The sequence below is a fragment of the Tamandua tetradactyla genome, chromosome 16 (genome assembly GCF_023851605.1).
Source record: "Tamandua tetradactyla isolate mTamTet1 chromosome 16, mTamTet1.pri, whole genome shotgun sequence".
Taxonomy (NCBI): Eukaryota; Metazoa; Chordata; class Mammalia; order Pilosa; family Myrmecophagidae; genus Tamandua; species Tamandua tetradactyla.
In genome coordinates, this window is record NC_135342.1 from 67449234 (window position 1) to 67520560 (window position 71327).

General features: G+C 40.6%; 2 protein-coding genes and 1 non-coding gene across 13 annotated transcripts; 2 read left to right on the forward strand and 1 right to left on the reverse strand.

The window, feature by feature from the left end:
* The first annotated feature begins 4137 nt into the window (after positions 1 to 4137).
* Positions 4138 to 27174, forward strand: ZNF23 (zinc finger protein 23). 10 transcript variants are annotated; one of them, XM_077132949.1, is made up of 5 exons: positions 4138 to 4177; positions 13977 to 14041; positions 16422 to 16548; positions 17197 to 17310; positions 20257 to 27174. In XM_077132949.1, the coding sequence occupies exons 2-5, from the start codon at positions 14018 to 14020 to the stop codon at positions 22056 to 22058; spliced, it is 2067 nt and encodes a 688-aa protein (XP_076989064.1). In that variant the 5' UTR covers positions 4138 to 4177; positions 13977 to 14017; the 3' UTR covers positions 22059 to 27174. The 10 variants fall into 10 exon arrangements, with proteins under 10 accessions (XP_076989064.1, XP_076989068.1, XP_076989067.1 ...); XM_077132953.1 differs by having other exon boundaries at positions 4139 to 4177; positions 16373 to 16548; XM_077132952.1 differs by lacking the exon at positions 4138 to 4177 and adding an exon at positions 4186 to 4706 and having other exon boundaries at positions 16373 to 16548.
* On the forward strand, positions 17201 to 50861 carry TLE7 (TLE family member 7). 2 transcript variants are annotated; one of them, XM_077132959.1, is made up of 10 exons: positions 17201 to 17310; positions 46862 to 47257; positions 47375 to 47397; positions 47598 to 47656; positions 48101 to 48313; positions 48422 to 48663; positions 48861 to 49002; positions 49122 to 49278; positions 49842 to 49915; positions 50236 to 50861. In XM_077132959.1, exons 2-10 carry the CDS (start codon positions 46947 to 46949, stop codon positions 50338 to 50340), a joined length of 1326 nt encoding a protein of 441 aa, XP_076989074.1. In that variant the 5' UTR covers positions 17201 to 17310; positions 46862 to 46946; the 3' UTR covers positions 50341 to 50861. The 2 variants fall into 2 exon arrangements, with proteins under 2 accessions (XP_076989074.1, XP_076989073.1); XM_077132958.1 differs by lacking the exon at positions 17201 to 17310 and adding an exon at positions 38822 to 38880 and having other exon boundaries at positions 49842 to 50336.
* On the reverse strand, positions 42498 to 42602 carry LOC143660425 (U6 spliceosomal RNA). Its single transcript, XR_013164031.1, has one exon. It is a non-coding gene; the product is annotated as a U6 spliceosomal RNA (small nuclear RNA).
* Positions 50862 to 71327: the final 20466 nt, after the last annotated feature.

The window sequence follows — 71327 nt, forward strand, 5'->3', positions numbered from 1 at the left end:
TGATAGGCAGAGACAAGTAGGGGCTGGGGAACTAGGTGGTATGGATCAGGTTTGGGTCCTCTGGGTTCAAAGAAAGGAGGAGGATGAGACAGGTGTCTGGAGATCAGGGTTTAAATACAGTCAAGGCATGGTGCACTGGTAGTTCACCATCCCAGGAGAATTCTCACTAGAATTCTCACCTGCCATGTGGGAGACCTGGGTTTGATTCCAGACCCATGTACCTACCTCCCCAAGCCCCCCCAAAAAACAAGACATGTGAGCAAAAATTCTCTATGATATATCACATGTCTGCCTTTCTCTGTATGTATATCTAGATATAGAAATATATAGGGAGACACTATATATATATATATATATATATATATATATATAGTGTCAGGGGACCATCAGTAGGCTGGAGAACAAGTGTTCTGAGGTCAGACCCCAGGGGAGCTCCACCACCAAATTGATGAGGTAAAGCTAGCACCTAGGACAGCACCAAAGGTTGCCTGTTTTCTATGGTCGTCCCGTCTTTGGACAGGGGGACGACCATAGAAAACAAGGGAGGGCACTGCTAATTTTCTGGACTTCTGACACCTTTCCTGGTGGTGGTAATCCCCTGAAGGCAGCACTTTGGAAACAGTTATCCTAGAGAAATGAAAAAGGGTAACTTTGCATTTATTTAGGTCTCCTTTAGAATTTATTTCAACAATATTTTGTAGTTTGTTGTGTACAATTCCTTTACATCTTTGGTTAAATTAACTCCTAGGTATATTTATTCCTTTAGTTTCTATTGTAAATGGGATTTTTTTCTAAAACACCACTGATTTTTGCATTTTGATCTTCTATCCTGCCACTTTACTGAATTTATTAGCTCTTGTAGCTTTCTTGTAGATTCTTTGGAATTTCCTATACACAGATCATGCCATCTGAAAATAGGGAAAGTTTTTCTTTCTTTCCAATTTGCATGCCCTTATTTCTTTTTCTTGCCATCTAGTATGATTTCTACCATATTATAGTTTTCACCTCTAGATTTGATTTGGGTCTTTTAAATATATCTCCCATGTTTCCACTTAACTTTTTGAATATATGAAATGTACTTAGAATAATTTTTAATTTTCATTTTCTGCTAATTCTAACATCTGTGTCATTTCTGAGTTGTCTTTAACTGATTGATCTTTAACTTACGGGTCATGTTGTCCTGATTCTTTGCTTACCTGGTAATTTTTGGTTGTATGCCAGACATTGTAAATTTTATCTTTCGGTTTTGTTCTTGAGTTTTGTTCTGGGATTAAATTAAGACACTGGAAAACTGTTTTAGGTCTTGCTTGTAAGATTTTTAAGGTAATATTGGAGCAATGGCCAACTAGGGCTAATTATTCCTCACTGCTGAGGCAAGAGATTTCTGTGTATGCTACCTACTACTCTGTGCATCTTGAGGTTTTGCAGTATGTCTGGTGGGAACAGGCACTATTTTGGCCCCATATAAGGGTCAGATATATTTACATTTATATGTAATTTCTTTCCCTGGCCTTAGGTGTTTTTCTCATATACATGCATTTGATTATTAGTTCTCAACTGAACTAGAGGGGACCTTCTGCAGATCTCTGGAGTTCTCTGCCTATACTACTCTCTCCTGTCCAGTTTTCTGTCCTGTAAACTCTAGTTATCTTGGTGTCGTTCACTCTCAGCCCTGTCTGTTCAGCTCAGGGAGCTTCCCAGGTTCTGACTTGGTAGACCCTCTTTGTACATCTTGGAAACTCTCTCCAGGTAATGTTAGGCATTTGTAGAACTCACCTCTACGAATTTGGTTCTTGACTTTCAAGGATCACTGACTACTCTTATCTGAGGTCCAGGGTCTTATAAACCATTTTATCATCTATTTTGTACGTTCTTTTGGTTGCTTCAAGTAGGAGGGTGAATCTAGTTTATCTTACTCCATTCTGATATGAAATGAAAGATATGCTTTATTTTTTATAGTTTCTGTTGCTTCAAGTTCACTAATATTTTCTTCTGTAGTATCAAATCTGCTGTTAATGTCACGCAGTGAATTTTTCACTTTAGACATTGTGAAGAGATATTTGTTTTTTGTTAATATCTCATATTCCCTCTCTGCTCTGTTCATGTTTTTCTTTAAATTCTTGAACACAGGGATAACAATTTTTAAAGAACCATTGTCTGATGTATTCTGTCATCTTTGTCATTTCTGTTTCTTTTCCTGATTTTTTTTCCTGTTATATATCACTTTCCCTGCTTCTTGGAATGCCTTACAAATTTTTATTGGATGCCGGACACTGACCTTTGTCTCTTTCTTTAAAGAGTGTCCGGCTTTATTTTGTAGTTATATTACTGTTAGTTTAGTTTGATCCTTTTCCAGGCTATTTTGTTTTTGGGGGGTGCATGGTCAGGGAATTGAACACGGGTCTCCTGCATGGAAGGCGGGCATTTAAACCACTGAACTACCCGTGCACTGCCAGGGTTATTTTCAGGTCTAGAATAGTCTTTACTCTAGGGATAGTTTAGCGTTACTCTTCTAGAATGGCTCTTCTAGAATTTCTATTCAATGCCCAAGTGATCAAGAGGATTTTCCACCCTGGCTGATTAATACTCAAGGACTTTACAGCCTTGTAAAGCTCTGGGAACTACTGGTCATATCTTCAGTTTTTGCCGAGTTTCATGTCTTAGAGTTCAGCAAATAGTATTTAGGATCCCTTTGCAAATTTCTTTCACTTTTTTTCTAAATATATTTTTCCTCTGCCCATGACTTTCAGTTGCCTCAGTCTTTATGAAGTTTGACGCTCTCTTCTCAATTCAGTGAAACCACTATGCTGTTTTACTTTCTCTTCTTGTGTGCCTTCAGGCAGAAAAAGAGTACTCAATTGGCTCCTTTTGTTGTTCTCTTCTTTCAGTCCTGTACTGCATGTTTCCCAATGCCGGAAACAGTTATTTTCAATTGAAATAGTTTCATATAATTTATTCACTTTTCTAGGAGTTAAACCTGGTCTCTATTACTCCATTATAGCCAGAAGACAAGCCCCTTGATTTATCTTTTTTGAAAGAATGTTGCTCCTGATTTCTTTTTTTATCATTATGGCTTATAAAAAGAATTATCAGTTCTTTGGGATGAGAACCACATCTTTGTTTTTGTTTCTATTGACTCTAACAGTGGATTGTTTTCTTGTGTTTTTGTAACTGACGGTTTTAATCCTAAAAATATTAAGGGCATATTTTCCCATTTTTCACAGATTTTTTATATTTCCTTAAATCTCTTAATAATAGATTTTAGTTTTTAGAGCAGTTTTATGTTTACAGAAAAATTGAGCAGATAGTAGAGTTCCCATATACTCCTTTCTCTCCTCCTCCCCTCACAGTTTCCTCTATGTTAACATCTTGCATTAGTTTAGTACATTTGTTACAATTAACCAATATTGATATTCAGGGTGTATTTTTAAAAGGGGTTGTTTTAAATTTTTTTCCTGTCACTTCATGGCTTTCAGTAGCCCAGGATTTGGATTTTGTTATTGTTGTTTCCAAAAGTAAATTTCGTTATTAAAAGGAAAGATACAAACATAACGGACACCTGTGCAATATGCCAAACTAAGGAGTTTACTTGTGGAAAAGCGGAATTGTTTGGTCTCCAAACGCAACTGTGTAAGGGCAAGCATATGACCGCTTCATTAGGCCTCCCACAACAGCTGTGACCAAACTTTCACATATCCAAGTATGCTTGTATTCAAACGTACTTTCCTTTAGTTCTCCTTTGTTACAGTTAAGGCATAACATTTTTATAGGTAGTTTATGTTATCTATGGTTTTCTAAGCCATTATCTGTTAGTTTCATTACAGAAGAATAAAGTGGACATTACAAAATATTTGTTACAAAAAGGGGGCACTAGGTCTGAGAACGCTGTGATGGAAGGGTCCGGTGCGGAGACTCCCAACCCTGGCTACACCTGCAGCTTTACTGTGACAGATTCCGGACATTACTCTCCGGGTTGGGTTCAAAGGCTCTACTGATTCTTGCGCTCCCCAGCCCAGCCCGACTAACAACCATCTCGGCTCAGACCTGGGCAAGAGATACGACGGACCCAAAGACTCCCAGAAAGCACACTGAGAAACAGAGCCAGGCTCCTAGAGAGGCGCGGCTGGAGGCCCGGTGACGCACTTCCGTTCGCGCCGTGAAGACGTCCGCTACGTAGGTGAGTGCGGGGCCGCGGGCCGCGCGTGGAGTGCTGTGGCTGCGCGAACCTGGGTGTGGGTGGGATGCTCCTTGATCCGAGGGAGAGGTTGGGTGTTCTGGCTCTGCCGAGAGAGGGCGGGGTCCTCTTCTGCTCCTCTTGGACTCAGGTTTTGGACATGACGGAATAGGTTCGATCCTGTGGAAAGAGAAACCTGAGTTACTTTCACAGCCACCAGGCCCTGAACATTTAGCGCTTGATCTATTCAAGGAAAATGCTACTGGCCTTTTGGGAAGAGGTGTCGGTGCAGCCAGAGGGTGGAATATTTGCAGGGGTGAAGCTGCCCGAGGTGATATTACCACTCTTACAGAGGCTTTTACCTAAGCATTTCAAGTTTGGACATTGTGTTCCCTGGCTCCTGACCTGGGGTCGTGAATCAGGGTTAATACGGAGCGAAGAACTTCAGTAGAACCCTCCCAGTAGCCCTGGGGGCAGAAAAAGCCCGGAGTTTGGAGGGCACCGTCTCCTGGAGCGGTGTAAGCTGTAAAAGGTAACTTGGCTCTGCTCCCCTCCGGCTGTGGGTTGACAGTAATCTGGGAATAATTTGACCTTTCCACAAGCCGTTCCTGGGAGGAGACTGGAACACTGCTCGGTCCAGGTACAGTACAGAGACCACTCAGCGAAGCACCTGGCCTCTAGGACAGTCCTCTGAATTATTGCAGTTCGTTTTAATTCTTTTCTGAAGATGTCACTATTCTTCCACCTGTCGTTCTGAAATCATATGATCTCTTACTTGAAGGCAATGAAGGCTGTAATTAATGATTTTACTTCACTGTCGCATCCTTGCTCTAGAACTAAGGGGTTCTTGTTTCCCTGGCCACAGGATTCTTTTTTTTTGTTTTTGTTTTCCCCTATGTCTTCAAGGACAGTGGTTTATCAGTTATCTTCTCTCATTTATAATTACCTTTTTGCAGAATCCTTCCCTTTGATTTATATATTATTTCCCACTTTTCACTTTGAAAAAAGTTCCAGAACCCTATTAATGTTAAGCCGACATGTCTAGATGGCATGTCACCGTTTCCTTGTCAACTTTATGAAGCTTTATGGAAACATGGCCTATGCTTGTTCTCTACACTTTTTCCCTTCCCACTAACACTTAGAAAAATTACTGCTTAAGCTGAAAAGTGATACATGCTAGACTCCTTTGTTTCCCTGCTAGTATCATACTATTGGAATTTTTCGAAAAATGTTTTTAATACTTTTTTTAATATCAGAATTTTCCTGCCTGTTCTTGTCTGGTTGTTTCTCCAGATGAACTTTACTCTCACTTTGTTAAGTTTCTAGAAATACCTTGTTTGAGATTCCCTTTTGATTTAAGGAGAATTAACATCTTTACAGTGTTGATTCCTTCTATCCAAGAACACCCTATAAGAGACTGTTAATTCACGGCTACTTTTGTTTCTCAGAAGGCTTAGCATTTTCTCACATGGGAAATGTACATTTCTTTCATATATATTATTAGATATCTTATTTTCTGTTACCACAACTACAATTTGTAATTGATTATTTTTGTATAGTAGGAAAGTATTGAAATGTACATATTAGCTTAATAACATCACATCTACTGATGTTATTTGGAAAATATGCAAAAAATGCATGTATTTCCCACAATAATATCTTCCACACTAATGACAATTTTGAAGTTGTCTTTTGGTTTGAAGAGTATGTGTATGCCTATATATATGCATTTCTTCATTCTGTGGAGGAAGTATCCATTGATTCCAATTTTACTAAGAGTTATTTTTCATTGTTCACTTTCAATATCTCTAGCTTCTAGAACAGTGCATGGCATATACAACGTGCACTCAGTGTTTGTTGAACCACTAAATGGACTGTTCTAAAATACATCCTAAACATTTTTTTAAGTTTTTAATTTGAAATCCTTTCAGACTTAACAAAGACATTGCAGAAATAGTACAAAGAATTCCTATGTGTCTTTTTCAAACTTCCCCAAATGCTAACATCTTATGTAACCATGGAACAATTAACAAAACTAAGAAATGAGTATTGATGCAATGCAGTTAACAAATCTGCAAACCCTATTCAAATTTTGCTAACGTTTTCCTAATGGATAACCTTGAAAAGTACTTGCCAGGTGTCTTTTTTTTTTTTTTTTTAGAAATGCTCCTACTTTTACTTTTCCCTGGTGTTTCCTCCTAATCAAATTTGGGTCATATATTTTTAGCAAGAATATCATAGAAGCAATGATCTCTTCTTTCTCAGCATATCGTATTAGGGGTACTCGGTATCAATATGTCTCATTACTGGTGATATTAACTGTGATCCCTTGGGTAGGGTGCTTTTTCCATTGTAAAAGTACAGATTTTCCCTTGTAATTATTAAGTTTCTTTTGGGGTGTTCTAGTTTGCTAGCTGCTGGAATGCAATATACCAGAAACAGAACGGTTTTTAAAAAGAGGAATTTAATGAGTTGCTAGTTTACAGTTCTAAGGCTGAGAAAATGTCCCAGTTAAAACAAGTCTGTAGAAATGTCCAATCTAAGGCATCCATCCAGGGAAAGATACCTTGGTTCAAGAAGGCCGATGAAGTTCAGGGTTTCTTTCTCAAGTGAGAAGGCACATGTCGAACACAGTCAGGGCTTCTCTCTAGCTGGAAGGGCACATGGAGTATATGGTGTCATCATTTGCTAGTTTTCTCTCCTGGCTTCTTGTTTCATGAAGCTCCCTGGGAGGCATTTTCCTTCTTCATATCCAAAGGTTGCTGGCTTGTGGACTCTGCATCTCATGGCTACCTTGTTCTGCTCTCTCTGAATCTCTCATTCTCCAAAATATTTCCTCTCTTATAGGACTCCAGTAAACCAATCAAGACCCACCTAAATGGGTGGAGACATGTTGTCCCTTAATCCAGTTTAACAACCACTCTGAACTAAATCACATTATCCAGGGAGATGATCTGATTACAGTTTCAAACATATAGTATTGAGTAGAGATTATTCTACCTTTATGAAATGATATTTTGATTTAAACATGGCTTTTCTAGGGGGCATACTTCCTTTCAAACCAGCACAGGGGTGATACTTTGAGACTATGCAAATATCCTGCTTCTGGGCACCACAGCAAGTGGGGACAAAGGTAATAGATAAAAGTTTTCCCCATATGTCCGTTCTATGGGGTGTCATGAAGCTCCTCAAAGATACTGCAAGACAGATGCCAGTTTCCTGTAGTAGGGCCAACATGACAATGTATTCTTGTATGGCTCACCACCTTTCCTTGTTTCACTCTGCTTGTCCCTTGTTCTGCCCCTGGGACCACATTCCCAAGTAAATTACCTACGCAGAAATCTTTGTCCAGTGTTGAGCTTCTGGGGGAAACCATACTATAAAAAGCTTTTTTTCTGCCTTCACTAGCAAGATAGCATGATTTATTTATTGATCTTCACTGTTTCCTATGTGGCGGTTAAAGCCTATAAGGAAAATAAAGTTTTCTCTGAATACACTTAGCTGCATTCCAGGAGTTTTTATATTTTGTGTTTTACACTATTTTATAGCCGTTCATCAATTGTGTTTTACTTAATTTCTTCTGGCTTTACTGTTTGATGCTTAGAGAATTTGATCTGTTTACTTCCACTTTATGAATTTTTTAGTTTTTTCATGTTTTCCAAATAACAAAAAACATGCGTATTTTGCATATTTTCCAAATAACAAAAAAAGCCTTTGACTGCTTAAGAAGAAAACTTACTCTATAATGGAAGAACATATACTTCCATCTGAATCGAATAGATCAACTCTATCAATTATATTTAGATTTTCTGTGTAATCCCTTATCACCTTTGCCTAATTAAACTGACAATGAGCAAAGCACAAATCCTTACAAAACACTAAGCTCATGTGTGTCATGGGCAAATCCTTTCAAATCTTTAAGAAATGATTAGTTCTAACACTATTTAGATTGTGGCAGAACACAGCAAAACAAGTTTCTCAATTCTTTTTTATTATGCCAGCACAGTACTGATGTGAAAATCCTAAATATTAAGAAAGAGACTCAAATGCATCATGACTAAATGGGATCATTCCATGAATGCACGTAAAGTTCAAAATTAGTATATATAGATTAGAATAACTTTCGACGTTAATAAATCAAAGAAACGTACTTGTCCATGTCAGTAGATACCAAAGATACTTGACAAAATTCAGCATTCACTCCTAATTCTAAAAATTTATTCTCTAGAGAAACTCATATATAGGAGGTATGTACAAAAATATTCATGATCAGCACTCTTTTAATAGCTGAATACTGGAAACAACTCAGGTACCCATTGAGAATAGATACCCAGTTGTCTACAGTTTTTTTTTTTTTTTAACTTTTTAAAATTATATAATATAATCTATATATATACAGCAAAGAAAGGAAAAAGCAATAGTTTTCAAAGCACTCTTCAACAAGTTGTTACAGAACAGATTTCAGAGTTATGGGCCACCACACCAATATCTCAGATTTTTCTTCTAGCTGCTCCAAAACATTGGAGGCTAGAAGAAACAAATATTTTTTTATCATCACAATCGATTTTTTTTTTCTTTTTTGTGAAAAATAACATATATACAAAAAAGCAATAAATTTCAAAGCATAGCGCAACGCTTAGTTGTAGAACGGATTTTAGCGTTTGGTATGGGTTATAATTCCACAATTTTGGGTTTTTACTTCCTGCTGCTCTAAGGTATTGGAGACTAAAAGAAATATCAATATAATGACTTAGCAATCATACTTGTTTGTTAAACCTACCTTCTCTATATAACTTCACCATCATCTTTGATCTTTTTCCCACTCTTTAGGGGTATTTGGCTATGCCCATTCTACCTTTTTCATGTTGGAAGAGGCTGTCAATAATGTGGGGTAGGGAAGTGAAACTAGCTGATGTTCTGGAGAGACTGGGTGCTCTGGTCCAGGGACCCATCTGGAGGTTGTAGGTTTCTGGAAAGTTCCCTAGTGTATGGCACCTTTGTAGAATCTTATATATTGCCCTAGGTATTCTTTAGGATTGGTTGAAATGGTTTTTGTTGGGGTTTGGCAAATTATGATAGGTAGTAATGTCTAACTGAAGCTTGTATAAGAGTCTAGAGTAGCCTCTCAATTCTATTTGAACTCTTTAAGCCGCTGATACCTTATTTTGTTACCTTTCTTTTCCCCCTTTTGGTCAGGGTGGCATTGTTGATCCCATGGTGCCAGGGCCAGTCTAATCCCTGGAAGTCATCTCCCACACCTCCATGGAGATTTTCATCCCAAGATATCATGTCTCACGTAGGGGGGAGGGCAGTGATTTCACTTGCAGAGTTGGGCTTAGAGAGAGAGAGAGAAGTCACATCTGAGCAACAAAAGAGGTCCTCCAGAAGTAACTCTTAGACATACCTATAAGCTTCTCTGCTACATACATAAGCTTCACAAGAACAAGCCTCAAGATCAAGGGTATGGCCTATCCCTAATGTATCCATCAAGGGACTTTGCCAATACTTTATGATTATCTGCTTAATATGTTCAAGATGTATCCAGGAACTACATTAACCTATATAGGATTAAAAGTTCTCATTCTTATTCTTATTCTGGGCTCCCTGTGTTTCGATTGTTTAAATGAGCTATCTGTCCAGGCAAGTGAATTAGATTATGTGCTATAGAAAGTTTAGATTCCAGATAAAGTAAACCTTTCTTCCCCTGGTCTTGAAGAGTAGGTGAGGTTCTGAAATACAGACAATGTCTTCCTTACCCCCGTGTTCTGAATTACGTCAGTCCTGACCTGATTGGCTTCGTTCTTATCTCTAAATACCAGGTTTTACATGTATATAACAGACTCTCAAAATCCAGAAATAATGATTACCTCTCTGGAGTTGTCTACAGTTTTTACAGTGGAACATTACGTAGTAGCAAAAGTGAATGAAGCACAGCTCCACATAACCTGGATGAAGTTAGGAACATAATGTTAAATTATGCAAGTTCCAGATGATTATAAACAATGATATCAATTTTATAAAGCTCAAAAACAGCAAAAATTAAATACATTGTTTGCAGATACATGCATTTGTGATTTTCTTTTTTTTAGAGAAGGGCTGTGATTAACACAAACTTAAAGACAGTTGTTACCTCTAGGAGCACACAACTGGATGCAACAGTATTAACAATGCTCTCCTGCTTAAGTGGGGTGATGTGTTCGTGGGTGGTGTACACTTTTTAACTTTTTTTTTATTGTGAAGTATATATACAAAAAAGCAATACATTTCCAAGTACATTTTAACATGTAGTTACAGAGCAGATTTTAGTGCTTGGTATGGGTTACAGTTTGACAATTTTTCATTTTTTCTTCTAGCTGCTCCAAGTTACTGGAGACCAACAGAAATATCAATATAATGATTCAGCAGTCATACTCGTTTGTTAAATCCTATCTTCTCTGTTATATTCCTCCTCTTTAAATAACATTTATACATAAAAGCAATAAATTTCAAAGTACATTGCAACAATTAGTTGTAGAATAGATTCAAAGTTTGGTATGAGTTAACAATTCCACAATTTTTAATTTTTATTTCTAGGTGCTCTAAGGTACTGGAGTCTAAAAGAAATATCAGTATAATGATTCAGCACTCATACTCATTTGTTAAATCCAACCTTCTCTGTATAAACTGGTGGTGCACATTTTACTATAATACAAAAAAGTTATGCTTTTTTCATAACTTCCTTGTTAAAAGTCTTTTGTATGAATGAATAGCATGAAAATGCTATTTTTTAAAGAGAAGTATACTTATCTCTATCAATTGATATGGAGTGATTTCTAGAATATACTATTATATTAAGGGATAAGAGAAAAAGGGAATAAAAAAGAAAGAAAAATAGGTATAAGAAAATATAGTGTATCTGCTCCTTTGTGCAAATACAAAAAGAATAAACCAGAAACTAGTGAGTGGTTACCTCAGATGTGGGTGGGACTTGGATGAAAGGAATAGGAGAATGGGAATGGGATGGATGGAAATGGAGTAGAAGGGATGAGGAGAGAGTGACACTTCTCTAAGTAAATTCTTTTTGTATAGTTTTTGACTTTTATAACCATAGTAATGTTTTGCATATCCCAATGAAAAATAAATAAAATCAACCAGGACAGGGTAGGGGGTGCAGGGAACAACCCAAAATGGAATACAAACAATAGCAAATGAGCTTAACTGTACAACAAATAAATAGCATAACCATACTAAAGTAGTGGGAATGAAAATAACTAACTAACTTTGGAAAATGGCATTGTGACTAAATACCATAAAGCTAAAGACAAAAAGACCTGTACCCAAATGATGTACTATAGTTAGTAAATTTGCTTTTCATAGGGGTATGATTTAGCAATTCTGAAACTACTTCATTTGTATTCTGAGACTGAGCAAATAGGTTGCTATGTTATAGAAAATGAGAGCTAGTTTTCTCACTATTGGGAAAAGAATTACAATAAGGAAAGAGAGAAAGCTAAAATGAACCCTATGGTGATAGTTTAGATTTGGAGATACCAGTATGAACTCAAGGTTTTGAATATAGAGAGAGATGGACAGATATAAAAATAATATAGGTATTTGTGTGTGTATGTATATAAGTATACACACATACATACGTATTTACTAGCTGCTGAGAGGGACTGGAAGAAACTGGACACCTAGTAACAATAAGTACACCTAAAACCCAGATCTTGCTTTCTAAGTATCATTCCAATATAGATAAGTAGGACTTCTTGGAAAAGTAGCTGATTCCAGGGCCAAGTAGGAAAAGTATAGAATGAGCTGGGAACTTCTCCTAGGGTCAGAAAGTAAGAAAATGCTCAAGAAATAAGGGCAGATGTGAAGAGAACATAGAAGGCTGCCTGAAGGAACTCCCAGATGCCAAATATAAGACAATTTGAGACACAACAAAGAATAAAGATAGTATTGGATTTTAACCCATAAAATTAAAGAAGTATCCATGAGTGTATTCTGATATAAATAAATGAATGAGGGAGAAGGAACAGCCCTTTGTGGTAGAATCCCAAAATATTAATGTGGAAAAAGGAAATCACCTTTTGGCAAGCACTACAGTAATAATTGTTGCAGACAAGAATCATGAATGGGTGTTAAAATTAGTGGGTGAAAGAATGAGAAACGGTATTTGCATAGTCTCAAAGTATCACCCCCCCAAAGAAACTCACTTATTACAGAAACTAAACAGTCCATGTGTTTTGGGTTTTTTTTTTTCCATGAGCAGACTCCAGGAATCCAACCCGGGTCTCCAGCATGGCAAGTGAGAATTCTGCCACTGAGCCACCATTGCATCACCCAATCTGTGTGTTTTTTACTATATAATGCACAAAGCATGTTGGGTCATGCCACCTGTAAATGCTTTAATGACCAGGAAGCTGAGTCAGAATTCCAGGCCTTGGCTTATCTGCTGTCAGAGGGCTGAAAAGTATGAGGAGGCAACTTGCAACTTGGTACCTCACTTCCGGTCCAGCTTCTGAAGTTGAGCCTGGTCTGTGCAGGAGGCTGATCTCCCAAGCTCTCCACAGAGGCAGCAAGACTTAGGAGGACACTCGGAGCTCTCAAGGAAATGGGGCAGGATGAGGGTAAACAGCTTCCCCTTTCTCCTGGTGCTACTTCCCTGGGTCCTGGCTCCTCAGGTGTCTCTACTGGGTCTAAAGAGAGAGGAATAAGAACTATGTAAAAGATATTGGTAATGTTGTTTCTTTGAAGATAAGTTGGGGATATATGAGTTTCTGTTTTATTATTCTTTAGGGTCTACATACATTTTATGTACACTCTTCTCTAAAAATGATGTGTGTCAGAATTGGAAAATCCTAAGGTTCCTGGCAGATGAGCATCAGTGTCATAGCTGGGAAAAGTTCTAGGGGCTGAGCCAGTGAATAGCTCATTCCCTTCTGCCTGCAGCAGTTCCCGCTCTCACTTCTTTTTTTCTTTCTTTTTTGTTTTTAAACATAACAACATAGAAACACGAACATTCTTACCATATGATCATTCCATTCTTGGTATATAATCAATAACTCACAATATCATCACATAGTTGTATATTCATCATCACAATCACCTCTCAGAACATTTGCATCAATCCAGGAAAAGAAATAAAAAGAAAAAAGAAAAAAAACTGTATATACCATATCCCCTTCCCCTCTCCAATCATCAGCATTTCAATCTACTAAATTTAACTTTTGTTCCCCCTATTATTTATTTATTTTTAATCTGTATGTTTTACTCATCTATCGATGAGGTAGATAAAAGGAGCATCAGACTCAAGATTTTCACGATCACACAGTCACACTGCCAAAGCTATATCTATACAATCATCTTCAAGGAACATGGCTACTGGAACACAGCTCTACATTTTTAGGCAGTTCTCTCCAACCTTTCCGTTATACCTTAACTAAAAAGGTGATGTCTATATAATGTGTAAGAATAACCTCTAGGATAACCTCTTGACTCTGAAATCTCTCAGCCATTGACACTTTATTTTGTCTCTTCCCCCTTTTGGTCTAGAAGGTTTTCTCAATCCCTTGATGCTAAGTCCCAGCTCATTCTAGGATTTCTGTCCCACATTGCCAGGAAGGTTCACACTCCTCGGAATCATGTCCCACATAGAGAGGGGGAGTTTGCTTGTCATGTTGGCCAAGAGAGAGGCCACATCTGCTGCTGTCACTTCTGTTTGGATATGGGCCACCTGCATCTCGGGTCTTCTGTGATGGGGCTGTATTGTCCTTTGTGGGGGTGGCTTGCCTTACACTTGTCTCTGTCTTTCCCTTAGCCTCTGCCCTTCTCTGAGAGGAAGATCAGGTGAAGGCAGCCATGCTTCTCACTGCCTGGCCCCAGGTAAGCTTTGGGTACTTCGGCTCTTCTTGTAGATAGTCTCAGATTGAGAAAGACTGCAAAGGGAAGCTGATTAGCTTGTGGGTGAAAGCTGGAGGGGTCTCCATGCTTCCATCTGCAGGACTGGAGGTTGTGGAAAGAGATGATTTAGAGGGATAAATAGCCAGAGACCCAGGACAGGAAAGAGATGGAGACAGCAGGGAGAGCATGCCTGGAAAGCGGAAGTGTTGTCCACGTAGGATGCCCAGGGCCTGGACACATGGAGGAGAATGGATTCTCCATGAAGGGTGTGTAGGTGAATAGGAATAGCAAGAATAGACTGATATATAAAGGATGCCTGTGCCTCTAGTTCGGAGAAAGGGAAGCAGCTGACAGGAAGTGGATCAAAGGAGGAAAAAGGCATGGAAGTTCTGAGGGACGGCATATCTCATTGTGTCCTTAAGAGGCTTTCAGGACTTGGGGTAAGTAGCTCAGACTTTAGGTCTCCAATAAAACCTCACCCCAGAAAAAAACACGCAAACCAATTTTCCATACAATTTCAGGGACTTCGTGGACTCCCTGAAGCTCAACCATGGATCCCCATGGATCCCACGTTGGGAATAATCATAGCAAGTAACCAGTCTGAGGTTTATATTTCAGGCGCTACAGTAAATGCTCTACATGGATGGCTCAGTCCTGACAACTGCCCTCTGGGAAGAGTGCTATGTTGTGCTCATCCTACCAATAAAGATGTGAAGGCAAAGGGGAGCTGAGTAACATGCCCAGGGTCACACAGTTATTGTATGGTTCTTGACTGCTTAGCCATATGACATTTATTTTTAATCTGTATGTTTTACTCATCTGTTGATAAGGTAGATAAAAGGAGCATCAGACTCAAGGTTTTGACAATCACACAGTCACACTGCAAAAGCTATATCATACAATCAACTTCAAGAAACATGGCTACTGGAACACAGCTCTACATTTTTAGGCAGTTCCCTCCAGCCTCTCCGTGAAACTAGTGAAGTTAACTGGGTCAAGTTTATGGCAACTGTGTACGAAACAGTTTTGGGGGGAGATACAAAATCCAGGTGTACCCCTTCAGAATTCACTGGTCCATATGATGTGGGCTTCCATCAGGGAAAGTAGTTGTTAAAGAGGAGGGGTCAGGTTCAAGTAATGTTTAGGACGTAAAAGTCTTTAGGACATAGAGTCAAAGGACTGGGGTTGGAGCTAAGGGAGAGGGAAGTTTCTGGCTGAGGATTCCTGAGTGGATGGTGGTGACATCAGCTGAGGTATGAATTCAGGAGGAGGCACCACCTTATTTGGGAAAGGGTGGGTGGCAACCGGAAGTAAAGGTATTTAATTTGGTGTAGAGAAATTACTTGACCTGTTCAAGGTCACACAGAGAGTGACTTACAGAAACACTGAGAGGTTGACCTAGAATCATTCAATTGTGGAGGTCAGAAAAATCAAGCAAGACAGATCCTGGCAGACAGGAATTGAGAGGCAAACCCTACAGATGAGTCTCCAGGGTTGTTACCAAAGGCTGAGATTGACAGAGGGAGAAACAACCAGAGGCTTGGAACTGCCCAAGAGGGTGGAGTTGGGTTTGGTAGCGACACATACTTCAGCCCTAAGTGGCACAGACTCTGTTGGTATACCAATATAAAGAGAAGCTGCAAAGGTGACAGAATAGCTGGCCATCGAGATGGCTGACCTCCCTTCTTTCTCAAACCTTCTTGGAAAAATTGAAGTCTTGGACAAGGTTGGAAAGGATGAGGCTTGAATGAGAGAGGGTACCAGAAAATACTGGCTTTTTAGGAGTATCCAATGGGAAGCTGAATGGGTTGCCCCAGGATGTACTGTGCTTCCTCCTTCCCCTTGTTGGGAGGTCTGTCATGGGAATCAGGCAGCAGATGAGGGCTGGGTGATTGTTCTTTTGGGGTGACTTAAGTTTTTAAGATGAAGACAAGGTGTGGGGCATGGAAGAGGGCTGAGCTTAGACACAGGGGAGCAGGGTAGAGAACTCAAGACCTCGGGAGATGAAGTGGGAACTGCTGCTGGATGGTCCTGAGCCACGTCTGCCACAGAGGGAATGCACAGGGTAAATAGCCTGTCTAAAATAATGGGCTTCCTTTAGGGGAATTTTCTTTCTTTTTCCCATTTTATGTTATCTTTGATAATTGTAAAAAAAAAAAAAAAGTCATGTAGCTTCTTTGTTGTGAGGGAAGTTGGATATTCCCTGGTTCACTTTTCAGATGCCTGTTCTCAAGTCTTTTTCTTGTTATTAATTTTGTATTGTTGAGAAGCTCCCTCCCCAGGCCCTTATATTGCCCTCTGCCCCTCACTTAGGGCCTGAGCCATGGATTGGCCTTAGGGCAGCCGGAACCTGTTGTTTCAGAAGTTGGTGACCTTTGAGGATGTGGCTGTGTACTTCACTCAGACGGAATGGGATGGCCTGTCCCCTGCACAGAGGGCCCTATACAGGGAAGTGATGCTGGAGAATTATGGGAATGTGGTCTCCCTGGGTAAGGTCTCTCTCCCTGTGGGACCCAAGCTCTGCCATTTGTGGTTTTCTGGCTTCCTTTCCCCTTACAGGTTGCAGACAGGGTCTCTGGTAATCCTTTACTGAGTGGGATCTCCAGGGGCTGAGACTCCAAATCCCCTAGTCTCTGGGGTTGCTGGGAAGTACTCAGGCCCTGAGTACTTTTGGGGCTAATAAAGGACTTTGCTAGGACTGATGTTTACTTTTACTCCACCTAATAGAAGCTGTGTTTTGGACATAGTGTGGGAAAAAGTAACTTCCTTTTCCACAGTGGCACCTTTAGGTTACCCCTCACCTTATCTTACCTGTATTTCTTGAGTCTTTCCAAGGATCTCAGTGTACCTTAAGAATATCTCAGGCCAAGGTACCCTAAGAATATTTCAACCAAGAATATTTTATGGCCCAAAAGTAGTCTCTCTTTAAGCAGAAACTCCTGGTTAATCCTGCCTCTGGGTCTATATGTTCTGGGCCCTTCCCAAGCTCCCCCATACTCTTCCTTGATTCTTATACACAAGGCCCCCTGTGGCTCTCACCATCTTTCCCCATTGTTCATACAGTTTGAGCAGAGGCTTAAGAACTCATCTGTGGGGATTATTCACCTGTCTCTACTATCTTTCATCTTCCAAACCAGGATTTCCACTTCTCAAACCTGCTGTAATCTCACACCTGGAGGGTATAGGTGAATCGTGGGGCCCATCTTCGATGGTACCTGGAACAGGAACAAGTCCCCAAGGCCTCTGGACTGGTAAGAGAGACACATTGCCCAACATGTTGGAAAGCTTAACTGTTTAGGAAGAAAGTCAGTCTTGGCAGCATACAAAACTACTGCATTTATTGACCAGCCGCACAGAGTAAAATTTAAGTAATTTTGGTGATTTATAGAAATAAGTACAGTTGAGACCTTTCTCATAAACTGTTTAAGTAGTTTGTTGTTTCTTTCTAATACCAAGAATAGATCTTTTTTCAAATGCCTCATTCTAACTCTTTTCATTCCTAATTTTGGACTCTTACCTTTCTCAGAAAATATTAATGGATTCATTAATTTTGGGGATCTTTACAACTTTCAAAACATTGTCCACTTAATGTGAAGGATACAAAATCAAAATCAGCAGCCTTTTCACACAGAAAGGCAGAGAAGCCTGGTAGTTAAAAGTGTTCTTTGGAGTAGACTTTCTAGAGTTCCTATCCCAACTGTGCCGCCTATTGGTGTGTGACTTGGAGCAGGCTATTTCCTCGAGTTCTTGAAGATTTAATGTTCTCGTCTCTGAAAATGGGATTCTACTAGTAAAATGAGATAACCCTAGTCCTATGGGTTGCAGATTAAACGAGATAACACTTGTCAAGTGCCTAGCTTATAGTGTGTACTTGATTAAATCTTAGTTTTTTATCCATTTTTTTTTTTGAGGAAACAACTGCACATAGCAAAATAATGTAAAAAGGAGGAAGTACTCTAATTCAGTGCTTCTCGAACACTGATGTATACACAAATCATCTTGGGGTTTTGTAAATATGCAGATTGTGATTCAGGAAATCTGTTATAAAGCCAAGATTCTATATTGCTAATTAGTTCCCAAGTGATGCCGTTGCTTCTGGTTCCCAGACCATACTTGAAGTAGCAAGGTTCTAAAGGGTTCAAGAAGAGTGGCTGCCAAATGACTTCCTGTTTGCCATGAGGCCCAGCTTTACTTCCTGCATTTGGGAACAATTAATGAGATTCTCTTGCATCCTTTCAGTGAATTCTCTTTTTTGATCGTTCAACCAGATGATCCTTGACCAAGGTAGGCATATTTTGAAGCACAGTGTACCACATGAATAGAGGGGAAAAAAGCAGTATTGTGGAGGTCCTTGATGTAGAGGTATCTGGATTTCATTCTACAGGCAGCAGACAACCCTGAAGTTTTTGTACAGCCTGTCATGATCTTAGTTGACGGGAAAAAGTTGTCAGTTTCTGTAGAGTTGGGGTGAGAAATGGAGCTGGTTCTGGGCTGACGAGGGGAAGAACGAAGGGCACAAGGCCCGTGTCAGCAGGGCTGACGTTTCTTTTAAAAACTTTCCCAGAAGCCCCATCCAGTGACTTTTTAAAAATTTCATTTGCTGTACTGTGTCAAATGGTGATCCCCACTGCAGGAGAGTGTAGGAATGTAGTTTTTAGCTGGGCATATTGCTACCTCAAAAAAAAGGGTTCTGCTAGTAAGATGCCATGCCATAGTATTTGGTAAATAGATCGCTAGTGTAGAAAAACTGCCAAAGGATATATAGCTGGTTATCTACATAAGTCTGCATTCTAATCAATTTGAAAAATGTACATCCTCAGTAAAAACCAATGAAATGCAAATTAAAACATAATGAGAGATATTTCACCTATCATATTGAGAATAATTAAATTATGTTCATTGGTGAAATATAAGAAACAGGAATAGATTTCTGGAAAGTGAATGCAAATTGGTAGTCTTTCTAGAAAGCGCTTTAGCAAAATATATCAAGAACCTTTAAACAGTTTGTACATGGTGTTCTGGTTTGCTAGCTGCCAGAATGCAACACACCAGAGACGGATTGGCTTTTAATAAAAGGGGATTTATTTTGTTGGTTCTTCAGAGGAAAGGCAGCCAACTTTCCACTGAGGTTCTTTCTTACGTGGAAGGCACAGGATGGTCTCTGCTGGTCTTCTCTCCAGGCCCCTGGGTTCCAACAACTTTCCCCGCGGTGACTTCTTACTGCATCTCCAAAGGCCTGGGCTGAGCTGCGAGTGCTGAGATGAGGAATGCCGAGCTGCTTAGGCTATGCTACATTGCGCTCTCTCATTTAAGCACCAGCCAATTAAGACCTCATGTTTGGGCCAAGCTTTTGAGAAATTCAGAAACAAATTTCAGAAGCTCTAAAGACTTTTGGACTATAGAAGAAATTTCAAGGAATGATCAATTTTAAAATTGGGATTAAGTTAGAAGATTGGTACTGTTGATGTAGCAGTGTTTGAAACAGGTGGGAAAAGATGGGATCAAAGCCTCAAAGGGTTCATTTAAGCTTTTCTGAAGTAGAGAAAAAAGAAGTTGAAGGAAGAATTTTGGAAAGTCTGGAGTTTAGGTTCTAAGTAAAGAAACAAAATTCTTTCCCTTTTACTTCCTGGTGCTCTTGACACTTGCGCTACCAGTGCTGTGAAATCTGGTTGAGTCCTGTGCCTTTTTGCTTCTTAAGCTTTTTCATTTTTATTAACAAAGAGATTCAGGGTCAAGGAACAAATGAGAAGAAATTGCAGAGTGTGGGAAAACATGGTGTGATGGAAAGAATCCTGATCTGATGTATAAGACCCAGAGCTTTGTTCACTGTATTTGCTTTTAATCTGTTATTGGTTATGTCTTCCACAACAGCCTTGACCTTGGAAGAGAGAGCTATATTTTTTGCTTCCCTTTTTCCTCCTTTATGAAAATGGTATGTCTGCTTCATACCGTTTCTCAACTTGTTTTTCCACTTGTCATTTATCTTGGACATCTTTTCATGTGAGAATAAATATAGATTTATTTCATTCTCTTACCAGATACAATTTTACCTTATGGATGAATCTTAGCTTCTTTAACCTAGTCTGGTGATTTTAAAGAGCCCCCTGATTATAATGATCTTTTATTCTTTCTAGCACAATTCTTTTCTTTTTCTAATATGGTTCCTATATGACATTCATCTTTTCTGTTTTTTATAGTAGGTACTGATATCCAGATTGACCATAACTTGACCAAGAAAATGTATGAAGAGAAAGATAGTATGTCATTTGAACTTCTGAGTAACTTTTGCAAGAACACAGACTTTTCAGAAGCCTGTATTCTAGGGAAACAGCAAGAAGTCCACTCAATAGGAAGTATGAAGGAAGAAAACAGCAGTGTCATTGACAGAACAGTGAAAGAAGAGAAAAGCCCTGTGGAGGAGTGTTTCTTTAGTCAAAGTCCAAATTTGTATCAGTGTCATACCATCTCCACTGGAGAGCAGCTCCCTGAGTGTACAGAATTGGAGAAAGCCTTCAGTGTTGACACAAAACTTACTCAGCATGAAGTAATTAATATTGGGGAAGGACCTATCAAATGTGAAGAATTAATGGAAACCTTTACGTGTGACTCTCAGCTTAATCAGTATCAGGATAGCTACCTTGGAGAGAAGCCCTATCAATGTAAGGAGTGTGGCAAAGCCTTCAGCATTCAAGCAAAATTAATTTGGCATCAGAAACTTCATAGTGGGGAGAAACCCTTCAGATGTGTGGAGTGTGGGAAGAGCTTCAGTTACAGTTCCCATTATATCACACATCAGACAATCCACAGTGGTGAGAAGCCCTATCAGTGTAAGGTGTGTGGGAAAGCCTTCAGCGTTAATGGGAGTCTAAGTCGGCATCAGAGAATCCATACTGGAGAGAAGCCCTATCAGTGCAAGGAGTGTGGAAATGGCTTCAGCTGTAGTTCTGCATATATCACACATCAAAGAGTCCACACTGGGGAGAAACCATATGAGTGTAATAACTGTGGGAAAGCTTTCAATGTTAATGCAAAATTAATTCAGCATCAGAGAATCCACACTGGAGAGAAACCCTATGTGTGTAATGAATGTGGGAAAGGCTTCAGATGCAGCTCCCAACTTAGGCAGCATCAGAGCATCCACACTGGAGAGAAACCCTATCAGTGTAAGGAGTGTGGAAAAGCCTTCAATAATAATGCAAAACTCATTCAGCATCAAAGAATCCACACTGGGGAGAAACCCTATGATTGTACTGAATGTGGAAAAGCCTTCAGTGTCAAAGGAAAATTAATCCAGCACCAGAGAATCCACACAGGTGAGAAACCCTATGAATGTGATGAATGTGGGAAAGCCTTCAGGTGTAACTCCCAGCTTCGGCAGCATCTGAGAGTCCACACTGGGGAGAAGCCCTATGAGTGTAATGAGTGTGGAAAGGCCTTCAGTGTGAATGCAAAACTAATGCAGCATCAGAGAATTCACACTGGGGAGAAACCCTTTGAATGTAATGAGTGTAGGAAATGCTTTTCTTCAAAGCGAAACCTGCTTGATCATCACAGAATCCATACTGGAGAAAAGCCTTATCAGTGTAAGGAATGTGGGAAAGCCTTTAGTATCAATGCAAAATTAACTCGGCATCAGAGAATACACACCGGGGAGAAACCTTTCAAATGCATGGAATGTGAGAAAGCATTTAGCTGTAGTTCTGACTATATTGTGCATCAGAGAATTCATACTGGAGAGAAACCCTTTCAATGTAAGGAGTGTGGAAAAGCCTTCCATGTTAATGCCCATTTAGTTCGGCATCAGAGAAGCCACACTGGAGAAAAACCCTTCAGATGTGTGGAGTGTGGCAAAGGCTTCAGTTATAGTTCAGACTGTATTATTCATCAGACCATCCATACCTGGAAGAAATCCTATGTGTGCAATGTGTGTGGGAAAGCCTTTAGGTTTAGCTTCCAACTTAGTCAGCATCAGAGTGTCCATAGTGAAGAAAAATCCTAATGAGGAAATGTAGAAAACTCTCAAAGTTAATGCTGAAAAGGGTAAAGTACCAAGTTCATCCTAGTAGAAAACCCTGAGAGGGAAATAAACAAGGCAGAGTCTTCACTTGGAAATATATTTGTTTTTATATTTTATTGAACTTTTATCAGGAATGAATGACCAGTGACATTGAAAAATTTATGGCTTTATATATATATATATATATATATATATATATATATATATATATATACCAGTAAGGAAGTATAATGAAAGAAAATATCCTATTTCCAATGGCATTAGGAAAAGTAGATTTTTCTAGGAGCAGACAATAAATGTGCAGGACCTACCTGGGGAAAATTATAAATCTCCACAGAGGGCCATAAAAGGAAACTTTTAAATAAGTGAAGAAAGAGAAAGACCTTGTTCTTGGTTAGGAAAATCCACACTATAAAAATATTAACTTTACCTAAATTAATTTATTTCTGTTTAATTTTTGACATGCATCACTTTTGTAAAGAATAGGAAAATAAAGATTTCTTTAAAAAGGAAAAATAATGAGTAAATCTTTTTATTATCTTGAAATAGGGAAAACCTTTCTAAGCATCAAATGAAGGCTAGAAACCACCTTCTGTGGGTCCAAGAGTCAGGAATTCATGGTCAGGTATAGCATAGACCCTTGAGGTCCAGCTATTATAGCTCTGTATCCATGTGGAAAAGAGGTAGCCTCAAAATATTGATAAGTTGCTACTCAAAATTAAATATTTCTGTATTTTTTTGTTTTAAATAATCTCAAATAAGGTTACAAGATAAAGGCAAAAATTTGAAATAATTTTGTAAAATATGTGATATAAAAATGTAATGCTTATTATACAGTTAAGAGAAAGATGAATTCCCTCATAAGAGCCAACAAATGATACTAAGTGAGGCAACTTTTAAAAAGAGAAAAAAAGTGACTAATAAAATAAGGAGAGATGTTCAGTCACAGCAGTCCTCTACAGAAAGTGAAAAGAGTAAATTTATTTTTGCATATGAAATACTATGCAGTTCTCAAAATGATATTTACTTTATGGATGCTCTTTATGTAAATACAAAATGCAGTCAACAAACTAGTATGTTAGCAGGTTCCTATTTTTGTAGTTACCAGAACTCTACAAACATGGTTAGCAAGTACGTGTAATCTTTGTATCTGAAGTCAGATCATGTATAGCTCTACCACTGACTGGCAGCATTGAGTGCATTATTTAGTCTCTTAGCCCCAATCCTCCTATGTGAAATTGGCCACCATAGCTGTCAATAATAGGGTAATTTTAGAAACTGGTGATGTGGGTGAATGTTTTATGAACTAAACTATTGTCAGGTTTTAGGACTTTTTGGCTTCATTTCCTAATTTGTAAAATGAGTTTGGTCTATGATTCTTTGGTCACCTGGATTAATATGACTTTTATTTCCTAGACTTACCCTCTTTCTCCAGCCAGAAGCCCCTTACTACCCCCCATCTGTGGGTCCAAGAAGGTTCAAGAGTCAGGAATTCATGGTCAGGTGTAGCATAGACCCTTGAGGTCCAGCTATAGCTCTGTATCCATGCGGAAAAGAGGTAGCCTCAACATGCCTGCACTATCCCTTTTCCCATGACTACCATATACTGTGGGGGCTGTCAAAGGGAAGAGGCCAAGAGAGCAGTCCTCTGACTATACCTTTACTCACACCTTTGGCCAGCATTTCCAGGAGAGATCACTCACCCAGTGGCTCCTGCCTATCTAGCTTGAATTATAGCCACATTTCTCCAAGAAAAGATTGCGATTGAGCCTACATGACTTACAGCTACAGTCACGTCGGTTGCTTTCAGAGCTCCCTAGGATTCTGGACCAGCTTTCTCACTTCTCCATAGCCACTGACCTGACCCAATTTCCCTTCCATTCTGCCCTCTAGAACTCACGGTCAACTGTCCATAATACCTTCTTTCCAGCATATCATCAGCCTCAGCACTAAACATGCTCAGCATCTTTTTACCATACCCCAAAGCAGGATGTCCACTTCCCTAGCAGCCTTCTTAAGGTGAGACTATTTTTTCCATACACACTCTGATTCAGAATGTGGAGGTGGACTGGATGTCCTCCTCCTTGACCACTTCGAAACCACTTCTCCCTCTTCAAAAATACACTGCTAGGGGTGGGCCATGGTGACTCAGCAGGTAGAGTTTTCCCCTGCTGTGCCAGAGACCCGGGTTCAATTCCTGGTGCCTGCTCATGCAAAAAAAAAAAAAAAAAAAAAAAATACACCGTTAGACTTGTCTCTGCTTAATGCTGTGCTCTACTTTTGGCTGACACACTATCACCCCCCTCATTCATTGATAGCTTTACATTCCATCTTTCCACCTCTACTCCTTTATCTTCCCATGGTACCTATAAACTTCAGCCATCTTGGCCTTCCTGGACTCCCAGCTCTATATCCTCAACTCAGGGAGACCGCCAGCCTCTGCCTTGGTTCTCCCTTCCTGCATTGCAGCCTGGAAACCAGGTAGTAAGCTGGGGTAGTCATGGAGTTCACCTTAATTCCTATCTCTCAGAGTTCACTGTTCTTGCTGCCTAACGTCCAGTGACTACAGAGCTGTTGTTTCATGTATTGAGTCCATTTTATTAGCTTGGTCTGTTGGTGGGAGGTGTAAACATGGTCCTTGGTACTTCATCTTAGCTGGAAGGGGAAATGCCCACAATACTCTTGTGAATATCTCTTCTCCACAGAACCCACTTTTAAAATCACAAAGTCCTCACATCAGCACAAGGTGTGGAGATTATTGGTCTTAGAGCACATTTCCACCCAAGCCTAAGCAGAGGTGGTGAAATAGTGCAAAACGTCACTTGAGTTTTACTGTCCATATACAGAAAAGGGGAAGCTTAGGGGGTGAGCTTATTCCTAGTTCTGGAGACACAGGACAAAGGAGCGAGATTTCTTGTCTCACTATGTGGCCTCATAGTCGTGAAAATGGCTGCCTGGAATTCCCAGCCTTTCTTTGCTTTTCATGGCATCTGGTTTCATGAAAATCATGAAAGTCTTAAGATACTCCTTAGAAGAGAGTCCTCCAACCCTTAAAAAAAAATCATCAACAACAACAAAACATTCTAAACATTAAAGCCAAGCTAATTGTCAGGAAGCTGAAGGAATAGCAGACTCAAGTAGAAATTGTATAAAAAGGGTCCAAAACATGGATAGGCAAGACAGAAGGATAGATCTTCCCTCATTCTGCAAGTGCTACACACTCAGGAAATCACTTCTCTTCTTCACCCCAGGCCCATCTGTGTGACTTGCAAGGCTTTATCCTCTTGCCCCAAGACTCTCAGGACTGGAGGTAGTCTGCATTTAGTTCAGCATGAGATCCAAGATGAGCAGAGGTTTTCTGAATGTGAAACTATGAATGTTTAGATACTTTGGCTGGAAGCACCTCTGTTCCTTCAGATTCTCCTGTACCAGGTCATCTGGCAGGCCACAGGTACTGGAAGAAAATAGTCACTGATGAATGAGGCTGCCGTTACCCAAAAACACTAACTTCTCAAAAGTACCTCTGTAGGTCCAGAGTTACTGAATGTACTACAGGGGTGTGCTGGTTTGAAACCTAAAAAGACAAGTTCCTTTTCCCAATCTAGTCTTGTGGGGGCAGACTATTGTTTAGAGTGGGACCTTTTTGATTAGGTGAATTCCATGGAGATGTGACTCACCCAATTGTGGGTGGGAACTTTTGATTAGGTGGTTTCCATGGAGATATGCCTGCTTATTTAAGGTGGGTCTTAATCTGCTCAGTGAAGTCCTTTAAGAGGGAACCATTTTGGTAAATTCTCAGAGCTGACACAGACAGAGACATTTTGGAGATGCAGAAGGAAAACGTTCCCTGGAAAGCTGTTTGAAACCAGAAGCCAAAGGACAAGCAGATGCCAGCCATCTGCTTTCCCAGCTGACAGAAGTGTCCGTATTTGCAGAGAGGAACACTGACCATGTTCACCATGTACCTTTCCAGATGAGAAAGAAACTCTGACTGTGTTCACCATGTGCCTTTCCAGATAAGAGAGAAACTCTGAACTTCATCGGCCTTCTTGGATCAAGGTATCTTTCCCTGGATGCCTTAGATTGGACATTTCTATAGACTTGTTTTAACTGGGACATTTTCTCAGCCTTAAAACTGTAAGCTAGCAACTTATTAAATTCCCCTTTTTAAAAGCCATTCCATTTCTGGTATATTACATTCTCACAGCTAGCAAACTAGAACAGCTTCACGGGAATTTTATCAACATTCCAAAAAGAACTAGCACCAATCCTGCTAAAATTTTCCTAAAAATTGAAGAAAAAGGGACTCTACCTAACTCATTTTATGAAACTAATATCATTTTAATACCAAAACCGTGTGAAGATGCTATAAGAAAGGAAAACCACAGACCAACCTCCCTAATGAACATAGATGCGAAAATTCCCAATAAAACATTAGCAAATTGAATCCAAGAATACATTAAAAGAATTATACACCATGACCAAATGGGGTTTATACCAGGAATGCAAGGATGGTTCAACACACAAAAAATCAGTTAATGTAATACAGCACATTAACAAACCAAAAGGAAAAAAAATCACATGATCATCTTGATTGATGCTGAAAAAGCATTCAACAAAATTCAGCATCCTTTTCTCATAAAAAACACTCCGAAAGATAGGTAACTACCTCTATATGATAAGGTACATAATCTCCCTAAGATCAGGTAAAAGACAAGGATGCCCACTGTGACCACTATTCAACATTTTGCTAGAAGTTCTAGCTAGAGCAACCAGAGAGGACAAAGAAATAAAAGGCATCCAAATGGGAAAGGAAGAAGTAAAACTCTCATTATTTGCAGATGATATGATACTATACTTGGAAGATCCTGAGGAATCTACAGCAAAGTTACGTGAGCTAATAAACAAATTCAGCAAGGTGATGGGATATAAAATTAATGTGCAAAAATCAGTAACATTTCTATACACAAGCAATGACCTGGTTAAGGAGTCAGTTAAGGAAAAAAAATTCCATTCAAAATAGCAGTTAAAAGAATCAAGTACTTAGGAATGAACCTAACTAGGGAGGTAAAGGACTAGTGCACAGAAAACTACATAACATTGTAGTTGATCTCTTTTAGATCAAAGGAGATCTAAATAGGTGGAAAGACATTCCCTGCTCATGGATAGGAAGTCTCAATATAGTTAAAATGTCAGTTCTCCACAGATTGATCTACAGGTTCAATACCTTACCAATCAAAATACCAGCAACCTACTTTGAAGTTTGGAAAAGCTAATTACCACTTTCATCTGGAGAGGAAAGAGACCCCAAATAGCTAAAAGCATCCTAAAAAAGAAGAATGAAGCAGGAGGATTAACACTACCTATTGTAAAGTCACAGTGGTCAAAACAGCATGGTACTGGGCAGGCAGTGGTGGTGCAGTGGCAGAGTTCTCGCCTGCCATGCCAGAGACCTGGGTTCGATTCCCATACTTGCTCATGCAAAAAAACAAAAACAAAAAACAGCATGGTACTGGCACAAAAATAGAAGTATTGACCAGTGGAATCGAATTTAAAGTACAGAAATAAACCACCAAATCTGTGATCAACTGATTTTTGACAAAGCCCCCAAATCCTCCAAACTAGAACAAAATAGTCTTTGTTATATTTCACAATAAAAATGTTAAAAATGCTTCAATGAGAAACGAAAAAATTAAAAATGAAAAAATAGAAAGTCTCACCAAGGAAATAGAAAGTCTCAGCAAAGAAAAAGAACATATAAAGAAGAGACAAATGGAAACTTCAGAACTGAAAATACGGTAACTGAAATTTAAAGACTCTACAGATGGGCACAGTAGTAGAAATGAGAGAACAATAAGAACAGCAGAAGAAAATAGATTGATCAATAATTGGGCTGGAAGAGCTGGATATCAATAGCCAAGAGAATGAAAGAAGACCCCTATCTTACACCCTACACAAAAATTAACTCAAAGTGAATCAAACACTTAAATATAAGAACTAGCACCATAAAACTTCTAGAAGAAAATGTAGAGAAACATCTTCAAGACCTATTAATAGGAGGTAGCTTCCTAAACTTTACACCAAAGCACAAGCAGCAAAAGAAAAAATAGATAAATGGGAATTCCTCAAAATCAAATGCTTCTGCACTTCAAAAGACTTTGTCTAAAAAGTGAAGAGGCAGCCAACTCAATGGGAGAAAATATTTGGAAATCACATGTCAGACAAAGGCTTGATTTCCTGTAAATACAAAGAAATCATACAACTCAAAAACAAAAGAACAAACAACCCAATTATAAAATGGGTTAAAGATATAAATAGGCATTTTCTGAAGAGCAAATACATATAGCTCAAGAGCATCATGAAGAGATACTCATTTTCATTGGCTATAAGGGAAATGCAGATTAAAACTACCATAAGATACCACCTCAGACCTATAAGAATGGCTGCTATTAAACAAACAGGAAACTATAAATGTTGGAGAGGATTTGGAGAAACTGGCACAGTTATGCATTGCTGGTGGGAATGTATAATGGTGCAGCCACTATGGAAGACTGTTTGGCAGTTCCTTAGGAAACTAAATATCAAATTGCCCTATGACCCAGCAATAGCACAACTTGGTATATACCCAGAAGAGCTGAAAGCAATGAGACAAACAGACATTTGCACACCGATGTTCATAGAAGCATTATTCATGATTGCCAAAATATGGAAACAAAGCAAATGCCCATCAACAGATGAGAGGATCAACAAAATGTGGTATATACTTGCAATGGAATACAATGCAGCAGTAAGATAAAATGACGTCCTGAAGCACATGCCAAGATGGATGAGTCTTGAGGATATAATGCTGAGTGAAATTAGCCAGACACAAAAGAATAGATACTGTATGATTCCACTTTTAAGACCAGCATAAAGGTATAATCAGAGGCTTATAACACAGAATATAGGGGACTGAGAAATACACAGAAGCTAGAGATGGGTGAATTGTTAGCTAGTAAGGTTGAACTCCAATGTAAGGGAATAGATAAGAATGAAGGTGGTTCTCTAGTGGGTTTATAAGTAATATTACCATAATGAAGATGAACAAGAATGAAAGGGGTTGTATAGACCTATGTGTCCCACTGATTAACAATAGAAGTGTGAATTAGTTCTCACAAGAATTACTTGAAAGATATGATTCTTGTACAAAGAGTGTTTAAGCCAGGGTACAGGGGGAAAACTGCTATTTCATGGTGTGAATTGTGTTCAAAAGGAAACCATCAGCACTACCACAGCATCAGCAGAGGTAAATAATGGGGTGAGGGACAGAATTAAGAGGAGGTTTAGATTTCCTAGTTGGTGAGGGTGTGTTTATTGGTTTGCTTTCTCTTGGGAACAATGAAATTATCTAAAATTGAGAGTGTTGATGGACTGTGGACTTTGGGCCCTCTACGTGAGGCCCAATGAATGTAGGTGGCTGAAGAATGCACTGATGGAGAAGTAGAATGGCAAACGACGGTGTACACTTATGAACAAAGGTTGTGCTGCTACAAAAAGGAACAATGTCGTGAGGCATGCAACGATGTGAATGAACATGTGGGACATTTGGTTAGACAGAATAAGCCAGAAACAAAAGAACAACCATGGTCTGGTCACCTTTAGAAAATGCTTATAAGAAAACAGGGGCCTAGATTGTAAACTTTTAGAGCAGACACATCTAAGTCCGGAGTGGTGATTATTATGTTTGGATTTTGAGAGGCTATTTTATATATATAACCTGAGAGATAAGAATGAAGCCGAACAAGTTGGAGTTAAAATAATTCAGAACATAGGGGTAAAGAAGACAATGTCTATATTTTAGAACCACACATACTCTTTGAGACCAATGGAAGAAAGGTTTATTTGGTCTGGAACTGAATTTTATTCTGGTGCATAATCTAATTCTACCTATGTGTATAGCTCATTTACAGTTGAAACACTGGGAGCACAAAATAAGAAAGAGGTCCTTTAATCTTGTATAGATTATTGTAATGCCTGGAAACATCCTAGAGTATATTAAGCAGATAATCTAAAAGTATTGGCAAAGTCCCCTGAGGGATGGGAGAAAGACCATGGAACTATTAATATTAAAATTATATATAATAAATAAAATATATTATTAATATTAATATTATTATGGAATCCCCTGATACTGTGTCAAACTTTAGGGACACCCAAATCAATAGGCCATGCCTTCGATCATGAGGCTTGCTCTTGTGAAGCTTATGTACGTAGCAGAGAAACTTAGACAACTTATAGGCCTGCCTAAAAGTTACTTCTGGAGGACCTCTTTTGTTGCTAGATGTGGCCTCACTGTCTGTAAGCCCAACTCTGTAAGTGAAATCATTACCCCTCCCCCCCATGTGGTACATGATGTCCAGGGGTGAAAGTCTCCCTGGCAATGTGGGAGATGACTTCCAGGGATGACACCGTGGTATCAACAATTCCATCTTGACCAAAAGGGGGAAAAGAAGTGTAATTACTAACGTGTCAGTGACAGAGAGAGTTCAAATAGAGTCAAGAGGCTACTCTGCAGGTTGCTCTTATGCAAGCTTCAGTTATACCTTGCTACCTATCAGCCTGCCAATCCCCATCCAGGACGATTCCAGCCAATCCTAAAGAACACCTAGGGAAATATATAAGATTCCACAAGGGTTCCATGCACTAGAGTAACTTTCCAGAAACCTACCAGATGGGTTCCTGGTCCAGATAAGTCCTGAAACCTAGCCCAGCTTCTCCAGAACATCAAATAGTTCCATCTCCCTACCCCATATCAGTGGCAGACCCTTCCAATATGAAAATTTTAGAATGGCCATAGCCCAAACACCCCTAAAGAGAGGGATGGAAAGATCAAAGTTGATGGTTTAGTTGTACAGAGAAGATAGGTTTTAACAAATGAATATGAATGCTGAATCATTAAATTGATATCTCTTTTAGTCTCCAGTATTTTAGAGCAGCTAGAAGTAAAAACCTAAAATTGTGAAATTGTAACCATATCAAACTAATTGTGGGGCTGTGCTTTGAAATTTATAGCTTTGTTGTATATATATTATTTTTCACAAAAAAAGATGGAAAAGTCGATTGTGACAAAAAAATATTTATTCCCTCTAGCATCCTATATTCTGGAGCAGCTACAAGGAAAAATATGAGAGGATAGTCTGGTAGCCCATGACAAACTCTGGGATCTGTCCTGTAACTACTTGTTGAAGAGTGCTTTGAGAACTATTGGTTTTTTACTTCTTTGCTTTGTATATATGTTATACTAAACAATAAAAAAAGTTTAAAAAGAAAGAAAGATATGACATCCCTTCTGAGGTATTACTGCCAAAACTGTGCATAGTTAATTTAATCATAAGGAAACACCAGAGAAACAAAACTGAATGACATTCTACAAAGTAACAGAACTGTACTTTTCAACAATTGATTGAATAATTGAAGTAAAAATGGAGAGATAGTATACTAAGTCAAAAGAAAGTGTATCCTTTTTCTTAATTATAGCTACATACTATTTTGTTCTGGAGCTAATGAATCCTTTCACTAGTCCCCTAAATGGCCATTTAGGTTTGTTTTCTGATTCCACTTCCCTTATGTTCAGGGCTATTGTGGGGAAAACTACTTTCTACTAAAAAACTCAAGAGGATGCAAAACTGTAGGTGTGAGCTGAACCTGGCTTATGTAAGGTATTTTGTTTTGACTGCACCTAAATTTTAGATATTTTTCTGAATTTGTTGACAATAATTAAAAGACAGGAGATTCAACTTTAAAAATCCAAATTTCTAGCTTTTCTTGAAAAATCATAAAGATCTGGCCATCACAGCCTGTGAGGGGAAAAGGGAGGTGTACTCTCTACATCTTGCCACAGTCCCCACTGCTTTGCGTCGTCTCACCTCTTTGTCCACTCCACCCAGTTGTCAACTGCCCATGCCTTTCTGTAAATATCTGAGTATGTGATTCTTTTTTATTATTTTTATTTTATTTTTTTAAAAAATATAACAACAAACACAAGCATTCTTAACATATGATCATTCCATTCTACATATATAATTAGTAATTCACATCATCACATAGTCACATATTCATCATCATGATCATTTCTTAGAACATTTGCATCAATTCAGGAAAAGAAATAAAAAGACAACAGAAAAAAATTCATACATACCATACCCCTTACCCCTCCCTTTCATTAGATTGAAATGCTAGATTGATCACTAGCATTTCAATCTACTAAATTTATTTTAACATTTGTTCCCCCTATTATTTATTTTTATGCCATATGTTTTACTCATCTGTTGATAAGGTTGATAAAAGGAGTATCAGACACAAGGTTTTCACAATCACGCAGTCACATTGTGAAAGCTAAATGATTATACAATCATCTTTAAGAAACATGGCTACTGGAACACAGCTCTATATTTTCAGGCAGTTCCCTCCAGCCTCTCCATTACATCACTAACAAGGTGATATCTATTTAATGCGTAAGACTAACCTCCAGGATAACCTCTTGACTCTGTTTGGAATCTCTCAGCCATTGACACTTTATTTTGTCTGATTTTGCTCTTCCCCCTTTTGGTTGAGAAGGTTTTCTCAATCCCTTGATGCTGAGTCCCAGCTCATTCTAGGATTTCTGTCCCACGTTGCCAAGAAGGTCCACACCCCTGGGAGTCATGTCCCACGTAGACAGGAGGATGACAGTGAGTTTGCTTGTTGTGTTGGCTGGAGAGAGAGGCCACATCTGAGCAACAAAAGAGGTTCTCTTGGGGGGTGACTCTTAGGCCTAATTTTAAGTAGTATCCCCTGTCCTTTGAGGAGATAAGTTTTATATGAACAAACGCCAAGATTGGGGACTCAGCCTATTGCTTTGGTTGTCCCCACTGCTTTTAAGAATATCAAGAATTCAACTTGGGGAAGTTTAATTTTCCTCCTTTCTCACCATTCTCTGAAGGGGACTTTGTAAATATTTTTTTATTCACTGTTCAAATCACTCTTGGATTTATTGAGGTATCACTCTGGACAAACCTACAAAATCTCATGCCCTACTCAAGGTTCCGTGTCCAAATAAGGTCACAGTCACAGGTAAGGAGGCTAGGACTTCAATATGTCTTTTTTGGGGACACAATTCAACTCCAAACTGTTTTTTTTTCTGTTTTCCATCTTACACTAAATTCCTTCTCTTCAACCATTTCTAGGACCAAAGGGGTCTCCTTCACTCACTTTTGTCCCTTTATACCCAGCCTTCTCAGTATCTCCTACCCACTTCTCCTCTACCCTTTGCTGATAAATATTGCCTGTTTCCCAGAAACTTCAGTTGCTTCTGGCCTTAGCTCACTTTGGAATCACATGGGGAGCTTTTAAAAAGCCTCATGCCCAGGTTGCACTCATTCTAATTTAATAAGATTCCCTGGGGTGGGACAGGTATTGGTATTTTTGGTATTTTTAAGCAACCCAGGTGATTCGAACTTGCCTCTGAAATTCAAAACCACTGCTCTCCTTGGCCCCTGCACCCCTTGGGCTGCCCTTCCTTCCCCATTTTGTCCTTTGTTCATCACCCAATGTCTCAGTTGCGTACTGATTCCATGCATTCCAGTGTCTGATCATTTAATTCTTAGCACTCTAATGCCTGGTCCAAGAGTACACAGAAACCAACCTCCTCAAGCTGGCTCAAATCAAACCCTGACACTGATTCAATAGCTCTGCTCCTCACCCTCTGCTTACTGCCTCCTGCTGAGAGGGGCCGAAAGGTCTGTCCTGTCTTCCCTGAAGCACTTTTGAGAGATTACCAAATTCTTAAATTTCACAGACTTAAGTGTGAAAGGTAAAAATAAATAAGCTTCTAAAAGAAATCAAAGGAGCATATTCCTCATGATATTGTGATCAGCAAATATTACTTGAATAAGATTCAAGTACAGTAAATGAAAAGATTGATATACTGGATTGAATTAAAATTAAGAACTTCTGTTTATCTGAAGATACCATTAAGAGAATTAAAAGTAAGTCACAGATTGGTAGAAAATATCTGTAATGCATTTATTTAGTCATATCCAGAATATGTAAAGAACTCCTATGATTCAATAAGCCTCTCCTATAAACACACTTTAAAAAATTATGTAGGCTTGGATTTGCATCTAACTCTTCCACCCACTTGGTGAGATCTTAAACAAGTCTCTGCATGATCCTAGGCCCCTGAAGTAATCCTTATATTTCTAAATTAGGGCTAAAATCTATGCCCCGTATCCCTCATTATGTTTACCATGAGAATCAAAAGACAGCTACACTGAAATGCATTTTCTCTGTAGGACTTAGTCTGATCTCTGGTCCCTGGCACCCTGCACAGGGCCTGGCTCAGAGTACATGAAAGCATATATTTGATTTATGAGAAGGCAGGGAACAGAATTCCTGGATGCAGGAACAGCGTGAGCAAAGCAATGAAGGTGGAAGTGTACAGTCAAGTACATTGGGGGTCAATATTGGCTGAAATGTAGAGGACAAGTAGGAAGAAAGTGAGAGCAGGAGGAACCTGAATGAGGTCAGCTCTTAAATACCAAGCTAAGGAGTCTGGGGATTATCCTGAAGGTAGCCCAAAAGTTTTCAGGACAAAGGATGTACAGGTGAGGGGAAAGGGAGAAAAGGAAGAGACAGAGGGCTTTGGAAATTGGAGGTGAGGGATGGTAAAAGAAGATTTATGTTTAAGCAGTAGCCATTTTAGTACTTCCACTTTAAAAGAAGGAAGCAATTAATGAGGAAGAAGTTAGAGTAGAGGATGAGAAAGGAGGACTGGTGAGAGGTGTGGACCAGTGGCAGGATCTGGATGGGCAAAGGAGAGTAGGAGAGACACGCAGCTTCACCACTCCCTTCCCTCCTGTCAGAAAATGACTGCCAGGCAGAGGGGTTAGACTAATGCTCCTCAAAGTGTGGACCCCAAACCAGCAGCATATTTAGCATCAGTGTCACCCTCACACTGGAACTTACTAGAAATACAAAGCCTCGGGACCAACCCCAGAATTTACTTGTATCAGAATTTCTGAGGATGCACGGAGCACTCTGTCTTAACAAGCCTTCATGATGAGTGCCCAAGTTTGAGAACCACTAGAAGAGACAGCCATGGCAGAGAAAGGCTGCCCTGATCCTCATTTTCAGGGATATTGGTGAAAGATGACAGGCATGTTCAAATCAGAGCAGGGGGAAGGGAAGGTAAATGTGGTCCCACCTCCCTCCCTAAATCACTCTTCATTAGCTTCAGTCTAAGATCAGCTTTCGCAAGCAAAGGGAATTCTCCTGGAGATGAGAATTTGAAATAGTCCTTGGAAACAGCCGAACTCAACTCTCATATTTGTCCAAACACTGGTGCTTGTGGGGTGGTTCAAACCCAATACAAAGATATATCCCATTACAAATTTCTCATGTTGGTTCTACTTCCTGCCGTGAACTTACCTGGCGGATCCTCACTTTATCCCCTTCATGTACTCAAGGGTTAATTGGAGATGGCACCCTAGCAAGCAGATGGCTTGGGGTGGGGTGGGGGTGGTACTATGCTGGAGGTCAGCCCTGGCAGTGCTGGATGTGGAGACACCTGAGGCAGGCCAAGCAGGGTGCTTGACACATCATTCAGGGCCAGGATAACTGACTCAGGTGCTGCTTCCCTGCAACTAGGGTTTGATTACCAATTAGGCTCGAGTTTAAAAATGGCAGCATATATAGAATAGGGGCAGTATCTGGCTGTGGCATGAACCCAGTCCTATTTAGTCCTCAGCTCTGCAGGGTTTTGCCTTCTGACCTTGGAGGTGAGTTTTCATGCCCAGGGGTTGGGGGTGGAGTTGTGAAGGCTTATTTTGCTGGAAGGGTGGGTCCTGGATCCAGCATTTTGTGTTGAGTATTTGCTGAGTTGCCTGGTAAGGAAATGGTCTCTGAATTATCAGTTCTGGGATAGAGTAGAAGGGGGAATTGGTGAGATTGGTTTTGCCTTCTGCTCTTTCTAGGAAGCCTTGTTTTTTTCTTATGGTGAAATATTTTTTATCCACGATGCCCTAGTTAAACGATTTTGCTGCCTTTAGGCTTTACCCAACCCTCGACTGGGACTGAGCAGCTTCTCCATCACTTTTTACCTGTTCTCATCATGCCGGGCTAAGAATGTCTATGCCTCAGGCTTTCCCCCTTAACAGGTGAGGGCTCCTTAGGTGTGTCCCAAGTTTAAGGAGATCCGATGCATATCAGGTAGAATTTGTTAAATTATGTAAACAACTAGTTAAGAATCATGAGGATCCCAAATTAAATTTGGGGGAAGATGAGAAAGATGAGGACTTGTGTGAAGAGTTTGGATTGTTTTGTATGACAAATGGAATTAAGAGGATCTGGGAGACCCCAGGGCTAGTATTAGCAGGGCTGTCATGTACGACTGTGCGTGTTGTGCCCTGCACCTCTCCAGAGGCAACAGTCACGTTATATCCTCGTGAACGATGCCTCCTGGAATTGTGAGATATGGCAGCCCTTGAGTGTGTGTGTGTGTAGTAGGTTATCTTGTTTTTCTACTCTTCCTTTTCTCCTCACTATGTACATGCCGGTATATGCACATATACACATGGATTTTGTCATAATTTATTTTTTCAAAATGGGATCTTCCTATAGATAACTTTCTGTATCCTCCTTGTCTCATTATAAAACATATGTTTTGGAAATTTCTTCCTGGCAGCTTTCTAAGATATGCATGTTATTCAACTATAAGAATGTAGCAAAATTAGATGGTCTCTCTAGGAAAGCACGTTCAGTTTGTTTCCTTTGAAATGTTGAAAACAATACCTTGGTGCAGTTATATTTATTTTAATGATATGGGATAGATTTTCCGAAGACTAGCCTATAAGCCTCCCATTTATTGTAGCAACTGCTATCCAAGAACATTTGTCTTTCCATTTTTTAAAATTTTATTTATCTTTCAGGAGTGTTTCTTTTCCCCATATGTTTCCACTTCTCTTGTTCAGTTTAGGCTGACTATTTTAATTTTTTTAATTGTAAATTATGTTTTCTTTTTCATTATTTCTTTTAACTAAATATATCTCTGTTACTTTGGAGGTTGCTCTTTGATAACTTCTATTTCTGAGATACAAGGAATACTAGACAACACAGAAAGTATAGTAAGGGAAATAATGGTTAGAAGAGAAGAAAGTCAACAGGAAAACAGTTTGAGAGAAAATGATACATATAGAGCAGACGTCAGGAAGGTCCATCATACATTAAATAGGAGTACTAAAAAAGAAAACCAAAACAACAGAAAATAAATACTGAAAACTATAAAATACAAAGAACTTCCTTGAAATACAAATACATTTGTACTTATACATGGGTAGAGCATACAATGTACCTTGAAAATTGGCAGAAAAAGAGTTTATACATCTGAAAAGAAACTGTTCTCTTTGCAAGTACAGTGCTGTCTAGCCTCTAAGACTGTTGTATTTCTCATCATCTAATGCTTGCTATCACTTTAACTCTGTCACAGGCCTTAGCAAGAGTTCAACTACATTTAGATTTGGGGTATTTAATTATTTTTATCATGACAATAATACCTTCAAGCTATACACATGCAAAGCACCCAGGCTTTGCAGAATAGGGATGCTTTTATACCTCGATACTGTCATTAGCCACTGTATACTGATTTTTACAAAAAAGAGTTTCAGATTTTTCTCTTCTAATTAAAAAATCACTTATGTTCTGTATTTTAATTTTATGCCAATTACCTCATCTATTTCATGGTTTAAAAAACATTCCAGAGGATAAGCTGAAGCATGGGCTCATCCCACTGGCAATACATATTCCCCCAAATCAGCAGTAATTTTGAAGACCCAACAGTCCTCTCTGTAAATTAATTCTTTTATAGATTCACATACATTGTATCAGAATCAAAGGCTCACTCTGGAGTTGTAATTAGGCCATGTGTAGGGATTTGTTGCGTGAAAATTCTTAGTCATCTAGAGAAACTTAAAAAAGGTTTTATGGCTCAAGTTTTTCTGACACTATATAAATTACATTATAAACGGGGGTATACTCTCTCTACAACACTATTACTCTTCTTAGGACTTGCTAATATTTAGTATTGACAGAAAGTAATCATCTTGATCCTTTGATAGCTCCTTTCATTCCCTTGGAATTGCCTAAGAACCCTGGAGTACACATTTCAGGGAACTCTGAAAGGGTTGCTAATCTAAAGATAGTCTTGATCCCAGAGGAGACAGGTTGAGGGGGTCCATATGGCTGTTCAAGTGTTGGCTGTTGTTCTGGTGACCTTTATGCCCCATGCCCTAGGACAGGGCATCTCAGTTGCAGCACCCTTGACATTTTTGGCCAGATAATTCTTTATTTCTTGAGACTTTGTAGGATATTCAGCAGTATCCTGGCCCTCTACCCACTTGATACCAGTAGCAGCCCCTCATCAGTTAACCATCAGATAAAATGTCTCCAGACACTGTCAAATGTCTTCAGGGGACAAAGTCACCTCTGGTTGAGAACCATAGGTTACACCACCCAAGTATGCTCAAGCTTGGGGAACATTTGAACAGTTCTAGGCTAACAGATAGCTGCTCCCTTCTGACGTCCTGCCCCATTCAGAGCTTTTTACATGCAGAGAGGGTACAGGTTTCCACACGTGAAAGCAGTAAATGCTCTATCCTCCAGATTCAGGAAACCAAACATCTTGAAGGAATTGAATGATGTTCTCTTTCTTTTTGAAGGGCCAGTTGCCAGGTTATCACCCTTTCTATCCACATTCAACGTTGGATGGACACCAAGGTCCAAAGAATGACAGGTACATTAACCCCTGTCCTCTCTTTAGGCATATGATAGAGGTGTCCTTTATAAAATTGGGAAAGAGAATCTTACGTTTTCTTTCTCCTAAACACCAACAGCGTTAGGAAAAATAAAGAAGTGCCAATTAACTTCTCAACTCACTGGGTTACAACGTGTCTTGGGTTGATTTTCATTGAATGGATTAAGAATCTTCATCTTAGTAAGGGGAAGTAGCTTCCCTAAGGGCATGTTGCTAAGATAATTGGAGGTCAATTCTAACAGTAATGCATAATATTTTGGATGCTTAACATAAGAGAATAAATATAAGCATTTTAGTGTATCTTCACCTTCATTCTTATAACCTTCCTTTAGGTTAGGTATTGTTATTACTACCCCCATTTCAAAGATTAAGCAGCAGAGTTGCAAGACTTAAGAGTTGCAAGTGATGGAGCAGGCTCCAAACCCTGCCGACAGCCTTTCCAGGGTATTTTGTGAAATTGCACAAAGTCTTAAGTTCCCGGGGCGGGGGGCAGTGGGGGGCAAAAAATGTTTTTCTTGACATTATTACATAAAATCTAGCTAAAATTCCTAAGTGAATCTAAGATTTCTTCATCAAATTGCAGAGTTGGCTTTAGAACCAATGAGAACTCGTGGCCCAAAGCTATTCCGATGTTCTCTGTTGCCCTCCTTCTCCAAGTATGTAAGTGTCATCAATGGCTGTGGTGTGAATTACACAGAATTCCAGTTTTAATAGTGGAGAACCACAGTTATTGACTGTGGCTCTAAAACACAGCCATATCTTTGGCTCAGCCCAAGTTACTAACTCCTCTCTGTCTTTAATCCTCACGTTACCAGACCCTGACTTGGGAGCTTTGTCTAGTCTTTAGCTCTAGTTAGGTCCCCCTGGGGAAGGAGCAGTGCCTGGGATTCCAGACCCAAGGTTGGATGGCTAGCATCAAGATCCTGCTCTCTGCTGTTTTTTTTTTTTTTTAATTTCATTTATTGCATAGTTCAGTTTATGGCCTGAAAGTCATAATCTATTAACATAGAAACATTTCTATTCTGTAGAATGTCTCCTAAATGCTGGACATCTTACATATTGAAGTCTGCTTCAACAATTCACTATTTCCTTATGTTGCTGCTTCCTTTATGAGATCGTAGTTCTTCTTCTTCCTATCTGAGATGCTTGCCATTGTTTTCCCAATTTGATCATTTGTTTTTCCTTCAGGAATGTTCTAGTTTGCTAGTTTGCTAGCTGCCAGAATGCAATATACCAGAAATTGAATGGCTTTTAAAAAGGGGAATTTAATAAGTTGCTAGTTAACAGTTCTAAGGCCAAGAAAATGTCCCAATTAAAACAAGTCTATAGAAATGTCCAATCAAAGGCATCCATCCAGGGAAAGATACCTTGGTTCAAGAAGGCCGATGAAGTTGAGGGTTTCTCTGTCAAGGGAGAAGCACATGGTGAACACAATCAGGGTTTCTCTCTCAGCTGGAAGGGCACATAGCAAACATGGCATCATCTGCTAACTTTCTCTCCTGGCTTCCTGATTCATAAAGCTCTCCAGGAGGCGTTTTCCTTCTTTATCTCCAAAGGTCCTAGCTTTGCTCAGCTTCTCATGGCTATGTCATTTTGCTCTGCTCTCTCTGAATCTCCTTTTCCAAAATGTTTCCTTTTTATAGGACTCCAGAAACTTATCAAGACCCACCCAAACGGGTGGAGACATGTCATCGCCTAATCCAGTTTAACAACCATTCTTGATTAAATCACATCTCCAGGGAGGTGATCTAATTACAGTTTCAAACATACAGTATTGAATAGGGATTATTGTGCCTTTATAAAATGGGATTTTGATTAAAACATGGCTTTTCTAGGGGACATACATCCTTTCAAACCAGCACAAGGAACATAAAATTTGTTTTAAGAATTAGAAGTAGGATCTGTTAACTGATTAGCACAGGGCCTAGTCAACCCAAAGAGAGTTGCCTTCTTTCATCAAAAGCCCCAACACATTCAGTATTCCATCAGCAAAGAAAGGGAAGTACTAATTTTAGGACTTATTTTTCATAGCTCAAGGAGCTATAAAATGTTAAAATACAAGAACTAAAATTCACACGGCTTAAATAGTAAAGCCTTTAAAAATACCACATCACAAGAATGAATGGTGTATAAGTTTTCTAATTGCTGCTGTAACAAATGACCTCAAACATAGTTCTGTGTGTCAGAGGTTTGAGCACCTAACTCAAAGGGATCTTCTACTTGGTCTTATAAGTTTGGTATCAAGCTGGGCTGGGCTCTTATCTGGAGGCTCTTAGGAGGATTCTGTCTCTAAGCTCACTCAGGTTGCTGGCAGAATTCATTTCCATGGATTATAGGAGATTTCCATTCCCTTGACATGTAGCCGCTTTATCTTCAAACCAACAATGGTGCATTGAGTCCTTCTCATGTTTTGAATCTCTGATTTGACCTTCTACTACCAGCTGGAGAAATGTCTCTTTTTTTAAGGGCTTTACTGGGGTTTTTTGGTCCTCAAAATAAAATTGTATCTCTTGAAAATATATGCATAGAAAACCATATATTTGGCTGGTTTGCCACTATTGAAGTGAGGCACTGGGTTCTAGTGGACACTAGGCAGGTAGGGATGGTGGCTAAAGTAGCGCCTCTCATCCCATGAAAGCTCCTCCTAGGAGAGCCAGCCAAATGTACTTGTATAAAGGGCAAAACATGATCTATGTTTGGCTGCCAGATCAACAACTCAGAATGACTTAGGGCAAAGTATTTAGTACCTGAATTTCAATGATTTGGAAAATAATATAAACCTTGCTATGAAGATTAGAAACAATACGATCAAAATGCCTGTCTGAGACTTGGATTTCAATAAATCAAGGCCAGTAATAATATTAACCTCCAACTAAATGTTTACTTTGTACTAGGACTGAGATAATCTTTGTAGACATTATTTCCTTGTAAATTCTTAGTTGCTGTGTGTAGGATATTACCACATAGGAATTGCCACATAAATCAGAAGTATAAAGCACTTGAACCCTGGGCATAGATGAAGTAGCAGAGCTCCTTCCTGGCTTTGGTTGGGACAGATTGTGAAACAATGGTGAGGGCAACTTTTTTTTTTTTCATTTTATGTCTTTTTTATTTTGTTCAAAATAATTTTTTCAAGGTTCATCTATGTTGTAGCATGTATCAGAGCTTCATTTCTTCTTAAGCTGAATAATATTCTATTGCATGTAGATACCACATTTTGTTTATCCATTCATTGGTTGATGGACTCTTGAGTTGCTTCCGCCTTTTGGCTACTCTGAATAATGCTGTATTGAACATTGGTGTACAAATATCTGTCTGAGTCCCTGTTTTTGATTCTTTGAGGTATATACTTAGAAGTAGGATTTCCATATATGATATGTCCATATGGTAATCTTATGTATCACTTTCTGAAGAATTGCTAAAATGTTTTCCACAGCAGCTGCACCATTTTATGTTCCTACCAACATTGTACAACAAAGTTTCTACTTCTTCTCATTCTCGTTAACACTTATTTTCTTTTTTAAAAATAGCAGCCATCCTAGTCAGTATGAAGTGGTATCTCATTGTAGTTTTGATTGCATTTCTCTAATGGCTAAAAAAATATGAAATGCTTTACAAATTTGCATGTCATCCTTGTGCAGAGTCTCTGCTAATCTTCTCTGTAATGTTCCAATTTTAGTATACATGCTGCCAAAGAGAATACTCACCTTGCCTTTTGAGGACTCAGTTTCCCTATCTGTAAAAAGAGAGGGTTGGACTAGAAATCTCCTAAGGGCATATCCATCCTAGCATTCTAGGAATCACAAGCGAGTGTTCTAAGGAGGGGAAGTGGAACACTGTCTCCTTGAAAGCCAGGTCCAGAACTAAACTATGTCATTTGATTATGCTCATGGATTCTGTGTATCAGGAATCCAGGCAGGGTGAAGTAGGGACAGCTTATCTTCTCCACAATGCTTGGGGCTTCAACTGGGAAGACTTGAAGGCCAAAGCTGATTTGAATGACTGGGGATCAGAATCATCTGGTTGCTTCTTCTTCTTCTTCTTCTTTTTTTTTTTCTCCTTTTTAATGGAATCGTTATTATGAATGGTCAATGTAAAAAACGTGAACCATATGGAAGCTTTTGCTTGTGATTAGGGCAACTTTTGATTTTAAAGGCTGAGTAGATTGGTCCAGTTGAGTCCCAAGGAATAATCATCCAAACCTCTCCGTTTGCTCCTGCTCAGCTCTGCAGCATGTTCTGCCTCTCCAAGTTGAAGAGCTAAACAATGATAAGAATTATCCTCCCAATATACTAATTGTTGAACATTTACATCTACTGTAGCTTAATGAGGCAATTAAGCTCCAAGGATAAATGAACTTTGGCTCCCTTGAAGCTTCTAGCATGTCTGAAATTTCCCGCTCCTCCAGGTTTCATGCAGGACCTCTGAGCTTCTGTGAATACCTCTGCCATATGGGTTGGATGTTTCCCTTCTTGGTCTCACTACCTGGGTTTTGGCACAGATGATATGCAATAACATTGAAGTACTTTTAAAAAAAATTTTTAATTGATGTATATTCACATACCATGTAACCATCTAAAGTATACAATCAATGGTTCACAATATCAGATGGAAGTACTTTTTAAACTGTACAGGAATTAAGGAATTCATTTTCTTAAAGTCCAAAGAAGGGAAGGGACTCCTTTGGGGAGTCATAGATGATGTGGTTGCTGTTACTCAGGTTAGAATGTAGAGCCAGAAGGAATATATGATATGCAGCCCAACCCACATATTGCTCTTTAAGTGCCCCACAAAAAAAGGAGCAGTAGACCTAGGGAGGAAAATAAGTACCACTGTCAAACCCAAACCTCTAGGGCAGGGTCATCAAATGCTTCTGTATCTGATGCTTCAGGGTCAAGGGCTGGGGACAAACCTGGGGTCTGACAGGTACTTCTGTGGCCAGGAGTTAACAGATTTAAGGGAAAGAAAGATGGACTGTTTAGAAGTTAACATCTGCAAGAAATAGAGAAGCCTGTTATGGAGGTAATAGGAGCAGTGTGATGATGGTGATGCTGGCAGAAGATTTCCTCTGCCCCTCTCCACAGAGACCTCTCTCAGCCACACATTCTTAAATGTTGAGACCGGCTGTATGAGATAGTTTGGAGGTTTTATGGACCCCAGAAAAGATCATGTCCTTAGATTTAATCCGTTCCCATGGGTTTAGACCTATTGTAGATGGGACCTTTAGTTTAGGTAATTTCAGTTGAGATCTGCTTCAGGGTGTATTTTAATCCTCTTACTGGAGTCCTTTTGTAAGAGAATAAAAGATACAGAGAAGCTCACAGAAAAAGCACCCTCACCCCTACCTGGAGAAACTGAAAGTAGACCCACAAAAATACAGAGAGGAAGCCAACAACAAGGCCAGAAGCTGAAGACAACTGCTTCTGAAGAAGAGAGAAGGACCAGCAGATGCCCGCCATGTGACTTCCCATGTGATATAAGTGTCCTAGATGCCAGCATCTTGTCATCAGAGTCCAGGAATTGTCCTGTTGATGCCTTGAGTTGGACAATTTCATGCCCAAGAACTGTAAATTGTGAGTCAATAAATCTCCATTGTAAAAGCCAACCCAATTCTGGTATATTGCATTTTGTCAGCTTTAGTGAATCAAAAGCAGCTGAATGTAAAGCATGAAGCTGCAAAAGGGAAGGATAAAGAAGAAGGAAAAGACTCATACTTAAGACCTAAGGTTTGGGTAGGCAAACCTGTACTCTTCCAGCATCTTTAAAGTGTGTGTGCGCATGTGTGTGGGAGTGTGCACATGAGTGTGTGTGATAAATACATGAAATGTCTACTTCCTCCACCACCCCCTTTTTTTTTCTTCCAGAACCTTATTTTCTGGTCTAGTTCTCCTTCAACTTGGAGAGGCAGAACACTCTGGGTAGGGCTGGGCAGGAGCAAATGGGGAGAACCTGGGGTGGTTGCACCTTGGGACTCAGCTGGACCCACCTGCTCAACTTTTAAAATCAAAAGCTGTCCTTACCATTGCCTCATAATCTGTCTCCAGCTGGATCCAGGGAGGAGGAAAGAACAGGTTTGTCTGGACACCAAAACTATATGAATCTTTTAATATTGGTCACAAAAGCACTAGGAAGTTGCTCACTGATTCACAAGCCTATTGTAACTTTGAGCTGGTTCCCCTGGCTCTTGAGTGCCCAAACATCAGATGCTAGACAGAGGATGGCTCCCCAGGGTGTCTGAAGGGAAGTTGTTCAGAGCCTGCATCTCTCCTGACAACAGTTTGCTTTCTTCTGATGTGGAGTATAGTTGTTACCTATGGTCACTGTAAAAAATTATCATAAACTTGATGGCTTAAAATAATGGAAATTCATTCTCTCACTGTTTTGTAGGCTAGATGTCCTAAATCAGTATCACTGGGCTGAAAAGTCAGGGTGTTGGCAGGACCATGTTCCCTTGAATCTTCCAGCTTCTGGGAAGTGCTGGCCATGTCACTCCAAACTCCAGGAACAGCATCTTCAAACCTCAGTGCTCTATCTTCACAACACCTTCTCCTCCGTGTGTGTGTGTGTGTGTGTGTGTGCGTGCATGCGTATGCGCGCACGCGCATGTGTGTGAAATCTCCCTCTGCCTCTCTTATAAGGGAGTATTTAGGTCCCAGCCAAATAATCAAAATAATCTCACCATCTCAAGATCCTTACCCTAATCATATCTGCAAAGACCCCTTTTCTAAATAAGGTAACATTTATGGTTTCTAGGGAATAGAATCTGATCTCTCAGGGGAACATGAGTCAGCCTCCCATGGGGAGGTAGAAAAGACCATTTAGAGCCAGGCAGGACATAGTTGGAAACTCTGCTGCTTTCTGGCTGTTTGATTGTGGCCCCGATGCTTACCCCACTCTAAACTTCTGTGTTGTTTTTTGTTTTTGTTTTTGTTTTTTTAATTTATAAAATTGGCCCACATAGTTGTTGTGAGGATAAAATGAGATTAACTATGCAGACTATTTAGGTCAGGGCCAATTACAAAGTGAGGACCAAAGTGTCGAGTAGTAGACTCTCGCATGAAAATGTCCCCTGCCTCTTCCCAAGAGCAGGTAACCTGGTTCTCCCTGGGGTCCGGTGGGGTATTTGGTGAAAGAGGGCATCTGAGAGCCAAGTATTGAGTCTGGCTTTCAAGGCATAGGATCAAATCTGAGGGTCCCCTCCCTGTCCCTACCTGTTCTAGAACTCTGGAATGTCCTCAGCACCTCGCTGTGCTGGCTTGGGTGGGCTGTCGTGAAGCCTCCATAGAGGAAGAGATGTGGCGTGCCTAACACAGCTCTGCTACCTGTCACAGCCCACGAAGAAGCACACTAGCTTCCATTTGTTGAAAGTTGACCACTAGCCTCACACAATGCTGAGTATTGTACATGTGTGATCTATTCCATTCTCTCAGTTGTCCCATGGAGTAAGAAATGGTAACGTCACCACAAGCCCTTCCTCACTATGCAGTCATGCTGTGCTCAAACAGAACATCATAAAATTGCATGATTCAAGTTCCTCCAAGTTCTCTCCTCAAGAGTGTAAGAGACCTTGGGATTTGCATGAAAAGTTTCCTGTGGCATTATGTTTTACTTACATTTAGGAGAAGTCCTCATTTGAAATGTATCCAGCCAGTTCAAAAGGTAAGTTTAATTTTATATGAACTGAAATGAAGTCAGTGTGTCTAAAAGGGAAAACACACACACACACACACACACACACACATATACATACACATACATACATACACACAAGGTACTAACATCTCTAAATGTCTGTGTCAAATTTCCATCCTAAGCATTGCTGTTGTCAACTTTAGTATTAAAAGTTAGTTGGCAACGAGTCTTCTGAATCTCTTCACCAAAGAAGGAGTTCTATGACTCTTCCAAACAAACTCAAAATGACACGTGTGCACATCTGAATCTATTCTCTTTTTTGCAACAGGGGGTCAGGAAGAATTGGAGACCCAGGATCTGTTTGAGAGGCTCATTTCTCAAGCCAGGCTCAGGCACTTGGCTGATCTGAGAAAATGAGCAGAGAAAAAGAGGAGGCCTCACTTACTACACCCAGGGCTTATGGTGAAGCAGAGGAGAGCAGGGACATGCCAGAAAGCTCTGGCATTTCTGCTCAGCAAGAGCAACCATTACAATACCAACAGGAAATTCCATATGCTACAGCCCAGCAGCCCCCAGATAACCTAACTTACCATGGTCTGGCTCATCAGGAGATAAGTGCTGTGACCCAGGAACAAGGGACCCTTCCGGTCCCAGAGATCTCTGAGCACCAAGCCATTGGCCTTTCTGTGGCAGAATCAGGAGAAGCAGCAGCGTCCGGCTCAAGGTAGGTCTCCCTTGATCAAGATTGGGTGGGGGGTGGTGAACAGTCTTGGGGAGACTGGGCCCCAGCATGAAGCATTTCATGTTCTATCTCTCCCTCTCTTTTCTCCATTTGTCATAGCTTCCTACCAGGATCTGGGTCTAGTAAGTATAGGTCATTGCATGGCCCCTGAGGGAGGGGGTGGTAGTCCAAGGCTGAGCTCCAAAAGGAAGACTAAGAATGAAGGCCTAGTGTCAGGATTCTGGCCCTCTCCCTGAATCGTGTAGCTCTCTGTAAATGGCAGAATCCCCTTCTGTCTTGCTGGCCTCTCTGTGAGTGAGTGGATATCGATATTTCTCTTCAGGGCAGCCTCGTCCTATATTACCTTCCAGTGAAGAAGTCCAGTCATTCCTCAGAGCAATAGTAAGTATCTTTCTTTCTTTTTAAAACTCTAGCTCCTTCCTTTTTCCTCTACAGGAAGAAGGCAAGGGCGTAGAATGTATCTCCACTTGCATTCTCAGTCCCATAGGTGGTAGGTGTGCTGGGCTCTTTTGAACCAGGCTGCTGCCTTTCTCCCATCATCCTAATATGTGAAGCCTTTAGCTTACAGTCTCACTCATTCAGGAGATCCAGCCTGTGAAACTCAGTCAGGCTCTGCTCTGATTGCTGACACTCAGAATTGAATCAAAATGTGACCCTGTGGAGAAAAACTGGGGCTCAACCTGGGTAGAGCAGAAGCATATTCAGTTAGCTGGGGGAGCCAGACAGGGACACAGTTCTGCTTGTGGGTCAAAGTGGAGCTGTTGGATGGATGGATGACAGCAGGCTAGGGCATGGCTCTGTCACTGTCACCCACCCTTTCCCCAGCCTCCCATTCCAGGTGATATGGTGGTCAGACAGAGGATCCCTCTTGGGGCCTGGGAGGTTGGCACACTCAAGCATGGAAAGAAAGTCTATGCAGTTGCCATTAGCTGCTCAACCCACCACGTGTACACATGCGGCACCGGCCAAATCAAGGTGTGGGATGAGAATGCTCTGCGTGCCTCCAACAGACTCCCTCTGACCATGCTGGATTTTCAGGTGAGGGGTTTTCAAGTGGGGCTTGGGTGGTATAAGAAGCACCATTGGTCATGAGGCTCAGAATCAGTGCTTCAGGGAGGTGATATGAGAATCCATCCACACCAACAGGACCGCCAGGACTGTGTTCTCACCTGCAAGCTCTTCTCTAATGAGCAGAGCATGATCACAGGAGGGCTGTCCGGTACCCTGACTCTTTGGGATCTGGCACCTACACCCCGTGTCAAGGCAGAGCTGGTCTCAACAGATTACCGTTGCCGTTCCCTGGCAGTGTCCTCTGATGCCCGTATCTGTGCAGCTTGTTTTGGAGGATTTGTTGACATTTGGGATTTGCAGAACCAAATTTTGATCAGGTATGCCTTCTCTTCCCACTCACTTGGGTGAGACCTTTGGGAAAGCATGTGTCCCTTTCTGGGTGACCTCTCTTTTTCCCTTCTAGTCAAGTCAGTCTGGAGAATATGTCAAGGGTTCTCTTAGTGGTTTCCTTGTCTTGAAACTTCTGGGGGCCCTATTCAGGGCCCAAATACCTTCTGAATTTTTTTCCTATTAGGAGGCACCAAGTTCCCATCTACGGATCTAAATATATTGACATCGCAGGTGATAAATTCTGGACAGGAGGTGAAGATACCAACCTGTATTCCTGGGACCTACGGACCTACCAGAGTCTGCACCAACATAATTTACAGAATGAGGTGGCTGAGTGGCCACCACTGGGGTTGAGCAGAGCCCTGGGGGGAGTTGTGGATGGAGACAGGGTAGGTCCCAGGTTCGAAGAGGTGCATGCCAATGACCCACACCTTCTGCCAACCAGATTCTCAGCATTGCCCATGATCCTAGTGAGGAATGGATTTTGGTGGGTTTGAGAAGTAGTGATATAATATTCCTACACACTCACCGGGAGGAGAAGTATAAGGCCATCATGCCGAAGAAAGACCTTCAGCGCCACAACCTCAAGGTTGCTTCTTGTGGTGAGTGGGAAGTCAGGTGACACCCATCGGTGTTCTGCTTTGAACCCACTTGCAGAATATGAATCTAGCCTTACTTCAGTCTCTTAATCCTTCCCTTTCCAAACCAAACATTGGGCAAACATACACCCAGAGACTTCTCCACTTCACCCAGTTGAGAGCAGCACCAAAGACTCTTACCTCTGCATCCACTTCTTCCCAATCAGCGTCAGTCCCTCTGCTGCCTGGCTGCCTTTTCTAACTTCTCTCTCTACTCACACCCTCTCCTTTCCTGGCTCCTTCTGTCACTAGTAGCTTATGACACAGAGTGACAATCCAAAGATGTTGGTACAAAGGTCTAATCTGATTGTATTTTTGTTCATTCATGCTCAGCATGGTCCTGTGTGTGTGTGGAAGGATGGTGAAGGCAGATAAGAAAATGGCTTGAGTCAATGTCTCTGATCTTTATAGATGGGGAAACTGAGGCTGAGAAAGTATTGCCCTTTCTCCAGTCCAGTCAGGGACAGGGCTGGAACCAGGATGCAGGCTCAGTCTCTGGCCTCTCTTTCCATTCATTCCTTCACCAGGGAGCTTTATTGTGAACACAATGGATGAGTTGATCTACTGTATGGCGGCATCTTCTCGGAAAAGGTTGTTTCAGGTATTGGAAGGAGGTAGGGCGGGAGGGGGTGCAAACCTAAATACTTGGTGCTTAAAGCCCCAGATCCTGATTGGTTGGATCCCAAATATAGGGCTGCAAAGTACCTTGGAGATAGCATCTGAGGCCATTTTATGGATTGAGGGAGATGAGGATTTAAGGTTCTGTGAACTCATCACTCCACCTCGAGCCCTTGGCTGAACAGGACCTTGTTTCCAGTCTGAACCTTATATCTACGTAAAACCCTGAAATAGCTCTAAAAAAGCCTCCCTCTCTGGCTCAAGTCTTCCTCTTGCCTGTTGTCCTTGTTTTGGTCCTCATAGGTAGAGGAGTCTTCAAATATCCTGTGTTGTGATGTGTCTTCCGATAACCAGTATCTGATCACAGGCTCTAAGACCAGAGCCACAGTTTACCAGCTCTTGTACTGAAGGTTTCATGCTATGGTTCTGGCAGCAAAAGCTCAAAGAAGGCCAGCCACTACACCATCTCATACCACCCTCCTCCCAGGCTGGCTGCCTAATCCTTGCTAGCCAGTCATTTCCCTCCCATGACTTCTGGCTTTTGGCTAGAAATTTTGTGAGATCCAGCTTTTGTAACTAATAAAATAGCACAGCATAAACCAAAATGGTTTGGATATGTGACCAGTTCCTACAAATAACAAACTTACTGTGATGGATTACTTATGCTTCTGTTTTAGTTTCCTGGGCTGCTCAAGCAAAAGGAAAGCAATAGTTCAGCCTAAACAGTAGGAATTTAATAGCTCATAGTTTTGGGGTTAGGAAAGAAGTCCAAATCAAGGCGATGCTTTCTACCCAAAGACTGGCGTGTTGGGGCTGGCTGCTGGTGATCCTTGGTTCTTAGCTTGTCATACGGCAAGGCACATGGCAGTATCTCCTGGTCTCTCCTTTCTCTTCTGGGTTCTGTTGATGTTCAGCTTCTGGTTGTTCCCTCTGGCTTTCTTTCACTGTCTGAGTTTTATTCTACTTATAAAGGACTCCAGTAATGGGATTAGGAACAATCCTGATTGGGCTGGGTCACACCTTAACTGAAATATTCTCAGCAAACGGTTCTGCTCACAATGTGTTCCTACCCATGGAAATGGATTAAGTTTAAGAACATGTTTTTCTGGTGCACCTACAGCTCTAAACCATCACAGCTCCCATTCAGAAAATTCCAGGATGGGGAAGGAATTTTAGACTACTCCTTATTCTTATTTGAATGGGTCAGGGAATTCTTGGAATCTTAAGCTCAAGGAAAAATGTGTATGTACAAGTACAAACTTTCAGATTATATCACGGAGTTGATAAACTACCAAAAGTCAACTCTCAGCCAGGTTAAAATTCCCACAAGCTGGGCTAACCGTATCCTAAGTAAGAAAGGCCTCTCTCTCCCCTTTGTGTGCCAAACATCGGTGGCATAGGAGCTCCCTACTTCATTGTATCTTGCTTTTTTTCTGACTCTTTAGAAGTTTTGGGTTCTAATTCTGGCATTGTGTGCCAGTCAAAAGCTTCCTCTCACTCTGTTTCAGAGATGATTTCTTATGTTTGAAGATGTGATGCTGTAATATTCTGTCTGGTCTTCTCCAGGCTAAAAAAGCCCTGGCTCCTGGGGGAAAAAGTAGCATAAGGCTGGCTTTCCAGCCCTCTTCCATCCTGGCTTCCCCCTCTTTGCTCGGTGTGGCCTGGTTGGAACAGTCAGCTACCTACTAAAGTTTGGGCTCCATTTCTGAAGCTCAATGTTGTCACAGGGAGGAGGCTGCTAAGCCAAGGGTCAAGTGTGCCACCCTTGCACCTAGATGTAGTCAAGTAACCAGTTCTTGTCAATGGATCATAATGTGACCAGGCTAAGGAAGTAGGGGTGCTCCCTCAAAGTTCTCTGCCCCTTTCTACCAGCTCAAAGCAAATGATATGGGGTCCCTTGGGGATGGCAGAGCCAGGAGGTAGAAGCAGTCTGTGTCCAGGAAACAGGGAGAACAGCTGCCTACCTTGGACTATTACACAAGAGAGAAATAAATTTCTATTGTATTTGAGCTGTTGTAAATTTTGGGGTCTACTAAATAAAATAACTAAAACAAAAGAGAAAATTGGGGGTGGGGGGGTCTTCTTATTAGTTTGAAATGGAAAACTTCCCCTTAACAGGACATTTAGGCTTTGCTGTTGGTCTCTGTCTCCATGACTCAGCTTTGCAGCTGTAGCATGAAAACAGCCATCCACGATACATCAATGAACGTGTTCCCATAAAACTTTATCTATAAAAACAGACAAGGGGCAGTACGACAGTGGCGCAGTGGCAGAGTTCTCACCTGCCATGCTGGAGACCCTGGTTCGATTCCCAATACTTGCCCATGTGAAAAACAAATAAACAAAACAGACAGAGAGCCAGATTTGGCCTGCCAGCAGTCATTTGCTGACCACTGCTTTAGCTACTGTGCCTCTAAATAACTTAATTGGAATCATTAAAAAATATGATATAGAGGGTAGAGCCTGAGGAGTGTGGCTCCTGACCAAAACCCTATGCAATTCTTAGTCCAATCATAGGCAATGAAAAGACTTTACCTGGCAGTACTCACGGGGATGCTGCCTTCCCCGCACAGACTTGGTTCCCAGCCAGTGTGCTGCAGTTACTGAAGAGAGTTGCAGTCAAGAACTGAGTCCCCTAGCTGGGCATGCCCTTGCCCACACCTGCAGTCCTAATCCACAGCCCTCCCCAGCGGTTCCACTATGACTCAGTACTTTTCCACTCCTCGTTTCTATTCTTCACCCCCCACCTCCCGTCCTCAGGTCCATAATACAGCAGGAGCCTTTTGTTTTGGACTCCCTTAGCTGTGTGCTGATCCATCTGACTTTTGCCTGGTGGTGCCATTCCATGGGGGTGGGAGTAGGAACGGCAGGTGGCAGAGCTGGTGCTTTTTCTCCAGGTTTGCCTCTTGCTTATACCAAATGTTTTAGTTCATAAGATGCCAGAATGCAGCATACCAGAAACAGAACAGCTTTTAAAAAGGGAATTTATTAAGTTGCAGGTTTACCATTCTAAGACTGTGAAAATGTCCAAACTAAGGATCCAGGGACAGATACCTTGACTTAAGAAGGCTGATGATGTTCAGGGTTTCTCTCTCAGCTGGAAAGGCAAAGGGACGTCTGCTAGTTTTCTTTCCTCATTTTATAAGGCTTCCCTGGGGGCATCTCCAAACATCTCGGACTGTGTGGGCTCTACTGGTTTTCCCAAAATGTTTCCTTCTTAAAGGGCTCCAGGAAGCAACCCCACCTTGAATGGGTAGAGACACATCTCCATGGAAACTACCTAATCAAAAATTACCACCCACAATTGAGTGGCTCACATCTCCATGGAAACAATAAAAAATATCCCACTCAGCAATATTGAATGAGGATTAAAGGACATGACTTTTCTGGGGTACATACAGATTCAACCCAGCACATACAATTAAATTATTAAAGTCTTAATTGTTCTATTTTGGCTTTGATTGTCTTAATTAGCTACCTTCAACACCTGGCAGCTTGATTCAGTTCTCTCTCAGTTCAGCTCAGCTCAGCTCAACTTTTGAGGGCCAACAGTAGAGCTGCCCTACTGTGTCAAGGAATTGAACAAATGTGATCCAAAATGTACTTTTTGTCTTTGTCCTATATCTTTCCATGGCCTTATTTTTGTGTCTCCCCATAAAAGTGATTAGGCATATCTGGTCAGTGGTGAGAAATAGTGTCACCACTGATTCCAAATTATGTGCATGTTTGTCTGAAATAGAACTGCAGGCAGGACTAACTCAAGGCTCATTTTCCAGGAAAGACTTAATTCCTGATCCAGACACAATTCTCTCCAATAATAACTGCTTCCCAGTGTGGACAACCAAAGCTACAGGCTGAGCCCCCAGACTTGGGGTTTGTTCATATGAAACTTAACCCCAAAAAGAATAGCTCAAGTCTACTTAAAATTTAGGCCTAAGAGTCACCCCCAAGAGAGCCTCTTTTGTTGCTCAGATGTGGCCTCTCCCTCCAGCCAACATGACGAGCAGTCTCACCACCCTCCCCCTCTCTGTGTGGGACATGACTCCCAGGGATGTGGACCTTCCTGGCAACGTGGGACAGAGATCCTGGAATGAGCTGGGACTCAGCATCAAGGGACTGAGAAAAACCCTAGAATGAGCTGAGAATTAACATCAAGGGATTGAGAGAACCTTCTTGACCAAAAGGGGGAAGAGTGAAATGAGACTAAGTGTCAATGGCTGAGAGATTCCAAACAGAGTCGAGAGGTTATCCTGGAGGTTATTCTTACGCATTAAGTAGATATCACCTTGTTCAAGATGTAGTGGAGAGGCTGGAGGGAACTGCCTGAAAATGTAGAGCTGTGTTGCAGTAGCCATGTTTCTTGATGATGATTGAACAATGATATAGCTTTCACAATGTGACTCTGTGAATGTGAAAACCTTGTGTCTGATGCTCCTTTTATCTACCATATCAACAAAAGAGTAGAACATATGGAATAAAAATAAATAGTAGGGGGAACAAATGTTAAAATAAATTTAGTTTGAAATGCTAGTGGTAAATGAAAGCGAGGGGTAAGGGGTATGGTATGTGTAACTTTTTTTTTCTCTATTATCGTTTTATTTCTTTTTCTGTTGTCTTTTTATTTATTTTTCTAAATTGATGCAAATGTTCTAAGAAATGATGAATATGCAACTATGATGATATTAAGAATTACTGATTATATATGTAGAATGGAATGATATCTTATTGTTTTGTTTGTTTGTTAATTTTTTTAAATTAATAACAAAAAATAATAACTGCCTCCCCCTGTTAGGCATATGTTATATGCCAGGCACTGCGTTGTTGATTTAAATACATTTATTTTTTGGACCACTGTGATAGAGTAATGACTCTCAAAAATGTTCATGCCTTAATCCCAGGAACCTGTGAGCATGTTATCTTACATGGCAAAAGGAACCTTGCAGATGTGATTACATAAAGGATCTTGAGATTATTCTGATTGATCCTGGGGGTAAAGGGGCCCAATGTACTCACAATGTGTGGACCTTCCTGGCAACGTGGGACAGAGATCAGAGGGTTCTTATAAGAGGAAGACAGTAAGGTTAAAGTCAGAGAAGGAGATTTGATGATGAATCAGAGGTTGTACCCAAAGAATGCTGGTGGACTCTAGAAGCTAGAAAAGGCAACCAAACAGATTCTCACCTCAATGCAGCCAACCCATTTTAGACTTCTGACCTCTAGAAATGTAAGGTACTAAATGCATGTCGTTTTTACCCACTGAGGTATGGTAATTTGTTACGGCAGCAAAAGGAAATGAATACATCTGTGGCAATGGTTTTATCTAGGCCATTTTCTCTGCCCAAGAAACCCAGATTTGCCTTTCACGTGGTTGGTGTTGAAAAGCACTCGTGGGTATGTTACCAAGCTGGGACTCGCTGCCCAGTGCACACATAAGCCAATACTATGACACCGGGATTTTGAGAAGAGTTTTATTGCAAGGTCAGTGGGCAAAGAGACCAGAGGCAAGGCTCAATTTTGTCTCCCTGATCCGAGAGTTAAGGGAATTTTTCTAGGAATGGGGGTGAGAGGTGGGGACAGCAGTGGGGAGGTCCAATTTGGTTAAATAGTTGTCCACATGGTGGTAGAGGGGATTTTCAGCCCTATCTTCCTTATTGAAGGACCTCATACATTTGATTTGCTTCTGATGTCTCTCTATCCTTGTAATCTTGGTTTCACAGGAGATGACTTTTGTTTCTGGTGTCTCAAAGCTCATCTGAAGAACAATAATCTGTTTTCTACACATGCTCAGGCTGTATGACCCCTGCTCAAATAAGCTCAGAAGAAAAGTTACAGGAACAAGTTATAGGAACAGTGGACAACCCCATAAATTGGTTTTGGCCAGCCCATGGTTTCAGGCAGATTATCCTGATTTTGCATTTGATAAAACCTGCAGCTGTGTATTCGAGGATAGGCAGAGAGCAAATAGCTGAACTTGGACCCAGAATTCACCCACAACTTGAGCCCAGGGCCATCTGACGTCAAAGCTTTTGCTCTTAACCGCCATCTATCCTTCTTCACATAGGCTCCAGTTTCCATGTCAGACTTGGGGAGACACGGGAAAAGAGGACTTGATTTTTCTCAGCCAGCCTCAGGTGTGTGACTTATGTCTGTAGGTGTTTGTATGGGGGGTATCTATGACCGGGTAGCCAGAAAAGGGGTAGGTTTGCTCTTCACAGACCATATGGTGAGCGTCCCAGAGGTGCTCCTGCTATAGCCTCGTGGGTGAGGCAGGTGGGGGACGGGCCTCGGCTGTCCAGGGGGAGATGGTGGCGGTTTAGTCCTGGGAGTGGCTTCGAGGCACTGTCTCTTTCCAAAGACATCAAAGCTCAGGGGAGTGGATGGTCTCGTGAGGATAACCCTCTGGCCCTGCTTTAGTTGTCTCCCTAAGCTTTATCATCTTCTAAAATATGTCGACTTGGTTATATTCGTTCCTTCTTTGAGATGGTTAGCTCCATGAGGGTTGAGATTGGTTTGCTGTTTGCACTGCTCTAACCACAAAGAGTGTAGCCTGGCACATATTAGGTCCTCAAGTGGTTTAATGAATGAATCTCAACTTTATTTCCTTCTGGGGATGCATCCTCACATACCGTCTCCCCTAACTAAAATCAGATGGGCATGTCAAAAAAAGGTAGACAGCCCTTCCTAGCCAGGAGGTGGACTATGGCTACACTAGGACAATTGGGTGACCTTTTCATAGTTAATATATAAAGTAATATTTCCACTGTTGAATACTCAATTTAAATATTGAACAACTTGGGAAAAAAGAAATGGCTAGAGCTTATTTAGGGTTTTTCAGTTTCTGTTACCAAGATCTCTGGAGCTGCCCTGGTTCCCGATTTTCTAGTCTTGGTTCCTTATATTTATCCTTGAGTTTGTGAACTCCAAGCTCTCCTTTCAACAAATTCCCTTATATGTATCAGAGTGACTTGGGTAATAAGAAACTCAAACAGCCACCGAACATATGACAACATGCTTAACCTCAAAGTAGGCTGAGAAATGCAAATCACACCAATGAGGTACAGCTACCCAGTTACTGAAAAAGATGAAAAGTCTCATAATACCAAATACTGTCAGGGATGTGAGAAACAGGAGTGCTGCTGGATGCAATCTGTTTGGAGATGTGGACACCTGGGTACCCAGTACTTACCCAGTGCTCGTCAACAAATTTCTCATGTGCAGCAAATGCATGTGACTATTCACTGAGGCACTGTTTGAAACATGCAAGAAATGAAAGCAAGCTAATATCTACCACAAGCAAATGGAGACATTATTGCACAGAGATGGAATACAATACAGCTGTTAAAAGGAATGTTCCAGAGTTCCATGTATCAATGTGGATACAACTCAAAACGAGACAAGCACATTTTAAAGATACCCAAAGTGTATATTTTAAAGAGACACATTTAAAACAAAGGAATATTGAAAAGTATGAAAATTAAGTATGGAAAAAGATGCTTAATCAAATCAAATGAAACTGATGATGTTATGTTAGTAGACCACATATACTAGAAAGCAAGAAGCAATAGTTGAAATAAACACTTCTTAAGAGTTCAGGTTCAATTCTCCACAAGGATAAGGAATACTGTGTTTTTATACATTTATTAATGTAGCTTCAAAATATATAATGAAAAACTGACAAAATATACAAAAATAACTCTTGGTAACCAATACTTCAAAATGTCAAAGAATTAATAAGGACATAGAAGATTTGACTAATAATTAGTAACTTAGGGAAATGCATACAACCACCGCAGAATACACAGTTTTTTCACATACACAGAGTGTTCACAATACTTGCCCCTATAAAGAACCATAAATTTCATAAGGTTTAATTCTTACAGAATATATTTTATGACCACAATGCACTTAAGATAGAAATAGAATAAAATCCCCCAATTTTCCTATTTTGGAATACTAAGAAATAAACATCTAAACATCTAAATGGCCAGTCGAGAATAAATCACCAAATAATTAAAGCTACTACAAACTGCATAACTAAAATTTGAAGGATTCATTTAAAACTTCGGTTAAAGGGCAATTTGTACAAAACATCTTTGTTCCTTTCCTAGGAAGATCATCACCGTCTCCCTGGGCCATGGAGAAACCAGACTTCCCGGGAGGGCTGACAATCTCTGTGGGCTTTTTCACATGTGGATTCTTATTTCTGGGACAAGGATTGTATCCAGGTATTTCCAGAGGTTATCCCCCAGTAGCTTCCAGGCGTCTTCGCTTATGGGATCTTTCATAGAAATACACATAATTAAGTAACAGCACAGTTGACCCATGTCCTCTCTGAGGCTCGAACCCAGGACACCTTCAGACTAAGAGACTGACACGCTGTCTACTGCGCCAAGCGGCCCAGTGCGGGGGATTCTTTTCTTTATACACTAAAGGGAAGACGCCAAGGCGGGTTTTGGCCCCCCACAGCCGACAACGCGTCCTTTCCTCCGGCAGAGCCTGGCGGGTTCCGGGTCTCTCCGTAGAAGCTCACGGGGCTCCCTGCGCTCCACACGCGCGAAGGCCCCTGCCCCGAGCTGGCGTTTCCCAGCAGCCCCGAGGCCGCCGGTGCGTGAGGCACGTGGGCAAGCAGGGGCCTCTGCCAGGGCCCGGGCCTCGGCGGGGTGACCTGCCCCCTCCCGCAAGGCCGGAGCCACCAGGGGCAGGGGGAGCTCGATTGCGCATGCCTGGAGCGCACCCGCGCGCCGCTACCCAGGAAGCTTTGCGCGGGCTTCGGGCGAAAGTGGGGTTCTGAAGGATGAACAGGAGTTGGCCGGGCAGACAAGGAGGCAGGGAATGCAGGTGCAAAGGCCTCGAGGTGTTGCCCAGAAGTGTGCGGGAGAACTTCCAGAGTCCAGGTCCGGTTTCCGTGGGGGGGCCGGGGGGGAGGGGGGAGATTGACAGATTAGAATGAGGATTACTTTGAATTTGTTCGCTAAATCCTGAAGCTGTTTTGATTTTTCTCTCCTGCTTTCAAATAATACTTTCTTCCTTACATACACATCGTGGCCTCTCATTTTGAAGGGCGAGAAAATAGTACTAGTTGCTCTTAGCAGCGTTTAAAAACTCATTGGTATAAGTAAAGGTGATAGAAAAAAATAGATGGAAGGAGGGGTGGAGGGATGAACAGAACATATAATCCACATTTCTAAGAAAGCGTTCGTTCTTTACCCAGTCAGGGAAATTTCTGCTGTTGCTGCCCAGGAGAGATGACTACCAAGAAATCTTCACCTCATTCATTTATGCAGTGATTATGATGGGGTAAGATGACTGCCTTGGACTTATTTATTTCTTATTCATTTCCTCGTTCCGTGGGTGTGTGTTTGCTTGTTTCACCAGAGTAATGATATATTTTAATATTTGATAGGACTACGCCCCTGCCCCCCTTTGCTCTTCTTTTTAGTTTCCGTGCCCGAATGGAAACAGGTTTCTGGATCTTCTCTTGGGTCGCTGTTCACACTCATTCTCTTGTCCCTTCTCCGGATCCCCTTCCTGCCTGTTACGTCCCATCAGAATAACTGGAGAGCTTCTGTTACCCCCAGAAAGAATTTCTCTACAGTGTTAAATTTCTCATAGGTTTCTGAGGCACTTATACCTACAGAGCTGGTAGGAGGTAACTCAAAAGCAGATCCTTCTGTAGGAGGAAACAGTTGGGGGAGCAGTCTTTTCTGTAATGAAAAGTATTTTCAAACCTCAAACCTCAGGATTGTTGTTTGCGTATGCTCTCTAGGGTGGAAGGAAGTTCTTATTTTGGGGAAGGCACAGATTGCATTTTCTTAGGAAGATCTAAGAGGAACCTCAGGTGGAAGGAAGGGGAAGCCTCCGGGCCCCCGCTGGGTAGGGCTGTCATGTGGCAGGTGGGCTGGGGGCATCATCTAGGTGTGACCATGGAAACCAGGAAATGACTGGGGGCTGGGACTCCAGCGCTTTAGAAGAGAAGGTCTCTTGCATCTATGGGTGTGACCATAGCTGTACCAGGTGTGAAGTACCGAGTGCCCTGGAGACCTCAGATCACCCGTGGGAACTGGCACTGGGGCTTCCAGTCCAGACTGAGCTGCTCCAGAGAGGAGAGGAAGAGCGCATGGGCTGGCTGGGTGTGGGTGGCAGGAGGAAGACTCCGCTGGCTTTCATTGGGGCAAAAGAACCAGAGGGGCCCTCCGGTCATCGAGCGTCTTCCAGGATGGGTGTGAGGACTGGTCACTTCCTCGAGTCGGTTTTAGGAACATGGTTTGTTGAAGAGTCTCTCTCTTTGTGTGTGTTTGTCCTAAATTGTATCTCAAGTTGTCACCTTCCATCTTCTCAGCAGCAAGAGCACTGAGGATGTTCACATTTAACACAGGATGTTAAAAGACTTCTGGTCTTTTTTGTTTAGAATGCAGACGTAAATTTTATAGAATCTTTTTTTTTTATAATGGGAGGAGTTGTGGTTTTACAAATCGGTCATAATATACAGGATTTCCAGTTCCCACCCTATGCTTAGCACCTTGCATTGGTGTGTTACATTTTTTTACAATTGATAAAAACACATTTTTGTAATTAAAACTTAGGGTTTTAATTATAATTTTATCATGAGAACTTAGGGTTTTAATTATAATTTTCAAATTTTATAACTGAACTTTGGGTTTGCTGTTTATGCTGTGCATTTCCATGTATTTTTTAAAAATTTTCATGCTAGAACCATATAGACAACCTAAAATTTCTCCTTTTAACCACAATAAAATATATAATTTAAGTGCTGTTTATTATGTTCACAATGTTGTGCCACCGTCACCTCCATCCATGACCAAAACTATAGGATCTTTTTTCTATTTCTGATTTTTGAGCCAGGTCTTGAAGTTTGGGCCGCTGATTTGTATTTTTTGGAAATATTTTGCTATTTTACTTTCTATTCTTTGCGAAATAACTTTGTTCTGAAGACTCTGTGTTTGCGGATGGGCCTCATCAAGCCTCTCTCTAGACTTTTGCACTGACTTCCCAGGACCGTGTTGGCCCCATGCGGTGGAGAGCATCATCTCTCAATACCTGCATGCCTCACGGACACCACTTCCCTGGGGGTGTTTGGAAGGCTGCATTTTACTCACTCCTTTCCCTTCCAGGGGGGAAAGAGCTCCTATAACTGGGTCCCTCTGTTTCCAGCTTTGATGATAGGAACACTGTGCTAATCTTTGTAAAAAGCCCCCTGTAAGTTCCCTAGTCCCCAGTGGAGGTAGTAACATTACGCAGCTTTTACTCTCCCAGCTGCGCTGACTTTTCTGACAGAGGGAGACTCAATTGGAACATCAGACTTTCCAAACCTGCATCAGAAGCTCCCTGACCAAACGTTTACCCCTTTGCATCTTAGTTACACCTTAGCAAACACAATAGGAAGCTAGATTGCTTCCTCCCAAACTCTTGCTTTACACTCCCTAACTTTTCTCATTTCCCGGAAGAATACATTGTCATCTCCCTGAATTTCCTTTGTTCCTCCCAGTTCTCTTTGCTCCAGACGGACAGTTCTTGCAGTCCTTCCGGGAGGCAGAGCTAAGACCAGGCAGCAGATCTAAGACCAGGCAGATCTAAGACCATCACTTTCCTTTGCGACCAACCCTTTGTGTCGGTGTGTTGTGTCAATTCTGCTGTACCACACTGGGCAGAGACCTCCCCAGAATCTGCCGAGTCCCCTTCAGGGTCACTTGCTTTCAGAGCTGTGATTCTCTGCTGGTGGCCTTCATGGCGGTCCACAAGGATTCACATACGCTTTTCACAAGTGTGGCCACATGCGGTGAACCATCGTTTTTGTTTCTTCTCCCAAGTGTGGCCTGGCTCCCACTTCCCTCTCTCCGTTTCACCTGGAAGTGTGTTACGGTCAGAAAACATGGTCCGTATAGTCAGGCCCCCCTGATCCCGCATCAAACAGAGAAACTAGTCTCTTTGTTTTGGTGGGAAGGTGAGTTTATTGAAGATGCATCATCAAGGAACTGGGGGAACAAAAATCTTCCCAAGACCAGCTCAAAGGGAAAAGGGTGACTTTAGTTTTTATAGTCCAAACAGACAAAGGAATGGCGAAGGTCCAGAAGAAAGCAGAGAAAGAAAGAAAGAAGAAAAAAAAACTAAGTCACAGGATTCATTAAAATTGAGTAATGGTCACCTGCTTCATTTTGTTTGATCAGCATATCCTGTGATCTGGTGGGTACTCTTTTCTTTATTGACCACGTAGGGCTTTGATCTTGTCCTTTGAAGGGAGAAAGGTGTTGAAGGGGCAAAGCTTCCCACCTCTGCCCATATCCCTTTTCAACTTGCTTTGGGTGAGATCTTTTCCCACCTCTGCCCATATCCCTTTAGGCAGAGCTGGGAAAAGATCTCGTTAATGTAACCAAGAGCAGAGAGTAAACGTTTGAGATTAATTGCAGCAAATTATCCTAGTGAAAACTTTTAGAGTTGAAATGAATTAAAGGTGCTTGAGTGAAATGATTATAATAAGCATTTGTAGCTACTAAAGACTAAACTAAGCATTTTCCAGCTAAAGAATTATTTTGAGCATTTTTCTAACTTTATAGCTATCAAGTGTTCTGCACTTGGCCTGGGAGATGTCTGCTGTCGGGCTTGTTTGAGCCATGTCATCACTGCACATTGGCCAGCCCTCCCCACAGTGTGATGGAATCTTTCAGAAGTGCTGTTTCTTTTGTCTTGTCCGAAAGGACTTCTTGGGCTCTGAGATTGCTCAGAGCATTGGATCAGGCCATGAACATTGGTATTTTGCTTTCTCCACTGTTCTTTTTCCAGTAGGAGTTCTGAAGCCCATTGGGTTCTTTCTGTGCCCCGCAGAGGTCAGATCTAACCTTCTTTCTTCTACATTGAAGTTCTTTAGAGCTTTTCTGACCTTGGAAAGCTTTTCACATATAAAGATTTGTAATATTTCCGTAAATTCTTGTCTTTTGAGCATGTAAACAGAAATAAAATAAAATTACCATGGCTAAGAGACTTAAGTAGAGTCAGGCGGTTACTCTTGTGCAGGGCTCAGCTGGATTTCACAAACTACCAGAATATGCAAAGCCGCAAGCAGCAACGTTCCTCAACCGCTAGGGAGATCTGGACACCATGTACAAAAACCACAAGATAAGGAATTTAAGGAACTGTCTAATCTGACGGACATTTGGGGTCCTGGGACACAATTTGGGTTGCTACCTGCATCTGCACTCCTGAAATTGCAATTCTAAGACCCAAATACACATTTTTGTTGCCTTGCAGCTTAGTTTGTTATTTCTTGGTTGACAAGCATGTCCATTTTCTCTTATTTCACTTGTTCCAATTTAACAAGCAGATTCCCACTAGAATTTGATTTATTTGCTCAAGCACCCTGATCTTATCTTATACTTCTGAGGAGACACTTCCTCAGAGTGCTGGGGAGGGAAACAGACTAGTGATCCGTAACAGAAATTTCCTAGCTGCTATTTTTCTTTTTCCTGGGGTCACAGTGTCTCTAGTCCAGGGCCCTGAAGTTAAATCCTCTCCTGTTAAATGTTGCTGTGACGAGGTCTGAACCCAGCCTGGCATTTATACCCTTACAAGGGACTCAGTACCAATGGCTGAAACAATTCTTCCTTACTTTCAAAGTCCAGTGGCTGTTTTTTGATATTTCTTGGTGTGGAGTTGTTGTGGGTTTCAGACCAGATGGCTGGGTTCAAAACCTGAGTCCAACCCTGTGGCTTTGGGCAATTTACTTAACATCTCTGTGCTTCCATTTCCTCATCTGTAAAAGGAGGATGATATTAGCCCTGACTTAATAGGGTTCGATGGGGTGATGCATGCAAAGGGCTGAGGACAGGACCTGGGCATAATAAGCGCTGAGTCACCAGTAGGTATTCTTATTTCCATCCGTTAAAGCAAAATCTCACATGAATAATTGAGAAGCACATCAACAAGTTATTGCCCACTCCCAAACGCAAGGGGACCAGCCAGGGGAAAAAGGTGGGTTTCTTTTAGCCGTGTTGTAGTGAGTTTATGTGGGAAGAAGGAGGAATCCTGGATGAAGTTGTTCAGGCAGGAAGGGCTGGCCTTCTGCATCGGGTCCTCCGGAGATGGGTCAGGGGATGTGAAGGGGCTGGAGTTGTGCACAGAAGTGCACGGTGTGGGTGATGAGCAGAAGGACACAGCTACACAGTTCCACATTTTTTCCCATTTGAGGCATGTTTCTTTCTCACTAATTCATATTCCATGACACAATTCTTGCCAGTGTGTTCCCCCCTTTAAAAAAGTTAGCCTACTTAAAATTAGGCCTAAGAGTCACCCCCAAGAGAGCCTCTTTTGTTGCTCAGATGTGGCCTCTCTCTCCAGCCAACACAACAAGCAAACTCACCGCCCTCTCCCTGTCTACGTGGGACATGACTCCCAGGGGTGTGGATCTTCCTGGTAACATGGGACAGAAATCCTAGAATGAGCTTGGACTCAGCACCAAGGGATTGAGAAAACCTTCTTGACTGAAACGGGGGAGAGAGAAATGAGACAAAATAAAGTGTCGATGGCTGAGAGATTCCAAACAGAGTCAAGAGGTTTTCCTGGAGGTTATTCTTGCAGATTAAGTAGATATCACCTTGTTATCCAAGATGTAAAGGAGAGGCTGGAGGGAACTGCCTGAAAATGTAGGGCTGTGTCCCAGTAGCCATGTTTCTAGATGATGATTGTATAATGATATAGCTTTCACAGTGTGACTGTGTGATTGTGAAAACCTTGTGTCTGATGCTCCTTTTTTCAACAGACGAGTAGAACATATGGAATAAAAATAAATAACAGGGGCGGGCCGCGGTGGCTCAGCGGGCAAAGTGCTTGCCTGCCATGCCGGAGGACCTCGGTTCGATTCCCGGCCCCAGCCCATGTAAAAACCAAACAAGCAAACAAAATACAATAAAACAAGAAAAGGTTTAAAGATGTTTCCCTTTCTTCCTTCCTTCCTTCCTTCTCTCTGTCTTTCCTTCCCTTCCTCCCTCTCTAAAAAAAAAAAAAAAAAATAAAAATAAATAAATAACAGGGGGAACAAATGTTAAAAAAAAAGTTAGCTTTATTGAAATGTCATTCATATACATGTCACCCATTCAGGGCTGCAAGTCAATGGTTTCTAGAACACTGATAGAGTTGTACAACTACCACTATAACTTTATGACGTTTTCAGCAAACGTCAAGAAGAAACGTCAAGAGTGCACAGGTGGTTCGGTGGTGGAATGCCCGCCTTCCGTACGGGAGACCTGGGTTCTGTTCCCGGGCCATGCATCCAAAAAGAAGAAAAAAACAGAACAAACAAACCTGTAACTGTTAGCAGGAGCCTCTACCCACCTCCCTAAACTCCCTAAGCCCTGGGCAGCTATGAATCTACTTTTTATCTCTCTGGATTTGCCTATTCTGGACAGTTTATATAAATGGCATCATGTACTATTTGGTCTTTTGTGTGTGACATCTTTCATTTAGCATATTTTCAAGATTCATCCATGATGGAACATATATCAGTACTTCATTTTATGGATGAAAATTATTCCATTGTATGGATATACTGCATCTGTTTATTCATTCATTCATTACTTGATAGACATTTGGATTGTTTTCACTTTTTTGCTATTATGAATAATGCTACTATGAGTATTTGTGTTTAAGTTTTAGTCTGGGCATTGTTTTATCTGGGGGGAGCGGTGTATGGTCCAGGAATCGAACCCGGGACTCCTGCATGAAAGATGAGCATTCTGCCACTGAACCACCTGTGCACCCTGGGCGTATGTTTTTGTTTTTTTTTTTTCACGTGGGCAGGCACTAGGAATTGAACCCGGGTCTCCAGCATGGCAGGTCAGAACTCTGCTAGTAGGATCCTTGGGGTGGAATTTCTGGGTCATATGTTAACTCTATGTTTAGCATTCTGAGGAGCTCCCATACTGTTTTCAAAAGTGACTGCGCTATTTTGCATTCCCACCAGCAGTTCTGAGAGTTCCGGTTTTCCCACACCCTCACCAGCACTTACTGTTTTCTTAGTTTTTCATCACAGCCGTCCTAGTGACTGTGAATTGGTTATCTCCTTGTGATTTTGATTTGCCCTTGTGCCGTTTTTGATTTGTAGGTTTTATCTTTTCTTTTTGGAAAATTATCTTGGGTCAACTCTTCAGTTACTTGTTTTACTCCATTATTTCCTTCTTTGGGAGAATGTTGGCTCTCCTTGGCCTGATGTCTTGCTTGAATAATTATTTTCTCTGATTCTTGTCCCTTCTTAATTCCCACTTCATTTGCTTGCTTTTCTTGTTGTTGTCCCATTTCCCTAGTTGTGTTTTCCCATGTCTGTCTTCCCTAGTGTTCCCTCTAATTTTGTCTTTTTGTTTGTTTGTTTTCCACCTCTTCTTTTTGATTCCAACCAGATTTTTTTTTATAGTCTCACCATCTCTTCCCTGAGCTCTTATTAACTTTGATTTTTCTTTCTTTTTTCTTTTCCTAATCAAAGTGTTCTTGCCTTTAAATTTTACGAATTTTGTCAACACTTTTAGGCATTTTCACCTACAATCTCATGTCTGTTTTTTTTTTTGCTGAGTAGTTTCCTACTACTCATTCAGTTTTCCTTTTCTGTTTGTCATCCTCTCTTTTGCTTTTTTAACAGTTCTTATGCTGGTACGTTTTTATACTTTTTTTTTTTTTGAAAGTGATGAATATTTCCTCAACCAGCTGTTTGTAGGAGGATCTCTTGGGGGATAGTTTAGGGCTGTGGTCCTGGCTGGCAGGAACTTTCTTTTATAGCACAGGATTTTAAGTGAGTGGGTTCCCTCCTAGCAAAAAAAAAAAGAAAGAAAAAGGTAGTATCTGAATCTACAAAAGACTGTATATAATGCATATAGAAGTTGTAGTGAGCGATAATTCAACAACCCCCATGTAGCCATCATGCAACTTTTAAGACTCAGAATTTTACCAATACTATTGCAGTTTCTGGGTGCCCCCCCCCATTGTATTCCCTTGCTTCCCCCAAGAAGACAAATTTCCTAAATTTTGTGGTTTATTTCCTGGCAGTCCCTACGATTTAGAATTTGTTTTGAATTACATTCTCTGTTTTGACAGTAAACAGGCATGGGGAACTACGTGAGGAAAATCCTAACCTGGTTGGTGGTATTGGCTATACAAACTCTAATTTTACTACAAATCATCAAATTGTACACTTGCAATGAGTGCATTTTATGGTATGTAAGTTACACCTCAACGAAGCTGTTAAAAAAAATAACCTTTAAGAGGTAGGGGATGAGGAAGTGGTAAAATGGAACATTTGGCAGTATATTGGTAATTATTGAAGCTGAATGATAAATAATGGGATTCATTAAACTATTCCTTCTTTAGTGTATGTTTGAAATGTTTTATAAGAAAAAACTTAAAAATAATAAAAAATTAAAAAGTTAAAGCATCAAGGCCAGAGGTTTTCACAGGAAAGTTCTATCAAACCTTCATAGTCCAGAGAGTTCCAATGGTTTATAAATTGTTCCAGATTATTGAAAATGAAGGAAAATTTCTAGATTATATATCTGAAGCAAATATAACATTGATACCTAAACCTAATGAAAACCTACAAGTCAGTGTCACATATATCAAGGTAGAAACTCCAAATAAAATATTAGCAAACAGAATCTGATGCTACATTAAGAAAATAATGCCGTAACTGAGTGGACTGAGTCCAGAAATATGATAGTGGGTCAATATTAAAAATTCTGTTAATAAGAAACACCACATTAATAGATAAAATAGTCAACAAAAAGTTGATGCTTATCCCTAATAAAAATAATCATAACAATAAAAATTGATACTATCTTAACATGATTATGTATAGACAGTATGTACTATATTATATATATGACATAATATATAGTATATACATGTATACTGATAGTCACCATTATACGAGACATGTCAACCATTTAATTAAATTAGAGAATTGATAAAAAATAAGTAAAATTGTTGCAGATAATATAACTGGAAAACTCAAGAGAATCAAAAATATCAGTAAGACTGGAAACTATAAAGTTAACACGCAGAACTCACTAGCCTTCATATATAAAAATGATAACTAGCTTAGAGGGCATAGGAGAAGGGAAAACCCAACTATAATGGCAACAAAGGAAATTAAAAACAAGAATAAACTTTATAAGAAATGTGAAAAATCTATAAATAGAAAACTTTACAATACTTCTGAAAGATACAAAAGTAAGTCGAATATAAAGGCATTCCCTGTTTTTGGATATCATGAGTCAACATCATTAAAATGCCAGTTCTTCCCAAGGTAATTTAAATTTAAAAAAAAATTTTTATTAATAAAACTAATCAACATACAACATGAACATTCTTTTTTTTCATCATCATGGTCATTTCTTAGAACATTTGCATCAATTCAGAAAAAGAAATAAAAAGAAAACAGAAAAAATTCATACATACCATACCCCTAACCCCTCCCTTTCACTGATCACTAGCATTTCAATCTACTACATTTATTTTAACATTTGTTCCCCCATATTTATTTATTTTTAATCCATATGTTTTACTTGTCTGTCGATAAGGTAGAAAAAAGGAGCATCAGACACAAGGTTTTCACAATCACACAGTCACATTGTGAAAGCTATATCATTGTACAATCATCTTCAAGAACATGGCTACTGGAACACAGCTCTACATTTTCAGGCAGTTCCCTCCAGCCTCTCCACTACACCTCAGCTAAAAAGGTGATATCTATATAATGCATAAGAATAACCCCCAGGATAACCCCTTGACTCTATTAGGAATCTGTCAGCCATTGACGCTTTATTCTGTCTCATTTTGCTCTTTCCCCTTCTGGTCGAAAAGGTTTTCTCAATCCCTTGATGCTGAGTTCCAGCTCATTCTAGGATTTCTGTCCCACGTTGCCAGGAAGGTCCACACCCCTGGGAGTCATGTCCCACGTAGAGAGGGGGAGGACAGTGAGTTTGCTTGTTGTGTTGGCTGACAGAGAGAGGCCACATCTGAACAACAAAAGAGGTTCTCCTCGGGGTGACTCTTAGGCCTAATTTTAAGTAGGCTTACCCTATCCTTTGCAGGGTTAAGTTTCATATGAACAACCCCCAAGACTGGGGGCTCAGCCTATTGCTTTGGTTGTCCCCACTGCTTGTGAGAATATCAAGAGTTCTTCACTTGGGGAAGTTGGATTTTCCCCCTTTCTCACCATTCCCTCAAGAGGACTCTGTAAATACTTTTTTATTCACTGTTCAAATCACTCTGGGATTTATTGGGGCATCACTCTGGACAAACCTACAAAATCTCATGCCCTACTCAAGGTTCTAAATACTATGGTGTTCAATTACGCTGTCCATATAAGTTATATTAGGAAATGCACCAGTCGAAATATAAACTTTGTACCAAATAAACATTTTTTGCTTTCGTCTCACACATAAGTTTTTAAATTAATATTGAAATATTAATTACCATCTATTTTCAATACCCTGCAGTATTGACATTCCTTTGTTCTTCCTCATGCAAAAACATTTTTTAATTTGTACATTTAGTCACTATCATTATACACTCTAGGCATTCCTAGATTATACCATCTCAGTCTTTATCGTCTATCTTTCCTTCTGATTTCATTTGTGCCCCCAGACCTCCTCTATCATTCTCACATTCGGCGTCATTCAGTATTCTAACATTATTGTATTACAGTTGGGTAGCATTGTGATATCGATTTCTGAATTTTTACAGTCAGTCCCGTTGCACAATCTGGATCCCTTCAGTTCCGGTTACCCAGCATCAACCCTATTTCTATCTCCTGAAAGTGCCAAAACGTATCTATAATATGCATGTAAAAAAGAAGAGGTATAAGAAAATATACCCGTATCTACCATTTGGTCAAAAAGATACAGGAAGAGTAAACCAGAAACCATGAAATTGGTTACCTATAGGATATGGGTACAAACAGTGTAGAAAAAAATGTGCACAGGGAATGGGTTGAAGGTATGAAAGTAGACTGACACTTTTTTTTTGTACCTATTAAATATAGTTCTGATATTTAGAAACATGGGGTTTCATTCACTCGCAAAATAAATAATCTGGGTGGGTGGGTGGGGGGGATCTAAAATGATGTTGTATTAGAATAAAAGGTAGCAGTAGGAACTCCTGGTTTTTGTAGGGTCAGAAAGTTAGGAAATGCCCACAAAATGATGTGCCATGTCAAAAGGACACAGGAGCTAACTTGAAAGGGATCCCAATGGCCAAATACAGTAACTTTTAGCAACAAAATAAATATAATAAATTATAATGTATTATAATTCATAAAATGAAATAAACATCTAAGAGTGCATCCTGAAATAAATAAATAATTGAATATATACAAACATATATATAGAGAGAGAGAAAGAGAGAGAGAGAAAAAACAGCTCTTATGGTAGAATTCTAAATGATAAATGTAGAAGGAATGATAGAAATAGAAAATTACTGTTTGGCAAACTCCACAGCAATCATTATGCAGGCAAGTATCGTCAATGGGAAAAAATAGTAATTTTACAGTGGAGAAATCTGGCAGATACAACCCTTACCAAGTTGACAAACCTAAAATTACCAATAACGATATACAATATGATGTACCTCCTGATATGATGTACTGAGGACAGAATTCTTGCCCAAAATTCATAATCTGAATTTATTCATGAGGAAATTATAGCTATATCCAAATTGAGAGACCTTCTTTAAAATTACTAGTCAGTACTTTTCAAGTGTCACGGTCATGTAAAAGGCAAAGACTATGGACCATCCCAGACTGGGTTTACTTTAGCAGAAATGACAGCCAAATGCTTTGTGGGACCATGTTTTGGATCAGATATACTGGAACCGAAAAAAGAATATTAGCAGGCAATTGGCTAAATTTGAATTAAGTTTGTAGATGAGTTGGTTGTATTATATCAGTGTGAATGTCTGGCTCTAATAATTGTATTATGTTCAGGTGAAGCTGGCTGAAGGATATATGGGAACTATTTTTGCAACTCTTTTATTAGTTGAAAGTATTTTAAAAGGAAAAGTGAAAAACTGAAACAAATATATAAAAACAAAGCCCTTCAGGCCTTACCGCAGAGATTCTGATAGACGGTAAGTCTTAGCAAAGAGGGGGCGTGGGGATTGTACTTTTAACAGACTTCCTATTGGAAACAGTCGTCAAGTGTAAATTTCTCTGAATTAAGTGATCTTTAACATTGAATTCATTCATTCAAGAAATATTTGGCTCGTCATAGTATTTCAGAGGATGGAAACAGAATACACAGATAAAGCAGCAAAAATTTGACAGGTGTGATGTGCAAGGGGCAGTGGCCTGGGCTGTGGCTATGGGAAATTTTATGTTTTCTCTGTTGGGAAATGCCTGATTG

Excerpts from the sequence above, each read along its gene's own strand:
- ZNF23 (XM_077132949.1), top strand. The coding sequence starts at position 14,018 with ATGCTTCTCACTGCCTGGCCCCAG. Across the intron at positions 16,549-17,196 it reads TGGGAATGTGGTCTCCCTGG|GATTTCCACTTCTCAAACCT; the intron begins GTAAGGTCTCTC and ends CTTCCAAACCAG. Across the intron at positions 17,311-20,256 it reads TCCCCAAGGCCTCTGGACTG|TAGGTACTGATATCCAGATT; the intron begins GTAAGAGAGACA and ends TGTTTTTTATAG.
- TLE7 (XM_077132958.1), top strand. The coding sequence starts at position 46,947 with ATGAGCAGAGAAAAAGAGGAGGCCTCACTTACTACACCCAGGGCTTAT. Across the intron at positions 47,258-47,374 it reads GCAGCAGCGTCCGGCTCAAG|CTTCCTACCAGGATCTGGGT; the intron begins GTAGGTCTCCCT and ends CATTTGTCATAG. Across the intron at positions 48,664-48,860 it reads CAGAACCAAATTTTGATCAG|GAGGCACCAAGTTCCCATCT; the intron begins GTATGCCTTCTC and ends TTTTCCTATTAG.